Genomic DNA, 72,089 nt, shown 5'->3' on the forward strand with positions numbered 1-72,089 from the left:
GTCAGAGGACTACGACAAAGATGATGATAGAATCATTTTGTTCATTACAGCAAACTTGAAAAAAGATTGACTTTGAATTTGAATGAATCTGTATTTGTTTTATTGGGGGGAATACATGCGTTAGGGCCTATTTATCAAATGAAAATACACAGATTTAAATGTTGGAAGTAGGCCAATCATTTACTGAGTTTGTATGAAACTGTAACTGTTTATGTTTTTGATATTCTTGTTAGGTTGTGTGCATTGGGCACCAAGATGGGCGACAATTTCATATTGAACAAAACATCCCACTAGAGGGTGCAAAATATCTTGTCAAATTACTTATCACTATTTCATTATAGGTGGCATGAATGTTGTCTTACTTATATAGGAATAATATACAATATCCGAATGGCAGTTTAACTGGTCAGTGTAGAAAATATGAGGCCTTCATTCAAACTGCAAAGCCACCTTGATGGACTGCATCACATAAGATCTACCTTCTATGAACGGGTTTGGGGCACCCACTACAAATAAACCACAACACACACCACATGCACACGCACCACGCACACACACACACACACACATACAGTACACCACACTTGGTAGAGATAATGTGAGAGAAGGTAAGATACCAGTGTGTCCCCACTGTAAAAAGTACTGCTCCATATTTCCCTAAAATGTGATTTTACACACAGCACACACACACAACACCACCACCACACACACACACACACACAGACACCACACACACACACACACACACACACACACACACACACACACACACACACACACACACAGAGGGAGAGAGACAGAGAGAGAGTCAGGCAATCTGAATGTAAATACCAGTGGTAGCTTTTAAATATGAAAGCATCTCAGGTATCTGCAGAGTAGGTTGATTTTTTTGCACAACAGTTTTGAGTTTTCAATAATATAGATCCTATACAATGCACCGAACTCATGAAGTGGCCTGTCTTTTATGGTCAGCCTTTATGCATTCAATGTTAGCAGCCATTAAAATGTGATTAGGCCTATTCAATGTACTGCCACATACAGTAGTTTACAGTCAGGTTGGCCTACTCACGTACTGATCATAGGTACCTCCCATTTCATCACCTAATCTGCCCACCCACAAGTCTCCGATTGGTCCAAGCACGGAAAGGTCTACGTGAAGCGAAAGTTCATTTGCTGACGATTTTGTCAATTTATCGCCAACTTGTACTCTATGCAAATCGCTTTCTAGCGTACATGCGGAACAGACAGTGGGATAATAGCGGGCACGGGAAGGGAGAGAGGAAAGGGGGCGGACAGCAATTTTAGCCCTCCATCAACGGCACAATTTATACTGTTATAAATATAACTGTACAACTACCAATTTATTCATAAGAAGAAGTGAAAGCCGCCAAAATGGCACAGCCAGACAACCAAAGCAAGAGATTCTTTGAGAGTCTGTCGGGAGCAGGGAAATCCATCGCAGTGCTGACTAGCGGAGGGGATGCTCAAGGTACTGTGACAGATGACAGCGCAAGAGATTGTATCCTATGACATTGTATCAGTGGAGAGGCCCGTAGAGGGCGAAAAGCACCAATTTGAACTGAAAAGAAACACACTGTTACATCGTATATTGAATCAACTAGCCTTGATACCATGTTTCAATAAAAATAGCAATTCTTTGATGTAATGTTACAGTAGCAGATATCACAGGCGCATTTAGCATTTTGGTGGTTAGCTAACGTTAGCTCTGATTACCCACATATGGAGCATTTTCTCACCACTAGGCTAGCTGCAGGCTCCCGTCAAGGTGAAACACAAATGCCGACATAGCCAAATAGCTCGACGTCTATTCGATTATCAGGCCAATCATCTGGTTTGTATTGATTTTACACAACATTAACAAAAACGATGACACCGGTCGAAGTGTGGAGAGATGAGAGGTGATTTAATTTTCGAATTCTTGCCACTGCATTGCGGAGTTTCGTCCTGTTCGTGTGATCACGTATTGTAGCATTTGTCCTTTAATAATACTGGTATGCTTTATAGTAATATGTTACATTATAACATCGGGTTGATAAAGGAATTAGTGAGGATGAATGTTCACGACGACTCCTCCCAACCAGGAAGTCACTAAAAACGATAGTGTTCAAGCTGCTATCTTCATCATTTTGAAATGTAATACACGTCTGTCTCTGAAAAGCAGACGTTCACTATTATGATTATTATGAACGAGAATGTCATTGAAATAAGTTATGGGACTGCTATAAGCTTCAGGGATGCCCTAGCCTGTGTGTTGGCTACGTGAGGACCTGCAGGCATCATAGCAGGCTGCGTCAGAGGAAACCCATTGTCATATGCTCTGTCTACTGTCACGTTATGAATGTGACTTGTGCCTTTGTCAAAATAGGGCCATACCAGCTGTACTGTAAATATTTCAGCAAGTGTACATGCTTTTCAAAAGAGTAATAAGCAGTGGGAATCAGCTCAAACGACTTGAGTGAATCAAAGAGAAAGCAGAACCGCTTTCAAGATTGCTGCAGTAGGCCTTTGCTCAAAATATAACTTTATTATGATAGGCCTACTGCAGCAATATTGACTTAGGCTTCCAACCATGGTTCATATCTATATTTCACATGGTCCATCACATTGCACTGCAGTATCTATTTGAAATGCACTTGCCCACACACACCTACAATCATTGTTGGATGACTGGTATGATGTAGTTGTTGAGCGGCTTCACTGCAAGTATATTGTATGTTTCGAATATTCAATAAAAAAGAGAATGGAATAAAAATATATATTTGTAACTATTTGGGCAAGAAACAAGCCATTTGCTCAGTATTAATGGTGCAAACCTAACAGTCACGAATCTGCGCTGTATTCCCGGTGGCTACTGTACCCAGAGACTACGGTACAGCGAAGCCTAATCATTACAATTATTATCTGGGTGATTTGTTTTTTTTCTTCATTTATTTATTTTTGCTAATAATCTGAGCTTTATGCGTCTCACCCGGCAGCATTAGGTTTGTGCCTGAAACGGAACATTTTGAGCATTTGACCCATAATGAATTTTACTGTGCATTCTACAGTGTTTTAATATTGAAATGAAAGAAAAGTCTTACAGTGCAGTCAAGATGCCTTTGACTCTGATCACTGATCCATCCCCTGTGGGTGGGAGGCTTTATAATGCCAAAGCAATGTTGTCTGCCTCACTGCGCTGCAGGGTTCACTGTAACTGCAGGCCTTACTGCACAGCCTCTGTTAGGCCCCAAACATAAGTCTCGGGCCTCAGAAAGTTCAACTACTGTAGTACTCATGTGGAGGATCAGAGAGCATTCAGGCCGACTGAAAACAACAACAAGAATGTCAGCTTCAGAAAGAAGTCCCAGTGGGCACAGATGTCAGTTCAACGTCAAGTTTTGACTTCAATTTGGTCGAGTTGTCAACTAATGTGAAATCAACAAAACATTTCAAAATATCATTGGAGTTAGGTTAAATGTTGGGAGAAAAAAAGAAAACAGTCCCTTACGTTGATGACTTTTTGCAAATCCGTTTTGGACATTGGTTCAATGTCATCACAAGACATTTTTTGTTGTTGAAATGACATGGAAGCAACGTTGATTCAACCTGTTTGTGCCCAGTGGGATGAGTCCGTCAGACTTGTAGCTTACAATACCCATATGTTCTCTCTGGCTCTGCCGCACTCATAATCAGACCGTTTACAAGAGGTAATGGGAATATAACTCTGCTATTCATATTCATGTGGTTACGCAACAGAACAGAGATGATCACTTGACTTGTAAAGTGGCAACTGATGATCCCTTTATGATGATTATGGATGAAAAACTATGGATTTGTCATTATGTAATAGCTTTTATAATACACTCATTCTGTACCAGTTCTTCTTATTTTTTCTCCCCTGCTTTCTTGCTTTCTTTCATATCCTCCTGATGGTCAATCTCAGAAGCGTGTTGCTTAGTAACAGCTTAGCCTAGCAACTATTACACTGTGAAACCAAACGTTTATCGGATTGTTTATAAACGCCGCCTCCGGGCCTAGTCAGCCAAGTTCCAAGGATCTGCCTGGTCTAAAGCACATGAATCATTAGTGCGACTGTCTAAGAAGTTACAGTAGGTTAACCTGACATTAGAATTGTAGGCACAGAACACCACCTTTACAATTCTCTCCAAGGCAACTGAATATTTAGAGAGGACGTTTTACCAAACATGGCAGTGGGAGACTGGGAGTCCTGCAGTGGAAGCGGACTACACAGTGTTGGTATTTTTTGGAAGCGAGGCTCTTTCTTATGATGATCAAAGATTCAGACTTCGGCCTGAAAGGGGGCATGGCCTTACATGTTGAGCTATTCACCACTTACGCTCATAAGTGTATGCACAGGACTCGTGTGCTGTGGCCATATGTTCTCTTGTTGATTTAATTAGGCTATGTAGGACACATCGCTACAGGAGTCTTAAGCAGTGTTCAAATGTTGTTATTTAAAAATGCATTATTCAAGTGAGTTTTCTGTTGGCCAGGAATGAATGCTGCTGTCCGGGCAGTCGTTCGAATGGGAATCTACGTGGGAGCCAAAGTTTACTTCATTCGGGAGGTGAGTCTAGACACTCTGTACACACAGCACTACTTTACAAACAGTAAAATCATTCCTTACCCGAGGATACGTCAACAGGTGTGACTATCCAGGCAAAGAAAGAAAAGGAGCACTCTGTATTGATCTGAGTTTTATTCACGGGACAAAATACTTTATAAACAGCTTACGGAGCTGAATATGTTCCTACCATCCAGGGTGGTTTTGTATGTAGACAAATATAGGATGACTGATCAACATTTGGAATCTTCTCAAAATTATCTGTTTAGAGGCTACCAGCCAACATTTGACCTGCTCTTGCATCCATAATGTGGAAGCCGAATTACAAACACAAGGATACATGCCTACAGTAGGCTTACAGTACATGGCAATGTTTGTGTTGTATATTCTTAATCTCTGGATGGAACCAGACCATCTATATCACATATAGCCTACACACTGACAAATGGGCTGGGTTCTGCTTACGCCTAGGTCTAATGATGATGCATATGTTGAATTAATTATGATATGTTAAGCCTCTATGCAGCTCATTTCCTGAGCAGGGCCTAAAATGCCTGCTCATTCTGTCATTTGTGTACATGGTGGTCTACACTTTTATGTCAACGACTAAAGACATTAGTCGACAGATCACATGTATTTCCCTCTCGGTCTGCTCAGGTAATCTGTTTGGCTTCCGTGTCCGTTTTTAAACAGGATGTGAAAGCCAAAGACCTGATACACAGTAGGACATATTTTGTTTTGTAACTCTTTGGTTTAAATTGCGACCATTCTGGTTGCATAGGCTATGCTCCTATAAGCATTGGTAGTCTTTGCGGCCTGGAGTTTTGATTTGGTAGCACCAGTCCGCCTCGAAGTATATTCACCCAGATAAACATTGAATGGCAAAATTATGTTTATGCCATTTGGAGTAGCCTAAGCAAAGTTATTACATTTGTATCGTTTCTTGTCAGTAGGCCTACACTCTGGTTGTTGTTACATTTGTATAATTATTTGAGCGGTACAAAGTTGGTGCATTGTATCATTTCAACTCACCGGTGAGGGTGAACAGGAAATTCAGCAACTCTTGTTGGACAGTATAAGTTCAAAGTCAAGTTGACAACTTGACAGTGGAAGTTTTACAGATCAGAAAATGAAGGAGGCTTTTATATATTTGAAAATGTCATCCTATGGGTTCAGGGACCAATTAAAACAGGTAATACAAGCAAAACATGATGTGATTGCTAAATTAGTTCCAAAAATGGGACTGAATTTGAAATCACAAAACGTATTGTTTGGTGGTTCTACCCAGTGCTACCAATATATATATTTTTAGAGCCCTATTAAATTCTTGGACTAGGACATTTCTAATTTGATTCTATGCAGGGGTAACACATGACTATAATGATTGATATACAAGCTGCATGCCAGTCCAGATATTACAGATAGTGGGGGGTTGTTAAGCCTAAGAAGTGTGTGTGCGTGTGTGTGTGCGTGCGTGCGTGCGTGCATGTGCGTGTGTACTTTGTGACATCTGTGTTGTATATACAGGGATACCAGGGTATGGTAGATGGTGGAGAAGAGAACATAAAGGAGGCATCATGGGAAAGTGTCTCCAGCATGTTACAAATGGTGAGTACTGTACCATCCATGTAGGACAGAAATAGATGACCACACACGGAATCACAGTAGCCTATTTACAAAACCAGTAGACATAGACAGAGCTATAATTGATTGGTGTGAGTAGGCATCTTGCATCTGGGCTGTATTTTACATCCACTTCAATGTTTGTGTAATGCCACCATGCCAGGGTGGCACTGTCATTGGCAGTGCACGGTGCAAGGAGTTCCGGTCCCACGAGGGGCGTCTGAAGGCAGCCCACAACCTGGTGCAGCGTGGCATCACCAACCTGTGTGTGATCGGAGGGGACGGCAGTCTCACTGGGGCCAACCTCTTCAGAGAGGAGTGGAGCGGACTGCTGGAGGAGCTGGTCCAGCAAGGTGGGGAATGGGGCTGGTTTGTTTTCTACCGGGGACAGGAGAGGGGTTAGGGATAGAAGATTTGGAAAGATTGCAAGGTGGGGACTGGCACTTTGTTTCTAGCGGGGACAGGAGAGAAGTACGTGAGAAAGGGATTGCAGAGAGAGAAGTGTACTGCAGAAGGGTTTGTTTGCTGTGGGGACAGACAGAAGCATGATGTAGGGGTCATTGAAAGAGAGCTTAGAGAAAGGTAGGGGCTGTAAAAGAAAGAGGTCATACTGACATGGTGACATATTGACACTGAAAAGAAGTGGAAATGTCAAGATTGGTATTGTGGTAAGCTGAACAGTCTTAAAAGTGTATTTGCAGATGAGGTAATCCATTGTGAGCTTGCTGCTAGAGCAGGACAATAAATCCCCAAATGTTTTTCATCTGAAAGGATTTGTCCGGGAAGACAACAACTCTGTCCACTGACATGGTTTTTATTTGAGAATGAATTGGTCGTAGTTTCTCATTGTGTACCTGTGTTTGATGTTTCGTATCCTAACTCAGAATGGAGCTCCAATGTCAAGTTAGTCTTTCTGCTTAGAAGTTATGGCTAATCCCACCTCACATTGAAGAGACAGGGATCTTGGAATAAATTGCTTTCTTTTATTTCAATCTTAGTCACAAAAGCATATAATTGCATTGTTCTTAAACTTCGCCACAGGGTTGGTTGATGAAGATGCTGTCCAGAAGTATTCAGCTCTGCACATCGTCGGGATGGTGGGGTCTATCGACAACGACTTCTGTGGCACCGACATGACAATCGGGACGGACTCTGCCCTGCACAGGATCATAGAGGTGGTGGACGCAATCATGACCACCGCACAGAGGTTAGCAATAGTAGCTTTAACAAATGTGGTTTGGGTTTTTACCTTGTCTGTGAACATATGATTCTCTCAAATGTCGTCTTCTCACTCGCTATCTCTCTTTCAGCCACCAGAGGACATTTGTGCTGGAGGTCATGGGTAGGCATTGTGGGTAAGACAGACAGACTTTTAAACGTATTTAAAAACTGATGTGCTAACACACCTTATGTGTGACCTTGTGTGTGAGTTCAGATCCGTCCTGTGGGGTCGACGGGTGCTGTTGTCTGACTTGTGTGTGCGCATGCGTGCGTCTTTGTGTGTCTGTGTGTGCGTCTCCAGATACCTGGCTTTAGTGAGTGCCCTGGCGTGTGGTGCTGACTGGGTGCTGATTCCTGAGATGCCCCCTGAGGACGGCTGGGAGGAGAAGATGTGTCAGAAGCTCTCTGCGGTAACGTATTAACTTAGCAATCCTTTAACCTTCACAACACTTCTCACTGTAATAATTAATGCTCGTTCACTATCCGGTTCACTCTGTTTCGTTGTTGTTGTTTATATTGAACAATTTACAATAAATTATTACTTTTAGAATAAAATGAAGTTAGCTTAACCAAGAATGGCAACAAGTTCAGTTCAATGTCACATGAAGCTAACATTGCGATACGATCTGATCTGCAGTTATTTGGTAATGTTACAGTAATTTACTCGTGTGTTATTGTGCTGTTTTCTGTTTGGAAATAAAATGTTATGGTCCAGACTCGCTCCAGGGGTTCAAGGTTGAACATAATCATAGTGGCTGAGGGAGCCATTGACAGACATGGGAAAGCTATAACCGGTAGTGTTGTCAAGGACGTGAGTACCTTAGCGTGTTACAGGGCCAAAACCAAAAGTACGTAGGCCCAACAGTGTCAAAATAGTCCACTGGCAAACGAGCAGAGTATTATGTGTCGACACCAAGTTAATAAATGATGTGATATTAAGGAAATGTTCAAACAAAGAGATTATGAGCATTTTTGGTTAATATGCCGCCAAGAATCAACACTTGCTCTCTGGTCCATGGACAATTTTTTCACTGTCTGGCTCTCCGTCTTTTGCGAGCCCATGCCAAACCTCTGTTTTAGTTTCTGTCATGTGTCTTCCACCCCTCCCTCATATAGAACCGGGCAGGAATGAAAAGGCTGAATATCATAATAGTAGCCGAGGGGGCAATTGATTGTAACAACAAGCCCATAACGACAGACCATGTCAAGGATGTAAGTACAGCAACTCAGACCTATAGCAGACAGCTCCTGCTAGGCCTCTATCGCTACCGTGCTGCCCTTGGTGTGGCTTCACTCGCTGACTGTGCACTCTGGTATGAATGCTCTGACGCGCACACACACACACTCTGTGGTAAGACTGCTTCCTGAGTGGCCTCAAACTGACTTTACAGCTGATAACCTGCTTTTCCCTCTACCATCTTGATTTACTGTGCGACAGCTTAGCAGCTACGTTTTATTAACCTACTGTACATGTCTAGCCAGGCCTATGGAACACATTGTAAAGAGGTAAATTTTGTACAAAACGCATCAGTACCTCCCCTGTCAAATTCACTATAAATGGAAAATAATTGAGTTGCATGGTTAATAATTTCGAAAAAGTCCTTTATAATCTAGCACAATATGACACAGCATATTACCATTTAATTCTAGGCCCTCAGGAGTTGAGGCAAAGCATTTAATCCAGCTTGTGCTTGAATGTCTTATTTATTTATTTGTGTCACATTTTGAAAGTCAACCTTTTTTAAGCTTGGGATCTGTGTGTCTTGTAATGACCTCACAAACATGACTGAGATACGGAGGATGGGTTGCATGTGCATTGTGTTTTCCCTTTGCTCAACTCTTCAGCTTGTGAGAGTATTTTCTCCTCGTTGTTTAGTACAAATGTGTATGTCTAGAATATATTAGGTCAAATAATATCTGATAGTTTACTTGCAGTACGTAAAGATAAAACAACACTTGCTTCAGTATTTAGCCTAGTATTAGAGCTAACATTTGCATGAGTGTTTCGCATGACCATTACTATAAGACAGACTTTAAAAGAGTGTTGCTAAAACCACCTCAATCTAGCTAAAACATGATTCCTGTTGTCTCAGCTTGTTGTCAGATGCCTGGGGTTTGATACCCGTGTGACAATCCTGGGCCACGTCCAGAGAGGAGGAACCCCTTCTGCCTTCGACCGGATCCTGGTAGGTATTCTGACCACATTCCTGACCGTTTCCCCACATCTACAATAGTGTACTAGCCTGGTCCCAGATATGTTTGTGCTGTTTTGCCAACTCCCATGCTTGGCGTGACAAAAGGACCATAAAAGCTGACAGGACAGTACAAACAGATCTGGCACCAGGCTAGTAGTGTACAGCAGTCCCACTAGATTAATCGTGTGGAAGACATGCACTCACTAGGCCTGGGGAGGAAACAACTGCTGCTTTTAAGCTAAGCACATTAACAGATTTGATGACATGGCACAAGTGTTAATGTAGGCCTACTGGTCTATCATAGAGAGTGGGAGAAATCCAGGGCTGACAAGCTCTTCCATTTTGCCTACATCCTCTGAAATACAACAAATGAAAAGAGGAAGCAAGAGAGCATGAAAACAGAGTGAGAGAGAGGGAAAGAGATAATCCCTGTGTGAGCTCAGGCAAAGAAGAAGAGATGTCAGTATATGTTTAATGTGGTCCCGTTTGGCTCAGTTGCTAAGAGCATTACCCTAGCAATGCCAATGCCTTGGGTTGAATTCCAACAGGGATCACATTCTGTACATGTACTAACATGCAGTCAGTGTATTGTACATTGCTCTGGAAAAAAGTTTCTGGCTGTGGCATCTTTCCTATCTTTATTATGTGTGGCTGTGTGTTCACTCCAGGCCAGTCGTATGGGTGTGGAGGCTGTCATTGCCCTGTTGGAGACTACAGCTAATACACCGGCCTGTGTGGTCTCTCTGTGTGGAAACCAGGCGGTGAGACTGCCTCTCATGGAGTGTGTACAGATGGTAGGTAGACAAGAGTACTGTAGCCAGGACAAGGCAGCTTACTACTAGGCACGCACGCACACTCGCGTGCACACGCACCCTCACACTCACAAACACACATGGAGGAATGAGAGAATTGCCTGATGGGAAATATAAGTGCATAAAGTGGGATCTGGGATTTGTTCTCTGAGCGAGGTGTTTTTTGGTTAATCGTTATCCAAGGCATGTAGCTGCCGGTTGCTACACAGAGCAGCTCTCAATGACTGCACTGCAAACCCTTCTGATCTTACCTAGATACCTACCATTAGATTGCATCGACTTGATGTCCTACCAAGGCAGGAATCATATACACATTAGAAAAATGTATAAGTCACTCGGAATAAAAGCGTCTGCTGATTAGCATGCAAATATGAATCTGCTTTGGTTCACCAGACTCAAGAGGTGCAGAAAGCCATGGATGAGAAGAAGTTTGAAGAGGCTGTGAAGCTGCGCGGCAGGTACAGTCACATCACCAACCACTGTATGAAATATTAGGGACAGTGACCCGTTTCTCGTGCTGATGCTGGTAGGCCTCTTGACACGTGACCTACTGGGCCACTGACACACACACACATACACAGAGAGAGCAGCAGCCAGCATGAAAGGACCTGGTCAGGCAGTAAATTAGATCACTATATTACGTCAGGGTCACCCAGTTTGGAATGATTGGAGTTCACTGAGGGACATCCTCTTCACCAGTTAGGACATTGCTTCCCTATTTACAGTATAAAAGTAGTGGGTTAATGTTGAGGAACTTGTTATTATTAGGGACAGGAGATTTTCCTGACCACCTGATCTGGCTAGGACACACTCTGGACCCTAGTTATAACCTAAAACTACTGCCGGACCTAGAGGTGTTCCTGGTCACGTGGTCATCAATCACTCCTGGCTCCACTTATTAACAGGATGCTAGGATCAATTGAACTGGGCTGTAGGGCTGTAGGGCCCTATTCTATCATTCATTTTGGTCTCACTTTGTGCTAATGTGCCTAAGTGTATTTGTGTTCCTTTGTATTTGTGTAATTTGTATTGTATCTATATTGTAAGACATCTTTCCCTTTTTTGTCTGATTGCAGGAGTTTTGAAAACAATCTGAGGACATACAAGCTCCTGGCTCACCGTAAACTAGAATCAGAACTGCCACATGTAAGTCAATCACAGGTCATGAGTCCTGCATTGGTGACAGAAAGTCAACATTGTTTTATGTTTGCTCAAGTTTCCCCTCCCCATATTCCTGTAAAATCTATAACAGGAAGGATGTTTATTTTGCACACGACTTACACTCCCAAGTCCGTTTTCCAGTGTTGAGAATGTTTTTCATCAGTGTTGCCTCTTCTAACATGTTTCTAATGTGTCAGCGTGGTCTATCTCTGTCTGAGCTAGCAGGGGGGTATGCCTATGGCCTAGCCCTAACATGTGGGCATAGGGCCAGAAAACAATTCTCTCCCTGCCCAGCTCTGTTGCCCCTTTCCCCCTTCCCAACCTAGCTCTGTTACCCCCTGCTTAAAAGTAAAAAATATATATATATATTTTCGGTTGACAATTTTGGTAAGGGTGTATCCTGTTCCCCTTTTCCCTGCAGAGTAACTTCAACATTGCTGTGCTGAATGTGGGAGCCCCCGCAGCGGGCATGAACGCCGCTGTCCGCTCTGCCGTGAGGGTGGGCATCTCTGAGGGACACAAGATGTTCGCTGTCAACGATGGCTTCGAGGGATTCTACAAGGGACAGGTATCATAAACAGACAAAAAAAAAGTTGTATTCTTATGTTTTTCTAACAATTTCTAACAAATATAATTTGGATTAGAAGATGCCTCACAGACTCAGAGATTCACTTACAATAATGTACTCTAGATTAGATTGACTGCAAACAAACAAGGTTTGCCGTCACAGGATCGCCCATATCTCTGTTATGTAGCGTTTTGATATAAAATGGGCAGATAAAATATGGACATGAATGAAGAAAAAACTAAAAGAGAATAGATGGCTGTCTAGCTGACAGTTGAACAGCCATGTCACCTATAGTCATCCACTGACTCCATGGCTGTTAATGTGGAGGGGACTGATAGAGAGTACAAGCAGTAGGATAATCTGACCAGATTACTGTAAATCAATTACTGTGTCAATGGCGTCACTTCCCCTCCCAGGTAAGAGCAGTACCACTCTGCACCAAAAGGGGGCCACATTACATGGCTGACACGTAATACAAATACTTCACTGGAGTAGGCTTGTTTTGTTATTGTCCCCCTGTGCCATTCGTTTATAGAAGAGGATTCATTCCAATGAAAGACCATGATGTATCTTGTAAATCTAGTTCTACTGGTCTTTCCCTACTGGTACTGAACTAGAAATTCTCAGTCTCAGCTTTAGTTGCATCTAAACTCACTGCAGTAACACGAACAGTTCAGTACATGGATCTGAAGCACCTGCCCAGTAGTCCCTAGATAGCTGTATTTGACAATAATGACTGGTGAGTTTAGAATCCCCCCCTAAGTCTCTTAGACAGCTATGCACAGGTTTCTTAGAGAGGGTTATGTGCAGCTACAGTTGAAGTCGGAAGTTTGCATACACTTATGTTGGAGTCATTAAAACTTGTTTTTCAACCACTCCACAAATTTCTTGTTAACAAACTATAGTTTTGGCAAGTCGGTTAGGACATCTACTTTATGCATGACACAAGTAATTTTACCAACAATTGTTTACAGACAGATTATTTCACTTATAATTCACTGTATCACAATTCCAGTGGGTCATAAGTTTACATACACTAAGTTGACTGTGCCTTTGAACAGCTTGGAAAATTCCAGAAAATTATGTCATAGCTTTAGAAGCTTCTGATAGGCTGATTGACATCATTTGACTCAATTGGAGGTGTACCTGTGGATGTATTTCAAGGCCTTCCTTCAAAAAAAATAACATGTTTCAAAAATTCTAAAAAATTGAAAAGTGGTGCGTGCATATGTATTCATCCCCTTTGCTATGAAGCCCCTAAATAAGATCTGGTGCAAACAATTACCTTCAAAGTTACATAATTAGTTAATTAAAGTCCACCTGTGTGCAATCTAAATGTCACATGATCTGTCACATGATCTCAGTATATATACACCTGTTCTGAAAGGCCCCAGAGTCTGCAACACCACTAAGCAAGGAGCACCACCAAGCAAGCGTCACCATGAAGACCAATGAGCTCTTCAAACAGGTCAGGGACAACGTTTTGGAGAAGTACAGATCAGGGTTGGGTTATAAAAAAACATCAGAAACTTTGAACATCCCACAGACCACCATTAAATCCATTATTTAAAAAATTGAAAGAATATGGCACCACAACAAACCTGCCAAGAGAGGGCCGCACACCAAAACCTACAGTCCAGGCAAGGAGGGCATTAATCAGAGAGGCAACAAAGAGACCAAAGATAACCCTGAAGGAGCTGCAAAGCTACACATCGGATATTGGAGTATCTGTCCATAGGACCACTTTAAGCTGTACACTCCACAGAGCTGGGCTTTATGGAAGAGTTGCCAGAAAAAAAGCCATTGCTTTAAGAAAAAAATAAGCAAAGATGTTTGGTGTTCGCTAAAAGGCATGTGGGAGACTCCCCAAATATATGAAAGAAGGTACTTTGGTCAGATGTGACTAAAATGTAGCTTTTTGGCCATCAAGGAAAATGCTATGTCTGGCTCGAACCCAACACCTCTCATCAACCCGAGAACATCATCCCCACAGTGAAGCATGGTGGTGGCAGCATCATGCTGTGGGGATGTTTTTACTCTGCAGGGACTGGGAAACTGGTCAGAATTGAAGGAATGATGGATACCGCTAAATACAGGGAAATTCTTGAGGGAAAACTGTTTCAGATTTCGAGAGATTTGAGACTGGGATATAGGTTCACCTTCCTTCAGGACAATGACCCTAAGCATACTGATAAAGCAAGACTCGAGTGGTTTAAGTGGAAACATTTAAATGTCTTGGAATGGCCTAGTCAAAGCCCAGACCTCAATCCAATTGAGAATCTGTGGTATGACTTAAAGATTGCTGTACACCAGCAGAACCCATCCAACTTGAAGGAGCTGGAGCAGTTTTGCCTTGAAGAATGGGCAAAAATCCCAGTGGCTAGATGTGCCAAGCTTATAGAGACATACCCCAAGATACTTGCAGCTGTAATTGCTGCAAAAGGTGCCTCTACAAAGTATTGACTTTGGGGGGGTGAATAGTTATGCACGCTCAAGTTTTCCGTTTTTTTGTCTTATTTCTTGTTTGTAAAACAAACAAGAAATAGTGGTAGGCATGTTGTGTAAATCAATACAACAACCCCAAAAATCCATGTTAATTCCAGGTTGTAAGGCAACAAAATAGGAAAAATGCCAAGGGGGTGATTACTTTCGCAAGCAACTGTAAGGGAAATCAATACAAGTTACAGTAGGCTACAATATTTTCTCAAGCATTTCGCTACATCCAGCAATACCATCTGCTAAAAGTGGATGTGACCAATAAAATTTGATTTGATTTGTTTCGATTATGTGTTTTTGTCCCTTCAGATAAAAGAGATCAAATGGGCAGATGTCGGGGGATGGACAGGGCAAGGTGGATCTCTGTTGGGAACAAAACGGTAAAGTCTCCATCCCAAATGCAAACTTATTTGATATAATATCACCAACTTGATTATAATTTTATAATACAGCATTTAGAGAAACTATATAATTTCTTCCATATAGCCAAATTTCCCCTATCAAGGTGTTTTGGTACTTCCCTTATGCGCTACACTTTTCTATACGCTTACTATACAGTCAACTCTATCCTGCCCTCTATGCTTAGTGACAATAGCGGTAGGTGGATCATTTGTCCAGATCTGCAATTGGTGAACTAGCAATCATATCACATAGAAAGTCATTCAAATCTGCACAAACGTTCCATATGAATCCACAAGAAAAACATAGAAGAGTAGCTGATAGGCTGCGTCATTTCTCAAAATAGTAAAAAAAAAAAAAAAAAAGTTATTTGTTTAATTCCTATGAAAGTATTTTTTTTTTTAAACAATTCTTTGTTATGAATTGAATGATGTGCAGTTGGGGTTTGGTTATATCCCGTGAATCGAACGAAGGCTACAGCCCCCCCAAAAAGGGGGCTGTAGCCTTCCTTTCGAATTGTTGCTGTAAAACTCATTTTTTATATACTTTAAGTTGATTTAGACATTCTGTTTATCGGACATTGCAAATCAATAGATGCTAGTAGTCAGCCTGTATTGTATTTTTTTTCCGCTGACTTGCCTCACTTAAAAAATATACAAATCTGTTATACAGTGAAATAAATGTGTATGGCCTTAGGGACAATATAATTAACCTACCTAGACTAGCTTACAACACTACAATGCAATGAATATTTGTACAATTATTGTTTTGAGTACAATTCTACTCTAGGCTGTAAACTGCAGTGAAAATGTAATTTGAATAATGGCACAAATGCCCTGTTATTTGAATGTTTACTTCCATTAATTCCATTTGGAACAGTTGTGGGTCTACTCTCAACAGATTATTCAGTCTAGAAAGGCACAGGACAATCTGGCTGTATTTTTACTTCTGATATGGATGCCCTGTCTGTTGCCCATCATCATTCTTCCAAGTTGTCCTGGGGCCACATATGGCCTATGCGCACAGCAGGCCCAGTTATTCAGGAAAGCTTAACAAGCGTTGTGCTTCCTTTCCGATCCGAGCGGCTGTTCCTTGACCTAGAACCTAATGTTTCAATATAGCCTAAATATTTGTAATTTAAAGCTGCAATATGTAACTTTTTTGGGCGAACCGACCAAATTCACATAGAAATATGAGTTATATATATATGTCATTTGCATTGAAAGCAATTCTAAGAAGCGCTAGATCTGTTCTATGTGCCCTATTTCTATGCCTCCCGTGTTTAAGTTTAGTTTGTGCGTCTTTTACTTTCGGTTTTGTACACCAGCTTCAAACAGCCGAAAATACAATATTTTTGGGTTATGGAAAATATATTTCACAGCAGTTTAGATGGTACAATGATTATCTACACGATACTTGCTTGTTTTGTCACAAACTGAAATTAGGCGAACTATTACAATTTTAGCAACCAGGAAATGGCTGAGCGATTTCTGCATAGTACATCTTTAACTTTTAAAATGTATTACCTTTTTTTTCTGTGGCATAAACGCAACCAGTCACAATATTTTAATCTGATTAGGCTACTTCAAAAGTTTCCTGTAGCCTACCCGCGCACATTCATCCACTCTAATATAAATTCAGCATCCAAACTGCACACCGGCCATTCGATGAATGGAAAGAAACATCTGTTACAAAACACCGGAAAGTTTAATAACATTCAGAGATTGCCAAGCCTTTGATACTGAGTAGAGAGGGATGTATTTTCTGTAAGTCGAGATTGTCACACTGTGTTTGATTGTGATGTTGAAAATGCAAACCATGATGAAGCGCTCATAGTCGGTAATCGGTATGCAGTTATGCGTTGCTTATTGGTTGTGTGTGGTACATTGGCACAGAAACCTGTTGGTGGAAAATCATTGCATTTTTTAAATATAATTATAAATATAGCATCAAAATGTAGAAAAACTGATTCCCCCTAGCTGATTATTGTCTGCAGCCGGCTCTGATCGTAGTGTAATGAGACGGGCAGGGAAAGTGAACTCGACTGTGGTGGTCAGTGAACCCTCGACCTTCTGGCCCATAGCCCAGGGTGGCATCGACTGTGTCTCAAAACCATGCTGAAGTGCAATTATTTAAGGTACACAGGTAGGGTCTCCCCCCCACCCCGCACACACTAAATGTAAAACTGTCTCTAACTTTTTTTGTTGCTTTATCCTATTTTCTTTTTTCAGAACTCTCCCTGCAAAGCATGTTGAAAAAATTGCTGAGCAGATGCGAGCACATAACATAAATGCATTGTTAGTTATCGGAGGATTCGAGGTATGTTGACGCCTGTTGTTTTTGCTATATAGTAGATATTATTATTTCATGAATTTCGAGCTTTGTGTTAGATTTCATTTTTACAAATTTTTCATGTATTTTACAATATATAAAGTACCAGTCAAAGGTTTGGACACACATACTCATTCAAGAGTTTCTTTATTTGTATTATTTTCTACATTGTAGAATAATAGTGAAGACATCAAAACTATGAAGTAACACATATGGAATCATGTAATAACCAAAAAAGTGTTAAACAAACAAAAAAAACATATATTTTAAATGTGAGATTCTTCAAAGTAGCCACCCTTTGCCTTGATGACAGCTTTGTACACTCTTGGCATTCTCTCAAGCAGCTTCATGAGGTAGTCACCTGGAATGCATTTCAATTAACAGGTGTGCCTTGTTAATTTGTGGAATTTCTTTCCTTAACGTGTTTGAGCCAATCAGTTGTGTTGTGACAAGGTACGGGGTGGTATACAGAAGATAACCCTATTTGGTAAAAGACCAAGTCCATATTATGGCAAGAACAACTCAAATAAGCAAAGAGAAACGACAGTCCATCATTACTTTAAGACACATATGTCAGAGTCAAGGCCCGCGGGCCACATCCGGCCCGCGAGAAGGTTTTTTACGGCCCCTGGGATGAATCTTGATTATATATGATTAGATAACCGGCCCAGCAGACCCGCAGGCAAAGCGCCAGCCCCCAATCTTTTAACACGCACCAATACACATTTCCACAATGCGAACTGAGGTGAACGCAATCCGCCAAGCTAGTTAGGCTGCTTCATTTCACTTACTTAAGATCAGGGCACCACAGCTAGGTCTGTCACACACAGTAAAGATTGTAGAGAGCTGTACAAGGAGATTTATAATCCTAACAATACACATTATTATATTCCCCGTCAAAAAATGTTAGGGACACTAAGAGACGCGGGAGTTTCGTAACAAAAGGTGGGATCAGAGAAATATATCCCGTGCACGGAGTAGCTGTGATAAAGCGCTGTGGAGTAAGTCTTTCTTGTGCTGGATGAAGTAAATGCAGAGGAGGCGTGGGTGGTGGGTGAGTTAAGTTAAGACTGGGTATACTGAAAGAGATATATCTGAGACACATATGAAACGAAAACACGCGGACAAAAACAAGAATATGGACATGGAACAAAGAGCTACAAAAGGCAGAGGAATTAAAACAGGCCTCAAATCTCGACAGGCTCTGTTTCAAAAAAGCCAAATCACAAGGCCAGGCTGCTGTCAAGGCCAGTTTTATTTTGGCAGAAGAGATCGCTAAATCAGCCCGGCCATTTACGGAGGGGATTTCATCAAAAACTGCATGATTAAAGTTTGTGACGAAGTTTGCCCAGAAAAAAAGGCAACTCTTTTAAATGTGAGTCTGAGCAGAAACACCATTGCCGAGAGAGTAGACCAGTGTTCCATCAATCTAAAAGAGCAGCTTGTGAAAAAGGGAAAAGATTTCATTGCATATTCCTTGGCTGTGGATGAGAGCACCGACATTTCTGACATTGCCCAGTTGTCAATTTTCATCCGCGGAGTGGACTCCAGCCTAAGCGTGACAGAGGAGTTTGGCTTTACGTCCTATGCATGGCACAACTACGGGCATGATTTGTATGAAGAGTGTCAAAATGTGTAAATGAGATGGAGCTGCCTTGGGAAAAACTCGTGGTTTGACAACCGACGGAGCACCTGCGATGTGTGGACACAGGAGCGGACTGGTGGCGAAGATACGGGAAAAGATGCAAGAGGAAAACGCGACAGGTGAGCTGACAGCTTATCATTGTATCATACACCAGGAAGCGTTGTGCGGTAAAGCCTTGAAAATGGAGCATGTAATGAGCATCATCACGGCGCACAGTTAAACTTTATCAGAGCCAAAGGTTGAATCACCGCCAGTTCAAGGCATTTCTGACGGAGTTAGAAACGGAGCATGGTGATTTGCCTTATCACACAGAGGTGCGATGGCTAAGCCAGGGAAAGGTGCTTCAAAGATGTTTCGAGCTTCGTGAGGAGATTTGTCTGTTCTTGGACAGCAAAGGGAAAGACACAACACAACTCCGAGACGAAATGTTTCTGTGTGAAATGGCTTTTCTGTGTGACATTACGAGTCATCTGAATGCAATGAACTTGCAGCTGCAGGGTCGGGATCATGTCATCTCTGATATGTACAGTACAGTGAAGGCATTTAAAACCAAACTGACTCTGTGGGAGACGCAGATGCGGAAAGAAAATTGAGCCACTTTCCCAGCTGCCAGACCATGAAAGAGAAGCTCTCTACCAGTGCGTTCCCGAGCGCACAGTTGGCTGATAAAATAGGTATGCTGCCGCTGACTTTCGACGCCGTTGCTGACTTGAAGCACAAAAAAGCAGGTTGGAACTGCTCGGTAACCCATTTGCTGTTGACGTGGGAAAGCTCACCACCAAACCTCCAAATGGAGTTGATTGACCTCCAATGCAATGATGCACTGAGGGCAAAAATGCGGCAGTGGGTGCTGCGGAGTTCGCCCGTTTCCTCCCCGACACAATGCCCCAGCTGCGCATCCAGGCTGCTCAAACGTTGTCTATGTTTGGCAGCACATACCTGTGTGAACAACTGTTTTCTTTGATAACCTGAACAAAACATCACACAGAAGTCGACTTACTGCTGAACACCTCCACTCAATTCTGAGGATTTCCTCAGCTCAGAGCCTTACCCGAACATTGATGAACTTGTGGAAAAGATGGACACCACCAAGTATCACCCTCAACCTCAAACAAGTGAACATTACTGTCAATCACATATTTAGAGTTTTTACTCAGTTCAAGTTTAAAAGTAAAGTTTAATATTTGTTTTCACTGCATGTTACTTCTCCTTAAACAAAGTGTTGTTTTTGATTAATAGATTTTTGCACTTTATTTTATTGTATTTCAATCCAATTATATTTTAAAAATATTTCAGTTGAGTGGATGATAGAAAATTGCTATTATTGTTTTTTCTTTGAAGTAAATTTAGCCACTTTTGCTAAAATAGAAAATATAGGCTACTGATGGTGCCTTGAATACCGGTTTCTTTCATTTAATGTTCATGTTATGGGGATTTTTATATAAAGGAAATTTGTCTTTTGTGTCTGTTGAAAATTAAAGATTACTGACAGAGCCATAAAAAAATATTGCTTTATTTATCTGATCATATTGGAATATATTTGTTAGGTTTCAGTAGGTTCAATTAGGTTACTAGACTATATGCGTCATTTAAAAAATTTTCAATGAACATCGAACAGTCCGGCCCTCGGCTTGTAGCTAAATTTTTTATTTGGCCCTCCGTCCATTTGACTTTGACACCCCTGCTTTAAGACATCAAGGTCAGTCAATCTGGAAAATTTCAAGAACTTTTCAAATTTCTTCAAGTGCAGTTGCAAAAACCATCAAGAAACTGGTTCTCATGAGGACCGCCACAGGAAAGGAAGACGAAGAGTTACCTCTGCTGCAGAGGACAAGTTTATTAGAGTTACTAGACATGCACATCTCAGACACATCTCGGCATCAACTGTTTAGAGGAGACTGCGTGAATCAGGCCTTCATGGTCGAATTGCTGCAAAGAAACCACTACTAAAGGACACCAATAAGAAGAAGAGACTTGCTTGGGAAACACAAGAAATTGACATTAGACCAGTGGAATTCTGTCCTTTGGTCTGATGAGTCCAAATTTGAGATTTTTTTCCAGCCGCGGTGTCTTTGTGAGACGCAGAGTAGGTGAATAGATGATCTCCGCATGTGTGTTCCCACCGTGAAGCATGGAGGAGGAGGTGTGATGGTGTGGGGGTGCTTTGCTGGTGACACTGTCAGGGATTTATTTAGAATTCAAGGCACACTTAACCAGCATTGCTACCACAGCATTCTGCAGCGATACGCCATCCCATCTGGTTATCCCATCTGGTTTGTGCTATCATTTGTTTTTCAACAGGACAATGACACAACACACCTCCAGGCTGTGTACGGGCTATTTGACCAAGAAGGAGAGATATGGAGTGCTGCATCAGATTACTTGGCCTCCACAATCACCCTACCTAAACCCAATTGAGATGGTTTGGGATAAATTGGACCATAGAGTGAAGGAAAAGCAGCCAACAAGTGCTCAGCATATGTGGAAACTCCTTCAAGACTGCTGGAAAAGCATTCCTCATGAAGCTGGTTGAGAGAATGCCAAGAGTGCAAAGCTGTCATCAATGCAAAAGGTGACTACTTTGAAAATATAAAATATATTTAGATTTTTTTGGTTACTACATGATTCCATATGTGTTATTTCATAGTTTTGATGTCTTCACTATTCTACAACAATGTAGAAAATAATAAAAAATAAAGAAAAACCCTTGAATGAGTAGGTGTGTCCAAACTTTTGACTGGTACTGTATATTTGTAATTAAATTCATGATTCAAATGAATCATTCACATGTATTATACTGTAGATGTAAAGTATTAATATGTATATATAACTAATATATAAATTTGTAATGCTTATTGTGTGAGTTCATCATAGAGAACATTGTGTGTTGATTTTGCCAACCCTTTCCATCAATCTGCTTCTTTGTAGCGTTGGCTCGTACCCACCTGCTTTAATGCATAGCCATGCACATTATTTGGTACTTGTTGTTGCATCAAGTGCATAAGTAAATGAATAATCAGTTCAATTTAAGAATTCGAAAAAACAGTTGGTTCATTGTTCAGTTTTTGATTTCAGTTCAAAACCTAGAATAGATCCTTTAGTTGAGGCATTCAAAACATTAAAATGAATAGTGAACCAACGGTCTGAAACTTAAAAGATAACTGATAATTTGGTCCCAGAAACACAGAATGCACATTAAGTCACACGTCATTTCACGCACACCTGTGCACTAGGCTCACCAGCTTTCTATATATGTGTATGTAAGAGTGTGTTCAATTGAGTTTGTGTGTGTGTGTGCGTGTGTATGCACACGTGTGTAGGAACACTGTGTGTGTATGTCTGGAGTTGTACCTGTCTGTTTCACGCTGCTGTCCGTTGTGATAGACTTGGCTCTCCCCTTGGCATCCTTTCATGTCTCCTCCTCCCTGACTGTCAGTCTGCTTTATCAGCACCATCTCGTAACTAAAACCCCTGGCTCTGGCTCTGCCCTGCAGGCCTACCTGGGACTCATGGAATTGTTAGAAGCCCGTGGGAAATATGACGAGTTCTGTGTGCCCATGGTCATGGTGCCAGCCACTGTCTCCAACAATGTGCCGGGTTCAGACCTCAGCATTGGCGCTGACACGGCTCTGAACGCCATCACTGATGTAAGCGAGGCTGGGGGAAAAAGAGATAGCTACACCTACTTCCTGGTAGGCTCAGCTAATCACATAAAGGGGCAACGCTGACCTGGACCAACCCACTCGGCCTTCCATTTACCAGCATCAGCCAATCAGCTATCATGATCAGCTATCCTGGCCAACCTTTGCATTGATACAATTGACAGGGCAAAAGGTTTTGGACTTGAATAGGAACATGTTTTATTTTATTTACTGTACTAAATTTGACTAAATGTAACAATTGATTCAATAACACCGTTACTGCAATTAACAACCATGCAGTGAATGTTGGCTAAATATTTCCCTCAGTTTATAACTAACAGATAAACATTCATAACACATAGTTTTGAATTTGAATAAACTGTATTGATCCCCAGAGAGGAAATTGGATGGCTGGTAAACCAAAGCCGAGTTGTCCCTAGCACTCCCAGGTAAGTGCGTAATGACATGGAGGCATGCTTTGACCGTACCTATGTCGTGGTGGCCACCATGTTTGCTCCAGCCTGCCCCTTGACTGTGTGTGTACCTACCTCATTAACAAAGACCAACGGTCAACAGCGTTCAGGCTTTACACTGCTTAGTGTTTAATAGAACGCTCTTTTACCCTCTAAAATGCACAAACTAACATGCTGTAGTTGTTAAGTTGTGGTAGCTAAGTAGTTAGTAGCTGTTGAAGCTCTAGCTGACTGCTAACTGCTAACATCACATTGATACTACGTGTGTGCTATTGCTAAGTTTGCATAAAACTTTTTTTTAGAACGATCCCTTAGTAAGTGTTTTGTGTAAAGATTACAGCAAAATGGTGAACAGTTCTTTTTTCTTTTTTAGCACACGGTTAAATACTTTAGTGAGTATTCATCCACCAGAATCTAGTGCAGTTCGTTTTTACAAAGGTTCTTGTAAAAGAGTTACTGTACAAGAGTCCTCTTTTTAAAGGATTGTATACAGCAGTTAGGCACAACATCACAAAGTTGTTGCATGCAGTCCAAACAGCATGTTGTGAAACAACAAGGCAGAGGTCCAGTCTGGGCTACAAGTTGACCGACATCTCTTCCTCCTTCATCTCCATCCCCCCTCCGTCATCATCCTCATCCTCTGTTTGCGGACTTGACCAGTGCTTGTCCTGCCACCTGTGTGCCCCGCAGGTACAGTAGGCAGTGTCACCAGCTGCATTGAGCTACGAAACCCAAACAGACCTCGCTCTGCCTCTCCATCAGATGAATCCCTTCTTCTTTCAACCCTCCAACCTCTCCACCCCCTCCTCTCACCTCCCTACCTCCTCTCCCAGCTCCTTACCTTAGCCTTTTCCTCCGTCCTTCCCTCTCTCTTTCCTCCCTCTGTTCCCCGCCCTCCCCCTCTCTGCCAATGGGAAGCCATAGCTGCTATCACACGGAAAGAGCCCGGAATAGCAGGGTACACTCGATCAGTGTCTCCGAGAGGTGTGTTCGACCGTCTCTCAGTCAGAAGTCTCCCTCCTGGTTGTCTAATGCGTGTTGTACTACTGCCTACTGCTTCAGGCGCTTGAGTGTCTTCTGCAGCTGTATGAGGCTCGGTCCAGCTATGAGGAGTTTTGCATCCCCATGTGTATGCTGCCTGCCACCATTAGTAACAATGTGCCTGGCACTGACCTTAGTATTGGGGCAGACACAGCCCTCAATTCCATCGTGGAGGTAAGGGACAAACCCCCACTAAGATCACACTACTTTGATGACTTATCGATTGAAATCTCTCTTCTAGATGTTTTACCTCTGTTACAAAATATCACAACATTTAGATGTGCAATGTTTAGACAGTATCACACACACTGCATGTAATGTAACATGTTTACCACTAAACAGTATATACTTTTTAGCCTTCTGCAGGTCTCCAGTCTTTTGGTGAATAGAACATTTTAGAATGACACGGGCCTATGTGTGCTTAGTATAGCAGGCAAGCCGTGTCGTGGTATCATAACCACTCAATGACCTGCGGCAGTATCAGAATGCTTTATGGTTGTCTGCTATGAGTAGGGCGGAGTAACGCTATGATGAGGCATGTACTATCACGAAGCCTGGGTTGACTTATTCACTTCAGATGTGTAAATACAGCGTGTCGGGAACAATCCAAGAATTCTCAACTTATTATGTATGAACAGAATGAGAAAGAAAGTTAGTTCACATGTTTTTAACACCCTCTGTTGTGGCAGTAGTCTAGCTGGAATGGTGTGTTTGTTCATTTGATCTCCCGACTAATGCTGTCGGCGTCTGTCTAACTCTGTGAGTGTGTTTGTGTGTGTCAGACATGCGACCGCATCAAGCAGTCTGCCAGCGGGACCAAGCGGCGTGTGTTCATCATTGAGACCATGGGAGGGTACTGTGGGTACCTGGCCAGTGTCGGGGGGTTGGCTGCTGGGGCGGACGCTGCCTACATCTACGAAGAACCCTTTGACATCAGGGACCTTCAGGTGAGACAAACGCACACTTTAACAGACAGAAATATATGTGCAAGTTAATTCAGAAAAACCTCTCCCAAACCTTCAACTTGAACCCTCATAGCAGTCTCATAACCATGACATACTGTAAATGGAATATGTCCTAAGCCGTTATAACAGCTAACGTCAGGTTATGACCATCTGCCTTTGCAGAGACTGTTGTTTAGGTAAGATACTTAAGCTGCTCTATTTGGCTAGAAGTACAGTATTATAGTAGAGCATGTGTAAGTGGAACAGCATGGATTTGTGCCCAATATAGATCAATGTTTTTTAGGTGCAGTTATGCTTTTTGCTGGTCAAGAGAAGGAACACTGACTCGTAGCATGTTTTCTTTCAGTCCAACGTTGAGCATCTGACAGAGAAGATGAAGGGAGCCATTCAAAGAGGATTGGTCCTCAGGTAACGCAGTGCACTAACTCACTGGGTGTGTCCCAATATTTCCTTTTCGGTGAAGGCAAGAGAAAAGTGTACACTTTGGGAGAAAGGAGAGATAATTGGGACGTATCCACTCACTCACCGTCTCATTCAATCCCTCTCTCACTCACTCCCTCACTCACTCACTCATTCTCATTTTGGTGTGGCAGAAATGAGAACAGCAACGAGAACTACACGACAGACTTCATCTACCAGCTGTACTCTGAGGAAGGGAGAGGAGTGTTTGACTGCAGGAAGAATGTACTAGGACACATGCAGCAGGTAGGTAACCGTAGAATGCTCTGTGGATGCATCCAAAACAGATCCCTATTTCCTATATAGTGCACTACTTTTGAGGAGGAGAATATAGTGACAGCTGTTGTGATTGTTTTGAAAGGGAGGGGCACCATCTCCTTTCGACCGCAACTTTGGGACAAAGATCTCGGCCAAAGCCATGCTATGGCTCACCAAGAAAATGAACGAGACCTTCAGACAAGGTACAGTAGTAAAGACTGTAGTCATGCCAGTAGACTCCTAGTCCTCAGAGAAGATTGTGATCGTGATGCAGCACCTTTACCTGGATCTGTCATGGAGTCTTTCAATAACTTTTTGAGTGTTTTAGGTAGAGGTCGACCGATTATGATTTTTCAATGCCGATACCGATACCGATTATTGGAGGACCAAAAAAGCCGATACCGATTAATTGGACGATTTAAAAAAAAATAATAATAATAATAATAATAAAATAAAATAATAATAAATAAAAATGTAATAATGACAATTACAACAATACTGAATGAACACTTATTTTAACTTAATATAATACATCAATAAAATCAATTTAGCCTCAAATAAATAATGAAACATGTTCAATTTAGTTTAAATAATGCAAAAACTAAGTGTTGGAGAAGATAGTAAAAGTGCAATATGTGCCATGTAAGAAAGCTAACGTTTAAGTTCCTTGCTCAGAACATGAGAACATATGAAAGCTGGTGGTTAATTTTAACATGAGTCTTCAATATTCCCAGGTCAGAAGTTTTAGGTTGTAGTTATTATAGGAATTATAGGACTATTTCTCTCTATACCATTTGTATTTCATTAACCTTTGACTATTGGATGTTCTTATAGGCACTTTAGTATTGCCAGTGTAACAGTATAGCTTCCATCCCTCTCCTCGCTCCTACCTGGGCTCGAACCAGGAACACAACAACAACAGCCACCCTCGAAGCAGCGTTACCCATGCAGAGCAAGGGGAATAACTACTCCAAGTCTCAGAGCGAGTGACGTTTGAAACGCTATTAGCTTGCACCCCGCTAACTAGCTAGCCATTTCATATCGGTTACACCAGCCTAATCTCGGGAGTTGATAGGCTTGAAGCACAGGGAAGAGCTTCTGGCAAAACGCAGGAAAGTGCTGTTTGAAGGAATGCTTACGAGCCTGCTGGTGCCTACCACCGCTCAGTCAGACTGCTCTATCAAATCATAGACTTAGTTATAACATAATAACACATAGAAATACGAGCCGTAGGTCATTAATATGGTAGAATCCGGAAACTATCATCTCGAAAACAAGACGTTTATTCTTTCAGTGAAATACGGAACCGTTCCAAATTTTATCAAACGGGTGGCATCCATAAGTCTAAATATGCCTGTTACATTGCACAACCTTCAATGTTATGTCATAATTACTTAAAATTCTGGCAAATTAGGCGGCCCAAACTGTTGCATATACACTGACTCTGCGTGCAATGAACGCAAGAGAAGTGACACAATTTCACCTGGTTAATATTGCCTGCTAACCTGGATTTCTTTTAGCTAAATATGCAGGTTTAAAAATATATACTTCTGTGTATTGATTTTAAGAAAGGCATTGATGTTTATGGTTAGGTACACATTGGAGCAACGATACGCACCGTATCGATTATATGCAACGCAAGACACGCTAGATAAACTAGTAATATCATCAACCATGTGTAGTTAACTAGTGATTATGATTGATTGATTGATTGTTTTTTAGAAGATAAGTTTAATGCCAGCTAGCAACTTACCTTGGCTTACTGCATTTGTGTAATAGGCAGGCTCCTCGTGGAGTGCAATGTAATCAGGTGGTTAGAGCGTTGGACTAGTTAACTGTAAGGTTGCAAGATTGAATCCCCCGAGCTGACAAGGTAAAAATCTGTCGTTCTGCCCCTGAACGAGGCAGTTAACCCACCGTTCCTAGGCCGTCATTGAAAATAAGAATGTGTTCTTAACTGACTTGCCTAGTTAAATAAAGATTAAATAAAGGTGTAAAAAAAAAATAATAATCGGCCAATTCGGTGTCCAAAAATACTGATTTCCGATTGTTATGAAAACTTGAAATCGGCCCTAATTAATCGTCCATTCCGATTAATCGGTCGACCTCTAGTTTTATGTAGTTTTGTTCACAATGCATCCATCACACAGCAGATTTTCAAATTCCTTCCAGTTTCATTTGCGTATTTGTTATTTTATATAATGTGTAAGGGCTATGTTGAACACTTTGCATGATGAAATTGCAAGTAACTATTCCATAATATATGAAAGGGACAATTGCGCTTATACTGCACTATAAGTGCATACCACATCATGTAAATGTTTTAATATTACTTATTTACTAAGTAAATAAATAGTAAAATAAGTACTATACTAGTTTCTTGATTAAGGCTAACGTTAAAACATTACATTCTTCTTTGTTTTTTTGTCTATTTGTTGTGCACATGGATGACATAAGATGAAGGTAAATGACTTTATTAATTGACTCTGGCTCCATGACCATCTATTTCAAGGGATCTAGTTCCATGTCCCTTTACCCATCATGCCCGTGTAGTGTTACGTGTCTCAAATAGAGTTTAGTTGGTGTTTGTAGCAGTGCTACTGTTAAAGAAAGCTAGAGCAGATATTATATTTTGATATAATACCTGGATCTGTGTACTTTTCTTTGTTCACGGTTTGCTCTTATTCAGCACACTGTTGCAAGACTCCTAGATGGTTCACTCTGTCAAACCTAAATTAGAACAGTATTCCCCTTTCCCATTCAAACATTATCCTAGATCCATGTAGACAATTGTAGGAAGTTGACTTACCAACCATTAACATAATAATTTACTGGAAACTTAGACCATAACCGTGAAGTGGCATATAAACCATGGATGAGTGTGTGACTGCTGACTGTTGTTGTTTTGTAGGGAGAGTGTTTGCCAACACAGAAGACACGTGCTGTCTGTTGGGGATGCGTCGCAGGGCCCTGGTCTTCCAGCCCGTCGTACAGCTGAAGGATGAAACTGACTTTGTGTAGGTCACTGTACAGCACCCCCTGACAGTAACACCTACACCTTAAGTCCCACTTGAAATGTCCCTTATGTGTTTTTACATGAACATCTAAAATAATCAATCCCAGTGTAGTTCTGTAGTTACAGTTCAAGTCGGAAGTTTACATACACTTAGGTTGTAGTCATTGAAACTCGTTTTTCAACCACTCCACAAATGTCTTGTTAACAAACTATAGTTTTGGCAAGTCGGTTAGGACATCTACTTTGTACATGATACAAGTAATTTTTCCAACAATTGTTTGCAGAAAGATTATTTCACCTATAATTCACTGTATCACAATTCCAGTGGGTCAGAAGTTTACATACACTATGTTTACTGTGCCTTAAACAGCTTGGAAAATTCCAGAAAATTATGTTTTGGCTTTAGAAGCTTCTGATAGGCTAATTGTCATCATTTGAGTCAATTGGAGGTGTACCTGTGGATGTATTTCAAGGCCTTCCCTCAAACTCAGTGCCTCTTTGCTTGACATCATGGGAAAATCAAAAGAAATCAGCCAAGACCTCAGAAAATATTGTAGACCTCCACAAGTCTGGTTCATCCTTGGGAGCAATTTCTGAACGCCTGAAGGTATCACGTTCATCTGTACAAACAATAGTACGCAAGTATAAACACCATGGACCCACACAGCCGTCATACCGTTCAGGAAGGAGACTCGTTCTGTCTCCTAGAGATGAACGTACTTTTGTGTGAAAAGTGCAAATCAATCCCAGAACAGCAGCAAAGAACCTTGTAAAGATGCTGGAGGAAACAGATACAAAAGTATCTATATCCACAGTAAAACAAGTCCTATATCGACATAACTTGAAAGGCCGCTCAGCAAGAAACAAGCCACTGCTCCAAAACCGCCATAAAAAAGCCAGACTACGGTTTGCAACTGCACATGGGGACAAAGATCGTACCTTTTGGAGAAATGTCCTCTGGGCGGATGAAACAAAAATAAAACTGTTTGGCCATAATTACCATTGTTATGTTTGGAGGAAAAAGGGGGAAGCTTGCAAGCCGAAGAACACCATCCCAACCGTGAAGCACGGGGGTGGCAGCATCATGTTGTGAGGGTGCTTTGCTGCAGGAGGAACTGGTGCACTTCACAAAATAGGTGGCATCACGAGGAAGGAAAATGATGTCGATATATTGAAGCAAAATCTCAAGACATCAGTCAGGTTGTTAAAGCTTGGTCACAAATGGGTCTTCCAAATGTACAATGACCCCAAGCATACTTCCAACAAAGGACAACGAAGTCAAGGTATTGGAGTGGCCATCACAAAGCCCTGACCTCAATCCTATAGAAAATGTGTGGGCAGAACTGAAAAAGCGTGTGCAAGCAAGGAGGCCTACAAACCTGACTCAGTTACACCAGCTCTGTCAGGAGAAATGGGACAAAATTCACCCAACTTATTGTGGGAAGCATGTGGAAGGCTACCCGAAACTTTTGACCCAAGTTAAACAATTTAAAGGCAATGCTACCAAGTACTAATTGAGTGTATGTAAACTTCTGACCCACTGGGAATGTGATGAAATAAATAAAAGCTGAAATAAAAAATTCTCTCTACTATTATTCTGACATTTCACATTCTTAAAATAATGTGGTGATCCTAACTGACCTAAGACATGGAATTTTTACTAGGATTAAATGTCAGGAATTGTGAAAAACTGAGTTTAAATGTATTTGGCTAAGGTGTATGTAAACTTTTGACTTCAGCTGTACAATCTCTCCCTCTGTCCATCTCCTTGCAGCCACAGGATCCCTAAGGAACAGTGGTGGCTGAAGCTCCGCCCCCTGATGAAGATCCTGGCCAAGTACAAGACCAGCTATGACGTGTCCGACTCTGGCCAGCTGGAGCACGTGGTCCGCAACATCATGCCCAAGGAGTCGGACCCCTCCGGTGCCATGTGAGCATCTGTTGTCATAGGTCATAGGTCTGTCTGATTGTCCCCTTTAGACCTGGGGGCTGTCTGCGTAAAAGAGTACCAACTAGCAACAACCAATAGCAGCGTAAGAGTCCTCTGTTGGTCAGTCATCAGTCACATTGTTTATTTTTCTGTCTGTCTTTCATTCGTCCCCATTGTAAAAGTCCCTCCTTTTTTGTTTTATTTACAAACCGGCATATACAGTAGGACTAGGAATGTCTGTCTGTCACCATTGAGAGCTCTCCAGCCTAACTCCAGTGCTTCTGTCTGTTTTCACACTGACCCGCCTGCTCCAACAACCCATACCCCCTCAGACCACTGGCAATTTCTATTTCTAACTCAGTCGTCGTGTCTGTCCCTTGCCCTGTCAGTCACTGTGGCTGTGTCGTCAATCAGTGACCCTTTTTGTTGAACTGTACTTTCTCCTTCCTCCTCTGACACCCTGATGTCTGTTCCCAAGACTAACCAGTCTGAGAATATGTAACACCATACGGTAGTTCTGCCAGTGTGAAGTTACTGGCCATATTTACGTACCTGTAAGACTGAATGAAATACAATGCTGATATTGCCTGTGGGTTTCACATCACAAATGTTTTGTTTTTGTTTTAACTTCATGTTAATTTGCTTGAAACATGGATATATTATACAACTACTATTTAGACACTACTTAAAGTAGGAGTCAAATGTAATGCACCATTAATTTAAATGTGTACGGCCAATATTTCCCACACAATAAACATTATTAAACATGAAAATACAAAGGAACTGAAGTCGTTGCATTTATTGTATTAATGGTCACATACTTGTGTATTTACTCAAACATACTAAAAAGTCATTTTAAAAGCCTTATGCAATGGGTTTCATTATACCTTCCTGGGCCTGTATTAATATAGTATCTCAGAGTAGGAGTGCTGATCTAGGATCAGGTTCTCCTTGTTCATGTAATCTATTCATTATTATCTAAAAGACAAAACTGATCCTAGATTAGAACTCCTACTCTGAGACTCTTTATGAATAAGGCCCTGATGATGAATCGGTAAGATCCCATATGCATTAGATGCGTCATTGGTTTTTATTTTCTTTGCCACCTGATGGCAGCAAAGTACTGTCTCTGTTCACTATAATATTACCTGCAGTGTAGCCGAGGCTACATTTTCCAACTAGGCGTTTTCCAACAAGCTCCCTACAATTTCTACCTATTCCATTCAGAACCATTTCAGAGCATGGGCTCTTGTAAAAAAATATTTTAAAAAAGACATATGGAAGCCTGTGCCTGAACTTGTGTGTCCACATAGCCACCATAATAATGAATTTATCTTTTAATTTAAAGGGAATTTCAATTTCCCTGAGGTGTATTAAATGTGTATACATGTAACAGGGTTATTTTTTTCACACCTAAATGGATTTGCTTTGCTAATCATAAGCAGTAATGTGAGCGTGTATGCAGAGGGCTAAGACCACTGCAAAGTGACAGTCAGCAACACGAAATATGAATTCTACTCATAAAAGTTCCCCATAACCACCATCTTTATTCCCTTGGGAATCAGCTTTAACTCAAACCAATATGATACATATTAGTATAAGTCACTATAGTATAAGTCACTCATGCTTTCTAACAAAAGCGTTCTCTTTTTCATCATCATATTGTTTTCCTCACCTTCAGTGAGCAGGGCTTGGGGTGGAGGGAGGTATTATTCTCCCATTGCTTCTCTGACCCTCCCGCAGCACGAAATTAGCAACTCCAATAATTTGAGTTGATTTAAGAATGCAGAGGGAGAGCCTGTGGGGTCATATGCACATAGGTAATCAATAGTCATTACCTTTCATTTCTCCCCTCTTTCTGTTGTAAAATCACACACACACACACACATACACACACACACACCTGATCTCATCGGGCTGATTAAAGGTTGCAAATGAAGGGTCCTCTCTCTGGTTATGTATCAAAGCCGCAACTTTGTCTTCATTTAATGTTGCATTCTCTTTAACCAAGGGCCCAATTACAAGATGGGACACTGAATCACTGAAATGGGCTGCTATGTTGACCTTTACTAGATTAAAAGCATGTTCTCCTCTTTAAGTTCATACACTTGAATTTAAGGGATAATGAGGAATATTGGCAGAAAATTCTTCTAGCTGTAAATGGTGAATAAAGTCCACCCACCATGGGGCTAAAATAGATTACTTTAAAAGGTATTGTGATTACAAGAGTAACGACAGCCAATAAATCTTTGCTTGTGTTATTAAAAAAACTATATTTTCCTTTCAGATAAATCATGTATAAGTGACACGGGAAAGATTAATATTTAAAAATACTAGCATAGCTAATACATTGCAGCACAAATATCTGCCACATGAAGGAAAATGCATATTGCCTATAGCTGTAGCTGTGGAAATGGATTGTAAATACGAGTACAATTCCTCCGTTCTCTGGATCCATGCAGGATTGGAATAGTGATACTACTGTGATGCAGGTTGATTTAGAACTACACAGCTCTCGTTCTCAGACCCAGTTGAACGATATATTGAACATGTTGCAAAGCACAGAGAAGTGTAGTGTTGGCTTAGGCAGGTGCAGTGAGTTGAACCTCGTTTGAGTATTTTTACAATTTACTGAATGAGTGGATACTGGAGACTGGTCACTGGTCATCACACTTGGCTATTAGGGCCTCCATGAGGGCATGAAAAGCTGTAATTTTACATTGGTCTCTATGTTGTTTAACCTGCTATCTGTCCACTCATCCCTAACATATTCATTACTCCATTCTGTGGCATTTGCCTCAGAAGTGATATGAGAAATCTACATGGAAAAGCAATTTTCTTTCATTTCTCTCACACACACTTCAGTGGCATCGGACAGATATAAGGAATTGTATTGGAGCCGCTAATGATGTTCGCTCTGCATCATTTAAAATGTTAATCTTTTGAAGAAAGCGACTTGCAGTTTGTGTCTTTATTTACTCGTCTGTATGTGACAGATAGAGAGAACAGAGTAGATGATATTGACGGTGGCGGTGTATTGCTGTATTTAATGAAAGGAGAGGAGCTTTAGTTGGCAGTCAGCTCAGAGACTGCAGCTGTCCTTTGATGTATTGGAGTTAATATCATCCTGACATTTCTCAGGACAGATTTTCATCGCAGGATCATCTATACTTTTGGACCTGTATGATAAATGATTCAGGACATTCATTTTCCTCTCTGTCTCATCTCTCCTCTCCTCTGTGTGAAGAATCAAAACTATGTGTGTGTGTGTGGGCGAGTGTGTGGGCCAGTGTGAGTGTGTGCGTGGGCACGTATACGTCCCGCATGTCTGTGTGTGTGGGTAGGTGCATGACTTTGCGTGTGCGTCTGTGAGAGAGAGAGAGCGAGACCCGGTGCGGCATGCGATGAGGAATAGAAGGCAGTATTAATGGAATTGACATTAATTTGACAGAGTGCTCGCTAACATGTGAAGTCACTCGCAGTTCATAAGAATAATATTAACTTGCCATTAGTATGCCAAGCGGCTGTCAAGCTTACCAGACGCCAGGCATTTTGGGAAGTCAGAGCCATGGCCCTGTTTCATTCTGGGGTTATGAGTGCATCCTAAAGCTATGCACAACAAGAAAACCCTCATTCCACTCACAGTCCCAGACGTAAATAGCCCACATTGTGAAAAGATGACAAAGATCCTGCTCTGGTATTGTAACCAATGGATGTATTGCAACACTGATACCCTCTGACCAACAGCATTCTCTGAATAGCTAAAAGCATTTGTGAAAGGGTATTGATTAGGCAACAGGTTTAAGACCAAAACTAGGGCGGAATCAAGTTTTAATGTCATGTGCACAAGTACGTGACAATGCAGTAATCAATATCAGTGTACACTGAACAAAAATATAAACGCAACATGTAAAGTGTTGGTCACATGTTTCATGACCTGGAATAAAATCCGTGAAATGTTCCATACTCACAAAACATGTATTTCTCTCAAATTTTGTGCACAAGTTTGTTTATATCACTGTTTGTGAGTATTTCTCCTTTGCCAAGATAATCCATCCACCTAACAGGTGTGGCATATCACGAAGCTGATTAAACAGCATGATCATTACAGAGGTTCACCTTGTGCTGGGGACAATAAAAGGCTACTTTAAAATATGCATTTTCATCGCACATCACAATGCCATAGATGTCACAAGTTTTGAGGGAGCGGGCAATTGGCATGCTGACTGCAGGAATGTCCAACAGAGCTGGGGAGTATTTCTGTATGTAATAAAGCCCTTTTGTGCGGAAAAATGTATTCTGATTGGTTGGGCCTGGCTCCCCAGTGGGTGGGCCTCTGCTCTCCCAGGCCCACCCATGACTGCACCCCTGCCCAGCCGTGAAATCCATAGAGTGGGCCTCATTTATTCATTTCAATTGACTGATTTCGTTATATGAACTGTAACTCAGTAAAATCTTTGAAATTGTTGCATGTTCCATTTAGATTTTTGTTCAGTATAGTACTAAAAATAACATACACTCTTAGAAAAAGAGTTCCAAAAGGGTTCTTTGCATTGGGATAGGGTTATACCAAGAACCATTTTGATCAGAATAATCCTTTTTGGAAGACAAGGGTTCTTGTAAGGCAAAGGGTTCTACCTAGAACCTTTAACATCCTAAGAACCGTTTTTGGAAGAACTGGTTATTTGATGATTATTTGGAAGGCAAGAATGCTTATTTGGAAGGCAAGAAGGGTTCTACAAAGAACCATATAATATTTCCCAGCATGCTCTAGATTTTCAGAATTTTTCGTTTTACTGTAATATTTGTGTTTTTGCATTTACATTGATTGGTTAATACATTTTATGCTACACAAAGATAAATAACCTACAGTTTTCTGAACTAATCCAATCTGTTGACTATATTGCACCCATTACTGAGATGGTTGTTCCAGTTTTGATGATTGAGGCAGTCTCAGTGTTCTATCTTCCCTACCCTGGCAGTCATACTGAATGCAGGTTGCAGGTAATTTACAAATCCACTTGTTGGAATTGTAATAGGAATTACACATCACTTTGCAAGCCAGCATAATGTGACTTGCAGGCCTGATGTGGCATGTAGACCAGGAGATTCCTAACACCACTCTGTTAGGGTATACTGTAACTAGGCCCTCAAAGAAATTCCTTGTGATATATATATACTGTATTCTCATAGATTATACAATTTTAAAAGCAAATAAGGCTGGTGGAACCGTTCCTAGAGGGTTCTTGGCAGAACCCTCTGCAAAGGGTTCTACCCAGCACCAAAAAGGGTTTCTCTATGGGGACAAACCGAGGAATCATATATGGTTCTACTTAGCACCTTTTGTTTCTAAGAGTGTAAGGTAGAAGAACAAAACATGAGAAATAAAAATAAGAAATAATAAGAACTATATACAGTGTCAGTTCCAGTACCATATTTACAATGTGCAGGGATACTGGAGTGATGGAGGTAGATATGTATAGGGGTAAGGTGACTACAGTAGGCATCAGGATATATGATAAACACAGTAGCAGCAGCGTATATGATGATTGTATGTGAGTGTGTGCGTGTGTGTAGAGTCAGTATATATGTGTGTGAGTGTTATTTGTGTGTGAGCAAATGAAATGTTTGTGTTGGAATGTCAGTGCGTGTGAGTGTGTAGAGTCCTGTGAGTGTGCATAAAGACTGTGCAAAAATAAAATACAAGGGTCAACTCAGATAATCCGTGTAGCCATTCTGTTAGCTATTTAGCAGGCTTATGGCTTGGGGATAGAAGCTGTTCAGGAGCCTGTTGGTGTCAGACTTTATGCACCGGAACCGCTTGCCGTGTGGAAGCAGTCCGCACCACCCTCTGTAGCACCATGCGATTGAGGGTGGTGCTGTGGCCATACCAAGCAGTGATGCAGCTAGTCAAGATGCTCTCAACGGTGCAGCTGCACAAATTCCCTTGACTTGCAAAAGGCTTCAAGTCACACACACACACACAAAGTACACACACACACAATGACAATGTTGAGAGCAGACTTGAATCATGAGCGTTGGGTGTTACAGCCAAATGCTATTAAAGGCCTCCCCCATTAACACTAATCAAAAACCACTTTAGTTGATAAGAACCCTGAGGTGGCCCACTACCTAGTGGCCACATCCTTCTTCTGCTAATATTGACCAGCCACAAACAAGCTGCCAGTACTAACCAGCACCAGGGTGATAAAGAGATGGAAGGGCTTCTAATTGTCCATGAAAAGGCAGTTCCTCTCCACTGCAGGTCGTTGGATGGTGTGGATCATGGTGATTTGTCTCTCTGGTAGAAAGGGGACTCATTGGGGCTGCTGGGCTCTCTCTCCATACAATATGGATTCGGCATGGCTGAACTGCTCATGAAAGATGCAGTTATGCAGATGTGGTTTGGAGTGAATGAATGCCACCCATAGGGGGCTGGTGTGTCGACGCGGGAGGGAGGGAGGCTGGTCCTACTGTACTGTACCATTGTGTGTGACCTACAGAACCCAGCTAGCACATTTGATTCCTTGGAAGTTGTGGGAAAGTATGTTTTTGGTTTCACACTGTTGGTGGGAATGAAGCCATACATTTCCTGACCGGTAATAGTTTTTTAAACATTCTGAAAACAAGCGAAAATTTCACCTGTTCTGGATATGTTTATTTTTAGGTTGCACGGAGGTTTTGAGAACATTTTACTCTGGTTCCTTGAAGTTTTCCTGGGAGGTTTTATTAACACTGAGAACAGAAATTATAGGTTATTTGAAGGTTTTTAAATAACTTCCTTAAAACCTTCACTGAATGTTTCAATAAGACTTTTAATAACATTGCTAGCCTGTTTTGGGTATAAACAATTCAATTCCAAGCACCGATAGGACACATGGAAATTAATTTCCATAAGCATTAATCATGCAAACACATTTATTTTTTATTGTGACACGACATCAGTAATATTCAAACCTATAATCTTCTGTTCTCTATTCATGAAATGAGTCCACTGCGCCAAAGCTGTTAATTTTAGTCTATTCAAACAGACACCATTTCAAAGGAAACAAGCATTCATTAAGATCAGTTACGGCCAATTAGTGGACACCTGAACACACTAAAGTAACAAGTTAGAAGATGGAGAGAGTTTTGTTGATGATGAGAATGGAATGTTTATGTTTTTAAGTAACATTTGTAGAGCGTTCTCTGAACATTACTAAAGTTTTCTTGTGGTTTTTCTGGAAAGTTTTCTTAACATTCTCAGAAAAATGTGAGAACATGACTTGAAATAGAACCACGAGGAAACCTGTAGGAAATATTATGCTGAAGTACTGAAATTCCCACTGAAGAATGTTGTTTCTTAACGTTCTCTGAACTATTTGAGAACATTCCCAATGTAAAACAAGTTGGAGAACATTCCTAGTCAATACAAATGTAAATGAAATGTAACCATGTTTGAACATTTAGGAAATGTTCTGTTAAAGTATTGAAATACTAAGAAACATTTTTGCTTTTTTGTCAAGTTCTATAAATGTGCTGAGAATGTTCCAAAGCCAAGCAACTATCCTTCACCATTCCCAGAATTTTGTGGGAAAGTTGTATGCTAAATAACCATGGGACAGCCAGGCTCTCAAGAAGCTCTAAGAAACATATGGTTCTCAGAAATGTATATGCTAGCTGGGAAGGCTTCAGAGCCAGCAGCAGCAATGACATAACAAACAATGTGTATATATGCCCAACATTTCAGAGAAAGACAGAGACAGGGAACACAGAGTGCCCAATAACTCAATGAGACAGAGACAGAGGAAACTGCCCAGCTAGCACATAACGTTCTGAGAACCATATGTTTCTTAGAGCTTGGTGAGAGCGTGGTTGTCCTATGGTTATTTTGCATACAACCTTCCCACAACTTTCTGGGAATGGTGCAAGATCGTTGCTTGGCTTCAGAACATTCTCAGCACATTTAACGAAATTGAGAAAAAACATTATTTTATTTCTATTTCATTACTTTAACAGAACGTTTCCTAAATCTTCAAACATGGTTGCATTTCATTTCAATTTTGGTAATGTTCTAGGAACGTTCTTCAACTGGTTTGACATTGGGAATGTTCTCAAATAGTTGTTCTACTGTGGGAATTTCAGTACTTCAGCATAGGTTTCCTCGTGGTTCTATTTAAAGTAATGTTCTCACTGTCACGGTTCTCTAAAGTAGAACCCAGAAGCAGACCAGGACAAGGAGAGTAAGACGAAGGTGAGTATTTATTTACAAGTTTAAATGTAGTGATAGAAAAATCCAAGTAGCGGAGCGGGCAGCGGAGGTGAGTTGATGGAATTGAGTAAGCAGATCCAAGGAAGTAACTGAAGTCACCGACGACCAGGTAGGGATGGGATGAGTGTTCCGGGTGAATGACTGTAGACAGAAAAAACGGAGGTAAGTTCAAGGCAAGCAAGACGTACAAAACAACAAAACAAACTCTATCAAACTGGAGGCTGATACGCTGGCACAACATACTGTTCATGGCTAACGATCCGGCAGGGAATGGATGTCAGGTCAGCGCTTATGAAGTGGAGGGGTGATGATCAGGACCAGGTGTGCAGATAGCTGATGGGATACAGGTGCGGGTACTCAGAGATCCTCCAACTAGCTACGTCGCCCGGCAACCAGACAGGGTGCGTTCCAGGACACCGGAAAAAACACTCCAGGACAGAACACAGGCAAAAACAGACTCAGGAAGCGGGATTCGTGACACTCACATTTTTCGGAGAACGTTAAGAAACATTTCTATAAAAATCAAAAGCAAACTTTAGTAACGTTCAGAGAACGTTCTAAGAATATTATTTAACATTTACAGTGGGGCAAAAAAGTATTTAGTCAGCCACCAATTGTGCAAGTTCTCCCACTTAACTATGACAGACAAAGTGAGAAAACAAATCCAGAAAGTCACATTGTAGGATTTTTAATGAATTTATTTGCAAATTATGGTGGAAAATAAGTATTTGGTCACCTACAAACAAGCAAGTTTCTGGCTCTCACAGACCTGTAACTTCTTCTTTAAGAGGCTCCTCTGTCCTCCACTCTACCTGTATTAATGGCACCTGTTTGAACTGTTATCAGTATAAAAAGACACCTGTCCACAACCTCAAACAGTCACACTCAAACTCCACTATGGCCAAGACCAAAGAGCTGTCAAAGGACACCAGAAACAAAATTGTAGACCTGCACCAGGCTGGGAAGACTGAATCTGCAATAGTAAGCAGCTTGGTTTGAAGAAATCAACTGTGGGAGCAATTATTAGGAAATGGAAGACATACAAGACCACTGATAATCTCCCTCAATCTGGGGCTCCACGCAAGATCTCACCCCTGGGGTCAAAATGATCACAGAAGACGGTGAGCAAAAATCCCAGAACCACACGGGGGGACCTAGTGAATGACCTGCAGAGAGCTGGGACCAAAGTAACAAAGCATACCATCAGTAACACACTACGCCGCCAGGGACTCATCCTGCAGTGCCAGACGTGTCCCCTGCTTAAGCCAGTACATGTCCAGTTCCGTCTGAAGTTTGCTAGAGAGCATTTGGATGATCCAGAAGAAGAGGGGAGATGTCATATGGTCAGATGAAACCAAAATAAACTTTTTGGTAAAAACTCAACTCGTGTTTGGAGGACAAAGAATGCTGAGTTGCATCCAAAGAACACCATACCTACTGTGAAGCATGGGGTAGAAACATCATGCTTTGGGGCTGTTTTTCTGCAAAGACCAGGACGACTGATCCGTGTAAAGGAAAGAAGAATGGGGCCATGTATCGTGAGATTTGAGTGAAAACCTCCTTCCATCAGCAAGGGCATTGAAGATGAAACGTGGCTGGGTCTTTCAGCATGACAATGATCCCAAACACACCGCCCGGGCAACGAAGGAGTGGTTCGTAAGAAGCATTTCAAGGTCCTGGAGTGGCCTAGCCAGTCTCCAGATCTCAACCCCAAGAAAATCTTTGGAGGGAGTTGAAAGTCTGTGTTGCCCCAGCAACAGCCCCAAAACATCACTGCTCTAGGGGAGATCTGCATGGAGGAATGTGCCAAAATACCAGCAACAGTGTGTGAAAACCTTGTGAAGACTTACAGAAAACATTTGACCTCTGTCATTGCCAACAAAGGGTATATAACAAAGTATTGAGATAAACTTTTGTTATTGACCAAATACTTATTTTCCACTATAATTTGCAAATAAATTCATAAAAAATCCTACAATGTGATTTTCTGGATTTTTTCCCCCTCATTTTGTCTGTCATAGTTGAAGTGTACCTATGATGAAAATTACAGGCCTCTCTCATCTTTTTAAGTGGGAGAACAAGCACAATTGGTGGCTGACTAAATACGTTTTTTGCCCCACTGTACCACAGCATCAACAAAACTCTCTCTATCCTCTAACTTGTTAAGTGTGTTGGCCACGCCCACTAATTGGCCACACCTGATCATAATTAGCACTTGTTTACTTTGAAATAGGGAATGTTTGAATAGACTAAAATTAACAGATTTGTATGAATAAAAAAAACATGGCATGCTACAGTAGCTCCATCCTGGCGGTGCAGTGGACTAATTCCATGGATAGAGAACAGAAGATCATAGGTTTGAATCTCACTGACGCCGTGCCACAATAAAACAATGAATGTGTTTGCATGAGTAATGCCTAAGCAAATTAATATTAATGTGTCCTGTCTGTGCTTAGAAGTCAAACAGTTAGCCTACTGTAAGCTAGCAGTGTTATTTAATGTGTTATTGAAAATATTCTCCAAAACGTTATTTAAATACCTTCAAATAACATATAATTTCCCTTCTCACAAAGTTAATAAAACCTCCCAGGAAAACTTTCAGGGAACCATTTTAAAAAGTTCTCAGAAATGTTGACTTCCGTTCTCAGAACGTTTAAAAAACATTATGTTTTACCGGTCAGGAAGCGTAGGGCTTTGTTCTCAGAACCAATGGGAAACCAAAAACGTACATTCCCACAACTTCGATCCCAGAACCAATGGGAAACCAAGAATTTAAGTTCCCACAACTTCCAAGGAACCAAATGTGCTAGCTGGGTGGTGCCTTTATTACACTTAGGGACAGTTTCCTGGACCCAGATTGCAATAGCCTGTACCTGCTCAGTGGGACATCACCATTGAAAGCAGGGGTTGGAACAATATATATATATTTTTTCGTTCCACTGTTCTGACAGGCAAAATAAAGTTCTGAACCGATTCAAACCCCCCAAAAGTACTGTTTTTTATCGTTCCTTTCTGTTCCTTTTTAAACCTTTGAAATGGTCAATTATCTAGCATCTAGCTCGATATTAAATTACTTCACCAATCAGAGCAGATAGATCAGCTTGCTATGGAGTGGGCAAGCTATAGTTGTTTGCGTTACGGAAAGACAAGTGTAGGGCTGAAAATGAATGCCCTGAAAGTTATTAACTGGTTCCCATGCTTTTAAATCAAAGGTTCTGTTCCGGAACAGTATAGATCACTGTCATACCCTCTTATGATTCTATTCCAAGAAAATGTTAGTTATTTTCAATTTTTCAGTTCTGTTCCCTGATCCTGTTCCAACCCCTGATTGAAAGTACTTTTTGGTGCATAACTAGGCTCAAACTTTGTCCGGAATTTTTTTAAACTCTATCCAGATGAACATACAAAACAACCACATGAATAGTTTACATTTTGGACCAGAGGTCAACATCAGACTGCATGATGATTGCATGCAGTTCTGTTCTGTATGATGAATCTAATTCAACGCTAGAAAAGGAGAGGATCATGTTGCAAAACACTAACCACATTATGGTGGTCCACATTTACATCCGTCATACATACTGTACATAATTTCATTTATTGTTTCCAATTTCATTTCCTAAATATTCATGGGTAGGAGCTTGGGGCAAAGTTGTTCGTATTTGGTGGATCAAACCCCTCGTTTTCTTGCATCTGGTTTAGTCCGGACCTCGTTCTTTTTTCCTTTCTTCCTTTTTTAATGAGATCAATAGCAAAATACTACCCAGCGTTCTGTTATACCCCGTCATCCTAAATTAAAGAATGAATTCAAGGTTTGATACAAAAGAAGATGAAGGCATATTTGAACATTCAAAGAGAGGGAGACAGTCTACTAGCAGCATTCCCAAAATTATTTTTCATCTCCAGGGTTCATGCATATTTAATAGGTAGCGGTAGAATATCACAGGGTAATACAATCCCACCATGCATTGAGTCGAGAGGGAGATGGGGGAAAAAAACTTCTGCGATCGTTGTCATGAGCAATAATTCTCTGCAGAGCTGGGAAACAAAATAGCCAGAATGCTTTGATGAGGAAAAAAGAGAGTGGTAGGATACAGTGGAGGTTAAATACTGAAGAGGACTGGTCCCTTGGATGCTCTCTTTGTTCAGTTGAGACCAGCTCAGAGGCAAAAGGGCATACATTGATTAGTGAGTGACACTAGTTGACAAGCCCAGTGGACACCGTCCCAGGAGTTTATCTCTCTCCCTGCTGCCCCTAACCGTGTAAACACATCACAGAATCAGTATGCACACACAAACACACACACACGCAGCACACACCTCAGTTCTCTCACACACCACTGTCCCCTTAAAGATGTCCAGCTTTCAGAACAACAAACACATTCATTATTTCAATACGTTTACACAAGAATCCCGATTCTGATATTTTGCCCAATTATAGGCAAACGAGCTGATCTGATTGGTCAAATGAACAATTAGTGGGAAAAGGTCAGAATTGGGATGCATGTGTAAACACAACCTAATACGTTCTGTATCCACTATAGATAAGCATGAGCTGTAATGTAGGTGTGGCTATATAATAGTAAATCTGTATCCTAGAACTACCGGTATCTATTTACCCATTGTAGTTACCATGCTTATTAGGCATTCATCACACGTGTGTAAAATGAGCCATGAAACAGCGTTGTCATGCTGAACAGAATTTTAATTACAGATCGTCTCCTCCCTTCCTTTAGAGTACGCTCCAATTGGTCTGAAATAACAGCAGAAAAGCCTTTCTGAAGGGAGAGACAGTGCCATTAACATTAGCTATCAGGAGTGATATAAAAGCTATATCAGAGAATAATTAACACAGGCAGCAAAGCTACCATTTAAACCAGCTTAAAAAAAGAAAAGCAAAAACCTAATCAATTCCTAGCAGGGGAATATCCAGTTTGGAATATTAAGACAGGGAGGGAAATTAAAAAGGAAAACATATTTTTTAAAAGCGTCCGTTCATTTGCATTTAACATGTGGGTTTTTAATTGAAATCGGTTGGATAATTAGGGTGTAGTTTGAGGAGATGGTGTTTGGTTGGAGCCCTTAGAACATGTCAACCCAGCAAATGAGTGAAGGGGCCTCTCTCTCTGTCTCTCTCTGTCTCTCTCTGTCTCTCTCTGTCTCTCTCTGTCCTTCTCTCTCTCTCTCTCTCTCTCTCTCTCTCTCTCTCTCTCTCTCATATCTCCCCATCCACATAACCCAGTGGACTTTGATTTTCTGCAGGATTTGAAGCCAAGGCTAAATAGGCTGATCTAAATAAACCCGTTGATTAGCCGACCCTCCCATCCTCCTCACCTCCACCCGTCCACCCCCACGCAGAGATCATTGACAGGAGACCTCCACTAACAATAACTCATTTGGACCTGGGCCGCTTTTATTTTGACGCTTGATACCTGCTTGTTTTATATCCTGACAGCTAAATTGAGTCGTAAAGACTTGTAAAAATAACGATGGTCCAGAGTCCTGTTCGACAGTTCAAGCCACCCATTTTTATTTTTCCATAGGTCCCCCGTGGGCTGTTAGCTGGCGCATTAAGGCCCTGACACGTTAACACGTGTGAAGATATTTACGGGAGGCTGACCTCGACCCTAGCTGGCTGGTTTTGTAGTTCAGTCGGTGGTGGTGGTGTCAAAGAGTGCTAAAATGTAATTATTCCCCAATCATTCACAGTGACCTGTCCATAATCCAGAGGTATGCTGGATCATAGAAATAAAATCACTAGAACGTGAATTGCTATTCAAGTCAATGTGCTGTGATAGGTGGACCAATTTCAGTTTTTTTTTAACCATTTACCATTCTAGTAATTCTATTTCCATGTATCATCTACACCATCTGATGTGTGGGCTCTGTTTACCCAGGGTGGATATTCCTCTAGGGAGACGGACTGTAAGGAATGCCAATATGAACTGACTCCTCTTCAATGGCTGCTCGGGTTAGGTCCCTGTGTGAAAACATTCGATAAATCCCAAATCAAATAGAATTTTATTTGTCACATCCATAAACAACAGGTGTAGACTACCAATGAAATGCTTACTTACACCAGCAATGCAGAGAGAAAAATACAAGATAGAAACAATTACAAGAGGAGTAAATATACAATGAGTAACAATAACTTGGCTATATACACTGGATACCAGTACCGAGTCCATGTGCAAGGTTATGAGGTAATTGAGGAAAATATGACAAAGTAAATCATTCCTTTCGTATTCTCTCACAGGGTTACTCGTTAACTCTCTGTATAAATCCCAAAAGGCACCCTATACCCTATATAGTGAGTGCACTACTGTTTAAAAGTAGTGCACCATATAGGGGATAGGGTGCCATTTGGAATATAGGCTCTGGAACCCCCAGTATCAGCACCATTGATTGGGCAGACAAGCAGTTAAAGCATATTTAACAAAGCACTAAAGGGGAGTGCTGTAACACACTGTAACGAATCGGCACCCCTATTCATTGATTAATTAGGCGTACCTCATAAATCACATCCCATTGGGCGGTAGCGGTGCTAGCATTACTGTAGCTAATTTCCCCCCAACATCAGACACCCCCTAACTTCGGACACTCTCTAGCGGTTGGAGGTTTAAATCACCTGGAGCTCAACATTTAAATGGCCTAGAAAACATTTTGCGACTAAAGACAACATTCTAGCTAGCTGACCACCAATTTTCATTGCAGTTTATGTAAGTTAAGTTAGGTTTGGAGAGTTTTCAAAAAAGTTATATATATTCACATTTTGTGGGACATGCTGCATAGTGTAAAATTCGACTGCACGACAGACCACACATAATTTAATATGCAACTTCTACCTAAATTATTCATACTCATTTATATGTTAGTATTAAACTTTGATCTACTTTCTCAAAACATAAGATTAATCTGTAAAACAAATAATGAGACATAATTTAGTTACAACACTGAAGAAGATGTTGGTGAAGAACCAAGGAGGGCACACCAGGATACGCAATGAAAAATTGACAGGCAAGTCGTTTTTTTAGCCTACAAGTCAAGTCAACTGTCTAGTAAACACTTCAGATATGAGGTTGGTGTTTCTTTTTTGAACAAAATTAAACAGATATATCTTGTATATCTTTTTTGCAAAACCGCTTATCAAAAAGCTGATTGGAGGAGTATTTCCAATGATACGTCAAACATGCTAATTGCTAACACGTTAGCTAACATTTTTACAACAATAATGATCACAAAACATTGATAGCTTGATCACAAGATAACACTGTGGAAGGTAATATAGTTAAACGCTGTTGAATATGCCGATAATACTGGGTGCTACGCTATGGTATTGTGGTATTAGATTAGATATTAGACAGTTGTACTAATCTCATTAAGGTATTTTTAAGTCATATTCTTTAAAATCACTGGGTAAACTTCAATGGTTAAATGTACTTGAAACATGACAGACTGTAGTATTTAAGATGGTGAAATGGTCTGGTAGCATGACTCTGGCTAGAGAGTTAAAATGAAGGGGTATTTTGAGTGGTTGAAAAGACTGGACATCTTACAGACTGTGGTTTTAAAGATGAACACTACAGTACAGTCTGATCTGTATGACATGACTCTCTGGCGAGTTCCTGCCGGCTATCTCTACCCTTATGGAAAAACCACATGAATTTCACGTGAACACATGTGATGTGGTTGAATAAATGTTAAATAAATGTGACAACAGGGATGCAAAATTTCCACATGTGATACCATAACACTACACGTGACAACATTTGAGCACGTGAAAACACAAGTGTCAAATGTAATTTAGAATATTTTACTTTGAAAGGCATAATTGAAATGAATTCAATTTAAACAGTCATGGTCCCCTGCAGGTTTTGTCTAGCTCCTGGTTTGTTTCAGGGACTGTCATGATCGCTGGAATCATTATCGGACCAAACTGCAGCGCGATATGGTTTCCACGTAATATTTATTTGAAAACGCACAAAACAACAAAGAAAGAACGAAACAAACAACGAACCGCCGTGACTACAGCAGTGCTACGTGCCCTAACTCTAAACAATATCCCATAAAACACAGGTGGAAAAAATGCTACTTAAATATGATCACCAATTAGAGACAACGATAGCCAGCTGCTTTAATTGGGAATCATACCAAACACCAACATAGAAAAACTCAACTAGAACCCCACATAGAAAATAATAACTAGAAAACCCCCCAGTCATGCCCTGACCTACTATACCATATAAAAACAAAGGCTCTCAATGGTCAGGGTGTGACAGTACCCCCCCCCCCCCCCCCCCAAAGGTGCGGACTCCGGCCGCAAAACCTGAAATAAAGGGGGAGGGTAGGGAGGTTATTAGTGTCGGTGGTGGCTCTGGTGCAGGTCGTGGCCCCCACTCAGCTCGCGGATCCGCCAGCATCGGGGGAACCCGCTCAACCCGCTCATCCCGGGTTGAACACTGTGCCTGGACTGGACCTCGGTATCAAGGAAGGCTCCTGCCATGGAGTGGGACTGGACACCAGATCCAGACTGGACATCAGTGCAGAGGAAGGCTCCTGCCACGGAGCAGGACTGGACGCCGTATCTGGACTGAGCACAGGCGCAGGAGAAGGCTCCGGCCATGGAGCTGAACTGGACGCCGTGCCTGGACTGAGCACCGGCGCAGGAGAAGGCTCCGGCCATGGAGCTGGACTGGACGCCGTGCCTGGACTGAGCACCGGCGCAGGAGAAGGCTCCGGCCATGGAGCTGAACTGGACGCCGTGCCTGGACTAGCACCGGCGCAGGAGAAGGCTCCGGCCATGGAGCTGGACTGGACGCCGTGCCTGGACTGGGCATCGGCGCAGGGGAAGGCTCCGGCCATGGAGCTGGACTGGACGCCGTGCCTGGACTGGGCATCGGCGCAGGGGAAGGCTCCGGCCATGGAGCTGGACTGGACACTGTGTCTGGATTCGTTAAATGAAGAGTTAATGCGCTGCACACTTTTTTTAATAGCATAATTTGTTATATTTGGGCTTGGGGAGGGTATCAAGTCAGTTCGAGTGAAAAGGTTCAAGTCCAAGTTAAGTCACGAGTCATTGGTGTTAAAGTCAAAGTCGAGTTGCAAGTCTTCATATTTGTGACTCGAGTCTGACTCGAGTCCAAGTCATGTGACTTGAGTCCACACCTCTGCTCTTTACAGTGCAGTTCTTGAATGTCACAAATTATAACAAAGATTGCAGAACTGACAACGGCAACCTTCATCAACATAACAATAACACCACTTAAACTGGTACAACATTTCAACTGACAGGTGGCACAAATACAACATATTTTAGACCGTGCCCCTAAATATGCTAATGAGCCTACCTCTTGCTGCATTCGTTACCAAGTGGGAATTTACCACATACGACTGGGAAACATGCTGACTTCTGCTGACATTACTCCCACATGCTGACCTTTGAGGTCACCTACAGTAGGAAGGCTATACTTTCAGTTTATGGTTGACACAGCTTATTGGCCATTAGCAAATTGTCATTTCCCAATGATTTCAAAGCACGTGAATGCATCCAACTTGTATTTATGACTTGACAACTGGTAAATTTCGACCTCCCACATGGTTACGAACACAGCTTTATATTTTATATATTGGGTAGAAAAATGTACCATTATACTAAATTATCCGTACCCTGTACCTCTGAAGATACCTTGTGTACCTTTGACCTTTTTGTACACCAGGGAACAACACTGTACAGTAGCCATACTCTTACAGTAGCCATACTCTTATTTTTGAGTGTGTGGATATACACTCACCGGCCAGTTTATTAGGGTACATCTAGTACTGGGTTGGACCCCCCTTTGCCTCCAGAACAGCCGGATGTTGGTCCATGCTGACGTGATGGCATCACGCAATTGATGCATATTTGACAGCGGTACATTCATGCTGCGAACAGCCTGTTCCATCTCATACCACAGATGCTCTATTCTATTGGGTTGAGGTCTGGGGACTGTGCAGGCCGCCCAAGTAAAATGAACTCGCTGTCATGTTCCAGGCTTTGTTTTTCCATTCCTCAATTGTCCAGGGTTGGTGATCGTGTGCCTACTGGTGCTGCTTCTTCTTGTTTCTAGCTGATAGGAGTGGAACCCGGTGTGCTGCAATAGCCCATCCGTGACAAGGATCGGCGAGTTGTGAGTTCCGAGATGTCATTCTGCACACCACTGCTTTACTAAGCTGTTATTTGTCTGTTTGTGGCCCGCCTGTTAGCATGCATGATTGTTGCCATTCTCCTTCCACCTCTGTCATCAACAAGCTGTTTTCGCCCACAGGACTGACGCTGACTGGATGTTTTGAGTTTGTTGCACCATTCTCTGTAAACCCTAGACATTGTTTCTGAGATACTGGAATGTGATATGTAATCTACACCTCGATAAGACTGATAGTAATCCTCAAGATTTTCTTTAATGATTTTCAATTTAAGTGTCATTATTTCTGTATAGCCTACACTTTCTCCTTCTGAAATTTGAACGCTAGTAGGATGGGTGTAGTATTCGTGACGTCGATTTGACTGCTCTAATGCAGTTATAGCTCCGACACCGCCAAAAGAACAGCTATGTGGGTGTTGGTTATCGCTGTGCAGTGCTATCTGCACTGCTATTTTAGTTATCAGTTGTTCTGACTATTCTCTCATTATTGATTTAATTAACTTACTTCAGCAATTTGAGGGTATTCTGTATAGTCTGTTGGTGAGGCATATTATTCTGTTTTAATGTTACTCCTGAATCACTCTGATAAATATAATGGTTTTCTTGAATGTATTTTTAACAGAGATTTACTTTGATGTCCAAAGTGTAGAATTACAGGTGAAATCAGTTACTGACAGACATGGTGGCGTAGCAGGAAGATCAGAATGCCGTGACCCAAGAGTTTGAGAGTTCAAATCCTAAGAAAGGACACGTTGAGTAATATTTACTGTACAAATAAACGTACACAATTTAGTCATGTGTGCCAAATATGTAAGTTAAAAGCACTGTGTGTATCATAGAGACACATTTTTGTTTGCAGGGCATCACCTGTGAAATCTCATGTGAAAATGTGAATCCACATGTGAAAAGTTATGTGAAGTCTTCCAAAAACACAAGGTTTCAGATGATTTCACATATGAAAATCCACATCATCACATGTGAAGTGTTCCAAAAACACGTGTGCAAAACCTCTGGAAATGTCACGTGAAATCTTGTGATTTTCCACATGTGAAATCATGGTTTTCGGTAAGGGTACTCTCCAGTTCTCCTGGGATTAAGATCCGCTCTGTGTGTCTGTCTGCCTGTAATAAGCAGTGTGTGTGTGTGTGTGTGTCCTTGCAGCCAGCCAGGTAACATTACCAGTCCATCTCCTTCAGGGATCAGCCATGTGTAAAGGACTACACTGCACTCAGTGGCTGGTTAAAAGCCTCACCTGCTATTGATGTCATCCTGGCTGTTTGTCGTTTGCTTACTCATCTGCAATAAGCCTGTTAAATTAAACCAACTAGAGAGATGTTTCTCACACGCACACACACACACAGGAACAACAAGACACAAAAAAAGACAAATCTTTGCAATTCTCTGCCCAAATGCTGTTAAAAAGTGAATAGGTGCTATAATAGAGCAGTGAGCACAATAAGACAAAATATTGTGGTTGTATTAAATTCATCCCAGGTTGTGAAACTCATCCTGCCATGTCTAGGAGAATAAAGGGTAATAACAGGAATTTGTGGAACACAATTGAAAGGGCTCGTAAAATGTTTGGGGTACTTCAAATCATTCATTTAATCTAGCAGTAACTCTTTTTATTCTCATGTTTCCATGGAAACTAGTCAAGATGGGGCACGGGAGATGAGGGGGTGGGTGGGGGGGGGGGGGCGGGAGGGGGGGGGGGGGGGGGGAAAAAGGGAGGGGGGGGGGGGGGGGGGGTGCAGTAGGACCAACTAACAGAACGAAAAAAAGGTGGGAAAAACTCTAACAATCAAACAAACTCTATATAGCACTCTATCTATCTAGCACACTCTCATATCCAATCAGCCTCGTCCTTGAAAAGCCTGCCTCCCTCACAACGAAGGTATTTATCATTGGCCATTAATTACCATCCAATTAACTATTCCCTTTGTGGAACCATTGTAATTCTGCACAGTGTCGAGTTCCCTTTCAGCCAACCCAGCAGGCAGCCTGACACCTAAATGTGTTTCGGCTTAGACCAAAAAGAAGGGAGAAGGGGAACGTTTTTTTCTCGTTTTTTTCAACAAAGCTTTAGTCTGCTTAGTAATGTAATGTAACTCTAGGGTAATTAAAACTGGACCATATTGAATGGTTCATTTGTAAAATTCAGAGCTAATTTTGGGGGAGATTTGTCACTAAATATATTTTTTTTTAATTGGCAAGGCCAGCTTAAGCATTATATATTTGATGTTGCGTGTGACGTCTTTCATGTTAGGAGAGAGAGATACAGCTTATTACTGCTACAGTATGCCCCCTCCACACTTCATGCAACCAAGACCTCCTTCATCCTCCAAGGGCTTCAGAAACCTTAGGATCACTTTTCAGGGGCCTGACAGACACAGAAGCCTTTACTAATTGGTTGGCTTTAAGAGCGGCCCGGGTGGACTACTGCTGTACTGACATGGAAGTGGCATCTCTCGCTTGTTTGGATGAAATTAGCCCCAGTGCACCAGTGTGAGTGAATTAGACCAAACGTATGCCTCCCTCCAGCCACACACAATCAAATAAGTATGTAACTTAGAGAAAGACCCTTAATCCACATAACTTTCTCTCACACACACACATCTCATTATAACATTGGGATAAATACCCCCAAGAGCCTTTTGCTGCTATGTATTTAGCATTCATATCAAATCAAATTTTAGTCTCACAACAAGCTTAAACTGTTTTACTCCAAGACACATCCCAAATCTTTTTTTTCTCACAGAGTATATGGGTTATGATTATATTTAGAGATATACAGTACAGTATATAGACTAGACAGTGATTACATTAATTCCAGAGCTCCTTTATGAAGTCCATAATTAGAGGGGTGTTAAAAGAAAATATGCTGACAGTCCATATCTCAAGGGGGTCATACTCTACTGGATGCAGCACTGTGGGGGTGTGTGTGCAGCACTGTGGGGGTGTATGTGCAACACTGTGGGGGTGTGTGTGCAGCACTGTGGGGGTGTATGTGCAACACTGTGGGGGTGTGTGTGCACACCACTGTGAGGCGGGGGGTGTTGATGATTATGTTCTCCGGCCCACTCCAGTGCATGCGGACCCCCTGTAACACACACACACACACACACACACACACACACACACACACACACACACACACACACACACACACACACACACACACACACACACACACTGAGTCTGTCAGAAGTGTGTGTCGTGCGGCTGGAGTAGGGCTTTTTCCCTACTTCACTTCCAACGTCCAGACAAAACAGCTGTGGTGTGGTAAGGGTGGCGGTAGGGTCTGCTCTCTTTCGTCTGTCCAGATACAGGTCAGTGTTGGTAAACGAGTTGATAGAAAGCACACTTCAACACATCACAGGAGAGCTCTCAATATCAGCTCAGACTAACAGAAAATATGAACTCTTGCTAGATGTTAGCTCCACTTCTGGCGATAGCATGTGTTGGATGATCCCATACAGTATATACAGTACTTGAATGGCAGATCAGTATTAAAATACTTCATACACTATAAAGAATCTTAAGTAATTTAGCTTGATCTTTGCTGCTCAGGTAAATAACATGCTACAACTATTTTAGCTAGAAAATGCTGGACCTGACTTAATTCAACATTTGCAGAAGCAGGGAACCAAATAAACTATGATTTAATTCAATTATGAGATTGCTTTGCTCAGATAAGCTAATAGTTTGTTCAAAAGTATTGCTCCCTGTTACAGAAACATAAGGTGTTATAGTTTAGCCTGCCATTCTTCATATTATTATTATTTTAATATATGTTTGCAAATTGAATATCACTGAACTCTATAAACGTCACAGTCACGATCTCCCTTCCAATGGGCAAAACATATCAGTTGCCATGGATACTAGGTTCGTTTAAAAGTGCACACGCACAGTTGTCCTTGGCATGAAACAGTTGTCCTTGGTATGAAATGGAAAACAAGGTCCTTTCCCCTCTTCTGAGATGCAAAGAAAAGGGGGGGGGAAATCCCCGTTGAAAAGAAATATATTCAAAGGAGTGATTACCCAACTCTCACATGACCTTTATCTGATGACACACTAATCGTATAATGTAGTAAATAGATGATAATGACGGTGGCGGTGATGATGATTATGTTGGAAATTATGACTATTATTGGCTGTGGTAGCAGGTGTAAAGGTGGTTTAAATGGTGGTTGTAGTAGCAGTCAAAGCTTCTTGCAATTAATAATGTAAGAACGTGAGACATAAAATAAGAATAGAGAATTGCCTGAAATTGCCGTCATCTAGCAATCACGGTGCACTGTATTAGTGACACTGAGATGAAATAACCATTATCAGAACAATATACAGACCCATTAGTACGTGAGAATGAACTAGAGAGCTACAGAGCTCCAAAGGTAATAGGCAGTGAACAGACCATGAATTTTTTTAAAGTTTTCACTGCTGTAAAAAACTGAATCCACCTCTAAACAACCACCCAGACACATCATCCGGTGAACAGGTCTAGTTGATGGCGATGCCACATGGTGCTGGTAGAGTGAAATGATTGACATAATCAAAATCTAAATAATTGCTACGGAAATAACAACTGCCAATCAAGCAATCATGTCTCTGTACAGACGTTAGCTACATTCAGGGTAATTGGAAATGTGGTGGCTGACTGGCACTATCAGCATGTGCAGCCCAAAGTAGCACCTGGTTCCATTGCTTAAAGCCAGGCTCTAGCCTAGCTAACACCATGACAACAACAATCACAGATACTCCTTTCATAGTAACCAAACCAAAGTGTTAGTGTTATGTTTTTATTTCACAAAGCTCATGAGTTTACTTAATGTAAGATCAATGCCAGCCAGGTAACAAAAACAAGGACCAAAGTGTTTTTATTCACAAGGCTTAGGAGACATGATTGCTTGTACTATCCATACCGACACCAATCCCAGGTAACACAAAACCGGTCTGGAAATCATCCTTCCTCAACTAGCCATTCACTGTGGCCTCAAGTTGACTCAACCTCAGGTTCACCCCTGTTACAAACTCCCATTTCCTCCGGGGGGTAATCTCCTGGCTGCATGTTACAGCCAGGGCTCAGTGTTTGTGTCGGGCTTCAACTCTCAACTCCCATTGCGGGTAGCTGTAATGGGCTATAAGAAACAACATCGAACCCAAGTCCCGCGGATCTAGATGAGAAAAAACAGCTCTGTCCAAATCCCCAAAAATAAGTCAGAATCTTTTAGAGCCACAGTGATTTCATTAGCAGTCGGTGTTCTTAATCAAAATAAGCTAATTGTGCTCTTCTTTTTTTTTGCGTGAAAAACAGTGAATCTAGATAAGCAAAAATTGTATGCGTCCGCGTACAAAAACATGTATGAAGCTTAATTAAATTTTTTATTTTATGCAGTTTTTTTTGGTCAAAATTGGTGGCTTGGTACTAATGTTCAGCCTGTATCCATGGGGCCATTACTGTAAACCACCCAGATCAGCAGAACCCAATTCTCTGAGAGAAACAGACAGTATCTGCTCTACTCCAGTGAGATAAAACTATTAAAGCTAACGCTTAAAACCACAGTAGTTCACAGTTTCTATCTCTAAACTGCATCTCACCGTTTCAGGAGCTTCCACTCCACCAAGGCAATTTGTAGCCAAAGTGTCTCCATCTGCGACAGTCGCTTTTGCAAGGCAGTAGGGAGGGAGACTAGCTAGAGACTGTGTGCTCTTGAGTGATTCAGTGCATGCATCAGACTCTGTCATCAAATGCTTTCATGGTTTCGTGAGTCCCTTGAAGAAACCACACATTTCATCAGTCAGCAGTTTCACACAGACGCAGGGGGAAAAGCTTTGTTTTAAAAGCCAACCGTTGTCTCTCCTCTCTTACCCCTTGTTCGTTAAAGCTTATCCACCTCCTCACCCACCCAGTCAAGAAAAGCACTATGAAACACTTTTCAAATAGAGGAGACACACTTTGTTGTCTTTAAAAAAATGTATTTTTAGCATCGCCATGACAACCTGACACACCACAAATATTTTCTTCATAGATGATTTTTCCTGCTGGTTTTTCCTCCTGGTTGCACTTGAAAGAAATGTGTGATTATTTGTCGCTTTCCTTGGATTGAAAAAATTGAATCATCTATGTCGATATTGTTTTGACAAAAATGCAATTCTCCTCGATCTAGGCTATGCTTTATCTTTGATTTGTCTTTTTTGATAAATTAATTCGGGTTATTAAAGAATAGATAGTGATATCAAATGAGCTCCAATACTTTTCCTTCAAATAACACTGTAATGTTAAAAGATGATACTATGACACAAGAAAGTTAGCTAAGGACTTTCTAAACTGTTGAGCAGAGGGGATTATGGGAAAAGAATATTAATGATTGTCACCAACATTGTTTTTGATTTAAACAGCAAATGTAGATGAAAGAAAAATGCACCTAAAATGTCATTTTGTTATTCCTTAAATAGCCTTTCACTGTGCTTTTCGACTAATCATTTGGCTTAAATCTAATTTATGTGAATAATTATCCATAATCATATTTAATTATGCACTTAATGCTAATACGACTATTAATATGATTTAAATGAAGACAGCCATGACAATCATAATTTACCAGGACCAGATTAACATGCATTGCATAAGAATCGCAAAAATGCATTTACATTTACATTCATCAAAGCGTATCAGCTTAGCACCCCCCCAAACCCCCACTACACAATACTCAATAAATGTGTATGTGTTCTTTTTCAAATGAAAAATATATATGGCAACAAGAAAGTAGCAATTGTTAGGGTTGTTCTATACAGACAGGTGACCTTCTGTATTGTACATATACAATAAAGAAATCAATGGTCATTTTCTATATTGGCTAAAATTCATGTCATATCTAGCTGTTAAGGGGCTAAAATGAAGATGGTTGTTGTGGGTTACCATGCATCTCAATGAATCGCCTGTGTCCGACTACTTTGGCGGCACTATATATGGAATAAGAAATAGGGGCCATTTCAAATGCAGCCCTGGTCTACAGAAACCATGTGTGACCTTTCCTAAAGAGTTGCAACACCATTAGCTAAAGGTCAACCCAAAAGACACATTAAACATTACAAACTGCCCCACTGTCAATGACACAACCAGCAGGATTACATTACTACACTGTGTTCATGCTTTGTAGCAGGGCTGTATGGTAAACTATACATGGGCTGTCTGCTATCAAATAACATTGAGAGGTTGATGGGCACTTCTTCTTCTGAAATGTAAACTCCATCAATGTCTGTATTTCTACATTGAGGTTCAGGGACAGTTCCATGCATATCATAGTAACCAAAGTCTTGTAGATTGATGGACACACTTCCTCAATGTCTTCTGTATTTATGCATTTAGGTAATTGCACCTTTGTGACCTTTTTTTCCAGACAGCCTTTCTATGCTGTGTGCTGCTTGCGTCTAGCTCTCTGACGCCTGGTTATTGACCTGTAACACTTGTGACATTACAGTGCTCAGATTCAAGAGGATAATAGAGGGGAGGGCGACCTTTATGATAAATTAATAATTAATAAAGTAATTGGTCTGGCGGGTGACTGGGCCATAAAGCACAAGGCCGACAGCTTTGTCTGCCCACTTCTTTCATTCAGACGGCCTGAATGATTATTCTGGTCTGTACGCTGGCAAAGGGCAAACAGAATATCAAATATTCACCATGGAGAACACACACACAATTATTTCAGACTTAATGAAGTTTACTCAGGAAAACTATTTCTAGAAGCATTAAATGGAGCACACGCGTGTGCATGCGCACACACACGCACACTTTAGGCCACCTTGAGAGGATGGCATTGAGTCTACCTACTTAACTAGAGGCCAACAACATGAAAATTTGGCAATCATCGAGATCAAAATATTGGACATTTCTCAATCTAGCATTGTCAATAGAGTAGCCGAAACATGATTAAATATGAATCCTCTCTGAGTACTATATGTTTTCACTGGACACAATTGCTTGATAGGAAACAGACCTCACAGTTGAGACTGGTGCCCCCCCTCCCTCTAGCATAGTGTTGATAAATGCATTATGTCAAATTGTCCTTAAATGCTCCTGAGGTCTGCAGATCAACTTTAGACAGGCTGGCTTTGATATCCATTAAGACGTAATTATGTTAAAGATCTTGTATTATTTGATGCTTAGCTGTGCAGGCTAAATTGCTGCGAGGTCAAGCTCCAATCGAAGCCCTGCGTTTGTAACTCTGAGTGCTTCGGAGATTTCATAATTGGCCTTTTGAACGGCTAATGGCACAGCATGATTGATGTGCTCTCAGAATTGAGTCTTGTCATACGCATAATGCCTATCAAGAAAGTTAGTTGGAAGGAGAAAAAGCAAAGCACGTCAGTTTTTTTGCTCATAAAAACAACGTCTGTCCGGCTGAATAATTTCTCAGCTGTAAAGAAAATGGGCTTTAGTCTGGCTCTCACTGACTGCCTGGTATCTTTATGATAAAGTACGATGTTTTGGTTCCCCATCTGTTTTGTGTGTATGGAGAGTGGGGAGTGGGGGATATACCATATCACAGAGAGGGAAACGTTTTGGTTGGTATTCTACAGAATCTGACTTGTTGGGCACATCACTACATATTCACTGGATGCTGCTGGATGTCTCACTCATTGAATGGCTGTGTATGAGGAATTATTTATATTTGTGTTGCATGCACAGCACCCCCCCTTCCCTTCGCTATAGCCCCTCATGCATTATTTGTTATGGTATTGTTTTCCAGCTGTGAAAGTATTCAGTGCATTGCACCAGGAGACCTAGCAGGCAGTTGTCGCGCTTTAGCTGCTTTTATATACAGTGCATTCGGAAAGTATTCAGACCCCTTGACTTTTTCCACATTTTGTTACGTTACAGCCTTATTCTAAAATGGATTAAATCGTTTTTTTACTCATCAATAATAGTAAAACATTGATTGGTTTTAACAAGAAACGCTACAGAGAAGCCATAGCTGAGTCTTGCTATTTGAAGTATTTCTACAGGCACAAGCCATGCAGGTGCGGTGTGTGGATTCCCTTGTGTTTATTTATAAGATGCTATATCTACATATTTTTTACATATGTGTTTGGCCACCTTCATGTGTGTGTAAATATTACTGTCCTCAGATTATTTATTAATAGATTATAGCTACATATACATTTTTTAGCTGGAATGGAATGTTCGTATCCTTTATATAACATAAATTCAACACATCATAAATCTAGCCTCATGCTATAGGGTTTGGTTAGAGTTAGCCCATGTCCCAAATGGCACCCTATTCCATATATTTAGTGCACTACTTTTGACCAGAGCCCAGCTCTCATATTACTGTATAAATATGTTTTATATACTGTATATATACATTTGTAAATATTGATTTCCATAATGTATCATGTGTACAGTTAAAATTGTAATTATTTGTCACATTTGACTGTAGTGCCAACCTTGTAGTGCCAACTTTTTTTTCTGAGAGTGAGGCGGATATATATGACTTCTTGTTTCACTTGAATGAAACCATCAAAGTGATAGATTTTAAACAGATACACTACCGGTCAAAATTTTAGAACACCTACTCATTCAAGGGTTTTTCTTTATTTTTTACTGTTTTCTACATTGTAGAATAATAGTGAAGACATACAACTGTGAAATAACACATATGGAATCGTGTAGTAACCAAAAAAGTGTTGAATAAATCAAAATATATTTTATATTTGGGATTTTAAAGCCATTTTGCCACTGTAAAGCCATTTTGCCACAACTTTGGAAGTATGCTTGGGGTCATTGTCCACTTGGAAGACCCATTTGTGACCAAGCTTTAACTTCCTGACTGATGTCTTGAGATGTTGCTTCAATATATCCACATAATTTTCCTGCCTCGTGATGCCATCTATTTTGTGAAGAGCACCAGTACATCCTGCAGCAAAGCACTCCCACAACATGATGCTGTCTCCCCCATGCTTCATGGTTGGGATGGTGTTCTTCGGCTTGCAAGCCTCCCCCTTTTTCCTCCAAACATAACAATGGTGATTTTTGTCAAACAGTTCTATTTTTGTTTCATCAGCCCAGAGGACATTTCTCCAAAAAGTACGATCTTTGTCCCCATGTGCAGTTGCAAACCGTAGTCTGGCTTTTTTAATGGCGATTTTGGAGCAGTGACTTCTTCCTTGCTGAGCGGCCTTTCAGGTTATGTCGATATAGGACTCGTTTTACTGTGGATATAGATACTTTTGTACCTGTTTCCTCCAGCATCTTCACAATATCCTTTGCTGTTGTTCTGGGATTGATTTGCACTTTTTGCACCAAAGTACATTCATTTCTAGGAGACAGAACGCATCTCCTTCCTGAGTGGTATGGCGGCTGCGTGGTCCCATGGTGTTTATACTTGCCTACTATTGTTTGTACAGATGAACCAGACTTGTGGAGGTCTACAATATTTTTCTGAGGTCTTGGCTGATTTCTTTTGATTTCCCATGATGTCAAGCAAAGAGGAACTGAGTTTGAAGGTAGGCCTTGAAATACATCGACAGGAACACCTCCAGTTGTCACGCCCTGAACTTAGAGATCCTTTTTATGTCTCTATTTTGGTTTGGTTAGGGCGTGAGTTGGGGTGGGCATTCTATGTTTTGCATTCTATGTTTTCTATTTCTTTGTTGTTTGGCCGGGTGTGGTTCTCAATCAGAGGCAGCTGTCTATCGTTGTCTCTGATTGAGAACCATACTTAGGTAGCCTTTTTCCCACCTGTGTTTTGTGGGTAGTTGTTTTCTGTTTTGTGTCTGCACCAGATAGGAATGTTTCGTTTGTTCCGTTTTGTTATTTTTTGTTCTAGTGTTCAGTGTTATTAAAAGTCATGAACACGTACCACGCTGCACCTTGGTCCTCTCCTTCTTCCTCAGACGAACGTCGTTACACCAGTTGACTCAAATGATGTCAATCAGAAGCTTCTAAAGCCATGACATCATTTTCTGGAATTTTCCATGCTGTTTAATGGCACAGTCAACTTAGTGTATGTAAACTTCTGACCAATTGGAATTGTGATACAGTGAATTATAAGTGAAATAATCTGTCTGTAAATAATTGTTGGAAAAATGACTTGTGTTATGTACAAAGTAGATGTCCTAACTGACTTTACAAAACGATAGTTTGTTAATAACAAGAAATTTGTGGAGTGATTGAAAAACAAGTTTTAATGGCTCCGTCATAAGTGTATGTAAACTTCCGACTTCAACTGTATGTGAGAATGCTGTTAATTGACTACAGCTCAGTGTTCAACACCATACTGCCCTCCAAGCTCATCACTAAGCTAAGGACCCTGGGACTGAAAACTCTCCTCTGCAACTGGTTTCTGGACTTCCTGACGGGACGCCCCCAGGTGGTGAGGGTAGGCAACACACCCTCAGGGGTGTGTGCTTCTTCACCTCTTGTACTTCCATGACTGTGTGGCCGTGCACGACTGCAACACCATCATTACGTTTGCCGATGACGACGAGACAGCCTATAGGGAGGAGGTCAAAGACCTCTCCCTTAACATCAGCAAGACAAAGGAGTTGCTCATGGACTACAGGAAACGGAGGCTGTAGTGGAGCGGGTCGAGAGCTTCAAGTTCCATGGTCAACACTCGTCAACACAGTCGTGAAGAGTGCAAGACAATGCCTCTTCCCTCTCGGGAGGCTGAAAAGATTTGACATGGGTCTTCAGATCCTCAAAAATATCCTTCTACAGCTGCACCATTGAAAGCATCTTGAACGGTTGCATCACCGCTTGGTATGGCAACTGCTTGGCATCCAACCGCAAGGCACTACAGAGGTTAATGTGTACGACCCAGTACACTACTGGGGCCGAGCTCCCTGCCACCCAGGACCTTTATACCAGCCGGTGTCTGAGGAAAGCCCTACAAATTGTACAAAAAAGACTCCAGCCACCTAAGTAATAGACTGTTCTCTCTGCTACCGGATGGCAGCGGTACTGATGCACCAAATCTGGAACCAACAGGACACTGAACAGCTTATATCCCCAAGCCGTAAGTCCAAATAGCTACCTGGACTATTTGTATTGACCCTTTTTGCACTAACTCTTTTGACTCATCTGTCACTTTCTACAGTAGTTATTTAAGCAACAATGCATGGGGGGTGTGGTATATTGGCCATATACCGCAAATCCCCGAGGTGCCTTATTGCTATTATAAACTGGTTACCAACGTAATTAGAGCAGTAAAAATAAATGTTTTGTCATACCCGTGATATATGGTCTGATATACCACGGCTGTCACCTGTTATTCATGAAGCATGTGACAAATACAATTGGATTTGAATTTGCAGAGCCGCTGTTGAATTAGTGATTTTGGCCCAGCTCTGAGCCAACGCAGGGCAGGTGTTCTTAATGAAACACACACTGGATCACATGTCCGGACTCCCACGGAAATGAGAGGTGGAGTTGTCACCCATTCCTATTGGTTGGAGTTTAATTCTAACCAGTTGTAACCAAGTGTGTCTCTGTGACAGAAGGTAATGAGCAGTTCTAAAGCATTAGAAATTTAAACATACGGTGTGAATGCAACAAATCACAGGTCCTTTATTAGATACCTTTTTTTTGTACTCACTACACTCACTGCTGCCCATTTATGTTAAATATATATATATAATTATTGTTTATCATCATCAAACTCTTCTTGACAGAACACTGGCAGTCTGTTGGAGCAGAATGTTTTGAGTAAATGTTGCATAACTTATGCCTCTGAGCCAAAGACGGGTCCAAACAAACCAGGACAGAACATGAATTTAATTTAAGAGCATGTGGAGATTGGAGAACAATGACGTATCTGAAAACAAAACCCTGATAGAGCCGAGAGAGAGTTGACTAATCCTGCTAAAACCTGGATCTCTGTCTTATTGACTTACTGTCATGGTAATCCATATCATAACCATCTGCTGTAGTGGTGCGAAATACACACTCCGTATTGGGTGTACCTCCCTTGTGAGGTATCCCATCTAGCAGACTGGCAATAGCCTGAAGGGTTCTGGTATAATAGATACTCATTTGGAAGAGTACCTCTAGTCTAAAACCATGCGGATTGAATCCTAATTCCTCTATTGTGTCTAGTGAGAGTTTAACACATATCCCTTACCTTAGTAATAATCAGTATGCAGAGTACTCTAGGCTCTATTGTAAATCTGAAACCCTCAAGCTATGGAATATCCTTGACTGACTGTTCCGTTGTAAGTCATATTGCATTTTCATTTCATAAGTAGCAATTGCACAAACCTTGTGAAATTAGTGGTGGGTGTTATAAGTATACATTATCTTACATCAGATAGCACAACGACACCGCCTGCATTGTTGGTTAAGGACTGCATGTCACGTAGGCAATGATTAGAATAAAGACAGAATCATTAAAAATTCTACATTTTCTGTGAGATGATGTTCTCTCTACCACCTGGACATTGATGTGTGACTGACCAGTAGACCATTGTGCACTCCAACCCTCAAATGTCTGTCCAGGTGGATATCAGTACGCTTGATATTAAAGAGATTGTAAGAGCTCAGAGTCAGTCGCTGTGTCCTATTGTGAACTTACAGTGATTCCACATAATAACCTTTCCAGGCCAAAACACAGACGTAATTTACTGTCACCTACCTCTAATAACCCCCTATTCAGACCTGGCTGTCCCTGAGAGAGGTGTTTGGACCGGACCGAGGATTTAATGAAACCTGAGTGTCCCATTCCACAGTGGCTCACACTGACTAGAATAATGACACATAAAACAACACTGTCTGTCTATCTGCCTGTCTGGAAATTTTTTCATAAAAAGCACTGTCTGCCTATGTTTATTTTTTATTTAACGAGGCAAGTCAGTTAAGAACAAATTCTTATTTAAAATGACGTCCTAGGAACAGTGGGTTAACTGCCTTGTTCAGGGGTAGAACGACAGATTTCTACCTTGTCAGCTCAGGGATTCGATTTAGCAACCTTTCGGTTACTGGCCCAGCACTCTAACCACTAGGCTACCTGCCGCCCCTGTATGACCAACCTTCTGTTCGTCCATCCGTTCATCCATCCGTTCGTCCGTCCGTTCTGTCCAAACTTAATGATGTCATTGACCCCTTTACAAGGATGCAGTTGGATCATAGTTTATGATATAACATATACTTTTTAGTACACATACGGTTAGATACAATGGGGGACACAGTGTTGACTGGAGTGAAAAAATATAGTAACGACTATGGAATGGCATGAAAAGTAGACAATGCCAAAGTGGCAGACCGATCGTCCTTGTGCATAAACCAATCTGCAGTAGCGTAGTCACAAAATATTCATTGTATCGCAAGGAGAATACTGTGTGACAGCAACACAATGCCACTCCAGTGCAGTTCTCCTTTTAATCTGCACAATGACGGCACTCTCTGTTCAGTAGCCATTGCATAAACCATGTGAAATTAGCAGAGGGTTTCACAAGTATACATTGTTTTACGGATGCGCTGCCGCCGCCGTCTGCACTGTTGGTTGAGGACTGCATGTCGCGTAGGCAATGATTCATACAAGTGAAATCAAATCAAATTGTATTTGTCACATGCGCCAAATAAAACAGGTGTACCATGAAATGATTACTTACAAGCCCTTAACCAACAATGCAGTTTTAAGAAAGTAAAGTTAAGAAAATATTTACTAAATAAACAAGAGTAAAAAAAGTTTAAAAAACTAACACAATAAAATAACAATAATGAGGCTATATACAGAGGGTACTGGTACCGAGTAAATGTGCTGGGGTACAGATTAGTCAAGGTAATTCGTACTTGTAGGTAGGGGTAAAGTGACTATGCATAGATAATAAACAGCGAGTAGCAGCAGTGTAAAAATAAAGGGGGGCATTTGATTAATTGTTCAGCAGTCTTATGGCTTGGGGGTAGAAGCTGTTAAGGAGCCTTTTGGACCTCAAGACTTTTGGACCTAAACTTGGCACTCTGGTACCACTTGCCGTGCGTTAGCAGAGAGAACAGTCTATGACTTGGGTGACCGTAGTCTTTGACAATTTTTAGGGCCTTCCTCTGACCCCACCTAGTATATAGGTCCTGGATGGCGGGAGGTTTGGCCCCAGTGATGTACTGAGCTGTACGCACTACCCTCTGCAGCACCTTACGGCCGGATGCCAGACAGTTGCCATATCAGGCGGTGATACAACCGGTCAGGATGCTCTCGATGGTGCAGCTGTAGAATTATTTGAGGATCTGGGGACCCATGGCAAATCTTTTCAGTCTCCTGAGGGGGATTATACATTTTTGCACAAACTGTCAGAAACTGTCTCAAGGAAGCTCATCTGCATGCTCGTCGTCCTGACCAGGGTCTTGGCTTGACTGCAGTTCGGCATCGTAGTTGAATTCAGTGGGTAAATGCTCACCTTCGATGGCCACTGGCACGCTGGAGAAGTGTGCTCTTCACGGATGAATCCCGGTTTCAACTGTAGCGGAAAGTTGGCAAACGTATGGCGTTGTGTGGGCAAGCGTTTTGCTGATGTCAAAGATGTGAACAGAGTGCCCCATGGTGGAGTTATGGTTTTGGCAGGCATAAACTACGGACAACGAACACAATTGCATTTTATCGATGAAAATGTGAAAACACAGAGATACCGTGATTAGATCCTGAGATCTTTTTTTTAAGGTATTTGTGACCAACAGATGAATATATCTGTATTCCCAGTAGTGACATCCATAGATTAGGGCCTAATGAATTTATTTCAATTTTCAGATTTCCTTATATGAACTGTAACGCAGTAAAATCTTTTAAATTGTTTCATGTTGCACACAATATATTTTGGTTCAGTGTAATTGGAGTGTCCCGGAGTCCAGTTTGATATTATTGAGAAAAAAAGAGCTCATGTGTGATTGACCAGTAGACCATTGTGCACTCCAACCCTCAAATGTCTGTCCAGGTGGATATCAGCACTGTCACGTATACTCCCTCTCTGGCCCCTAGGTCATCAGGCTGCTGATTATCCCACACACCTGTCACCATCGTCTCGCGCACCAGCGCCTCATGACACTCACCTGGACTCCATCACCTCCTTGATTATCTTCCCTATATCTGTCACTCCCCTTGGTTCTTTCCTCAGGTGTTATTGACTCTGTTTTCATGTCGTTGCGTTGTTTGTGTTTCGTGTTCATTGTTTCTTTTATTTATTAAAACACTCACTCCCTGAACATGCTTCCCGACTCTCAGCGACCTCGTTACAAGCACACTTGATGATAAGGAGAAAGGAAGAGCTCAGAGTCAGTCGCTGTGTCCTATTGTGAACTCACTGTGATTCCACATAATAACCTTTCCAGGCCAAAACACAAAGGTCATTTACTGTCAGCCACCCCTAATAACCCCTATTCTGACCTGGCTGGCCCTGAGAGAGGCGTTCGGACCAGACTGGGGGATTTAATGAAACTAGCTGAGTGTCCCATTCCACAGTGGCTCACACTGACTAGAATTTTGACACAAAACAGCACTTTCTGTCTGTCTAGATGGTTGCCTACTTGTCTGTCTGTCTGCCTGCATTGAATAATGACACATACAACAACACTGTCTGCCTGCCTCGCTGTCTTTCTGTCGGTCTGACAGGCCGTCCGTTCATCCAACCGTCTGTCCGTTGGTCCATCTGTTCGTCTGTTCGTCCGTTGGTCTGTCTGTCGGTCTGAATGGCATGAAAAGTAGACAATGCCAAAGTGGCAGGACTGATCGCTCTTGTGCATGAACCAATCTGCAGTAGCCTAGTCACAAAATATTAATTGAAGCACAAGGAGAATACTGTGTGACAGCAACACAATGCCACTCCAGTGCAGTTCTCCTTTCAATCTGCACAGTGACGGCACTCTCTGTTTACTCGTTTTGTCCTTTCATTTTCAATTCCCTGTGTGAGTCAAGGTCCAATCTCATGATTTGAATGTCTCTCGTTCTGCCAGATGAAACTGTAGAAATGAAACTGGAAATACTGTGGTGAACCAAGGTTACAGTCCCAACAGTGGAACATGCTCTAGTGTATAGTGTGTTCAAACAGACTATTTCCCAGTTTTGTTTGTCTCTGTCTAAAAAAACAGACTGGAAGGTATTTAGTTGAAAATGTAGAGTTTGACATTTTCCCAGAAACAAAACCATCGCTTGGAATCACAGTAAAAATGCTATTTTAAGTGTTACACTTTGATGTTGGCTGTAACTGAATAAAGGGGAAGCCAAGAGGTGAAAGAGAGTCACTATATTTTCCTGACAAGTTATTGCCTGCAAGGCATAGTTATATAGAGTTATATGGATCCATAAGGATATCCTGAACAATGCAATTACAATGAGCTCATCCGATCCGTTTGTTTTTAGTGTTAGGGCGCTCACATCTAATCCTATGCAAAGCAAGGTAATTGAAAGCCTTGTGGGGAGCCCAGCTATCACCTGCTCTTGAATCACAGAGGAGAGCAAATACATTACATCACCATGGAGTCAACAGAGAATACTCTGCAGCACCACCAAGGAACAATTAAACCACAAGTGCTGAAATACAGTAAATCACTGATTTGGGGTTTTCCTCAGAGGCATATTCATTTAGATCTCTTTAATATACAGAATGAGCACAAGAAGACTAAAAGAGAGATGATATGTGAAGCATTCAGAACACAGAGATGGGCACCACACATCTCCACGCCAATGAAGATGAAGCTGTTTTTCACAACCACAACAGAGTAATGTTATCTGGTTAGCTGCCTGGGATGGATTAATGGTGAGGAGGACCTTATAAATTGAAGTTAAGAGAAATCTTTCCTTGTTCTGAGTCATTATAGATCAGCTGCTCTAAACAGTCAACAGTGTGTGTGTGTGTGTGTGTGTGTGTGTGTGTGTGTGTGTGTGTGTGTGGTGGTGTTGTGTGTGTGTGTGTGTGTGTGTGTGTGTGTGTGTGTGTGTGTGTGTGTGTGTGTGTGTGTGTGTGTGTGGTGTGTGTGTGTGGTGTGTGTGGTGTGTGGTGTGTGTGCGTTGTGTGGGGCCGTTTGCGTTGTGCGTGCGTGTGTGTACTCTTAGCTATCAGCATGCTCCCAGCCATCCCAACTATCAATCAGTGGTCTCTCTGTAAATGCCAAGGCCGATAATTAATGATAGATTTACAGCGCTATTGCTAATGAAAGATTTACAGGCGTAAAAGATACTTGGCAACAGATAGCCCGTAGGAAGCATCTGAGCTATGACAGCCAGCCACCACATCAATTTCTTCTGGGAGACAGGTGCACATAATGGGCCAACAGTCAAGGCAATGACAATTGTAGGAGAGAATAAAAAATGTATGTGTGCGTGTGTGTGTACAAAATGTGTGGCAGATCGACAGTCAGTGACACGCAGCAGAAGGTAGTAGCGCATCGCCGTGACAACGCCGACAGCCAGTTAACCTTCAGCCCCCTCCAGATGCCACGGCGACAAGCATCATCAAAACAGTTTGGACCCTCACTTGACAAAATACTTAATTCTGACTTCTTAAGGTTATTTCACAATAACACAACACAGACACAATCCCCCCTTGTCTTCCTTCCTTTTTTCTAGTTCTTCCACAGCTTTTAATTTATTTCCTTTAAAGCCATGGTTCACTGGTTACTGTATAGTTTGAAATCCTCTACAGCTGTTGGCTTATTAAGTTACTATGGCAACCTGCCGCATTCACTTGTGTTCCATCCCGCCCAACTGGGACCCCACAGGGTAAACCTTTAAGCGGAGAGCCGGGAGGGAGCACCATCGTGGATTTTGGGTTGGAGACAAGGAGGCAGACGAGGCATGGATTGGGTTAGGGAATTGCTTATTTCTCCTTTCCTCGCTCCATTTAACTGACTATTGAGCACAAAAGCTGTTCCTTTTTGACATCAGTGGTGGATGCCTTAATTTTACGAAACATAAAGGTGTATTGACAAAACGTCAGAGTGAGAAAATGTTAGGTCATAAAATAAAGAGCTCTCTATTCGTACAACCAATATGTTTATGAATGACAATTATACCTATCACATACTGCACAAATAGCTTGCAAAAAGATTCATAGGTGTCTCTAACCAATGACTAAACCAAAAAATGTACTCCATTCTTATAATTTATACGAACTACAGTACATACCCCTTTCCTTTCCCTCACCCCTTTCTCAATATGTAGGCTTGCTAATGAGTCACAGCGCAATGATTAGATCATACATTTTCATTTCATTTCTTAATTATCAATTCGACTGTGTGGGTTTTATTGAAAAGAGAATTGATATAATCTTATGCAATATAAGTTAATAATTCTAATTTGATTTCACATTTTATATGCATACTAAGTAGTCTTGTTAAGACATCTTTCTCGCCAAGAGATAATTAATTATTCTAAATGCAAAGCGATGAATTATCTTCAAATTGCTATTGAAGGTTTTAAACCTGATTTACTCTTTCAAGTCTTATTTGATGCAATTATATTAAGACCTAGGTCTATATATCATCACATTAGGAAAGACCAAAGATATATTTTTCCTTCACAGAAGCAAACACTGCTCCATTGCAACCCACTGACTTTGAAGTAATGGGTTCAGTTACTGAACCATTTATGTTCAAAAATATTACTTCCTCTATGAATATTAAAGCGTTAATGTGTTACCTGATCGCCTCAATGTTTCTGTCATTGGCAGCTATGCTAAGAACCCATGAAAGGACCATAAAAACTCAGCCAAAGGCATTATGTACATAAAACAATGACGTCCATGTAATCAACCCATAGGAGTACACGAAACAGATCTATGGAATCAACGGAACGCACAATGGAACATCTGAACAAAGGCAGATCTAATATTTGGCTTGGAACACTTTGAACACCCTGTTCATTATGAGTCAACTTATCAAAACAGACATGGATCTCTCTCTCAGTTCTTCTACTCATAACAGACATGGATCTCTCTCTCTCAGTTCTTCTACTCATAACAGACATGGATCTCTCTCTCTCAGTTCTTCTACTCATAACAGACATGGATCTCTCTCTCAGTTCTTCTACTCATAACAGACATGGATCTCTCTCTCAGTTCTTCTACTCATAACAGACATGGATCTCTCTCTCTCAGTTACATTACATTACATTTAAGTCATTTAGCAGACGCTCTTATCCAGAGCGACTTACAAATTGGAAAGTTCATACATATTCATCCTGGTCCCCCCGTGGGGAATGAACCCACGGGGGGTTCATGGCGTTGCAAGCGCCATGCTCTACCAACTGAGCCACACGGGTTCTTCTACTCATAACAGATATGGATCTCTCTCTCAGTTCTTCTACTCATAACAGACATTGATTTCTCTCTCAGTTCTTCTACTCATAACAGACATGGATCTCTCTCTCAGTTCTTCTACTCATAAAAAACATGGATCTCTCTCTTTCTTCTTAATGACAAAGACAGTAAAAGCAATCCCACCACTGTTGATGATTGACTTCAATACGTCAGATGGAAATGACTGGATTGTTAGGAGGATAAAAAAGAAACAGACATATCTCACAGTGATTATTGAGTCTATAGTCTTTCTCACACTGTGTGTGTGTCTGTGTGTGTGTGTGTTGTCTCTCTAAAGGTCAATCAAGGTCAATGGGGGCCAGAGAGAGTCTGGGGTAGAGTCTCAAGGCTGCAGAGTTCACTGACCTGAAGTACAAGCGGACTCCGCCCCCGATAAAAATACTTCATCATCTCCAACCCATTACATTGTATATTGTTACATGGCAACACCCCACCACCCACCCCRCACTTCTATATGACTCCTTTCTGATAATATTAATCAGTAATCTATTGCCTGTGTGTGGAAATTGCTGTTGACGCATGTGACTTGATTGTAAAGGCTACTTCTGAGAGGCTTGGTCAGCGAGTCATGGTTTCTCCACACCTGGGAGGCTCCTGAGAGGAAGTGGGTTTAGATGTGGTGGCGTCAGAAGGGGAGGAGGAGGAAGACAGAAGGGGAAGAGGGAGAGAAAGGGAGGGGGGTAATAACTGATTCGCTACAGTTTATCAGCGACTGTCTGGGGTGTAAATACCACCCGCTATCTATTCATTCCCTACTAACAGTCCACAGAGCACAAAAGGGACATTCTGACAGCGCTGGACAGTGATCTCATCTCTGAGATATCTCTCTCTGTGGTGTGGTAGCAGAAACCCGGCAGGGCATTGGCTCACCCTCCGCCGCCTAGCATGGTCCCAGATCTGGTTGTGCTGTCTGGCCAACGTGACTGCTGTTATTGTACAGCAATGGAGTGACACGAATAGATAAGGAACCAGGCTAGGCGGTGGAGGGATCGTCAATGGCACAACACAGCATTGGAGTTGGCAAGACAGCACAAACATAGTGTGGACAGCTGGCATTTGTAACTAGAAAAGGACTGGACAATGTATTCTGCATGCACCATGACCTAATATTGCTATTCAGCACTGTACTGTACTGTATGTCACCTTACCTCAGTGCTGTAGGAGGCCTGCCCATCAGCAAGCGCCAAGACGTGTGTGGCTGTTCGTTCACTACTTTGTGTGTTTGCGATACTAGGGAGATGGGAAAGATAAGAGGTGGAATACAGGGAGGGAGGGATAGAGGGATGGGTGGATAGGAGTAGAGAAGGTAAACAGAGAGAGGGGAAAAACATTTTACGGTGTATGGAACAATGGTGACACCTACTTTGTTTATTTGCAATACCAGGAAGATGGGAAAGATAAGAGGTGGGTGGTGTGGATAGAGGGATGGAGGGAAGTAAAGAGATAAAGAGGATAGAAAAGCCCTTTTCCGTCGGTGTGTTGTGGAGAAACAGCAGCAGAACTAACACACATTCCATTAGACAGTAAATATTGACTCAGCAGTGAACAACTGGGTTCTATTGCACTGCAACAAAAAAAAGCATTGTGTTCCTGGGTACTGGGCCTGCTCGGGCTGAATGGCCTCTGTTTGCAGATTATGCTGATGGTAGGTTGATAAGTGGGCCTAGCTGGGCTCTGTAATGTTCACCATGTTTTTTTCTCCCCTCTGTCTCTGTACAGCTACAACAGGACAATGACCAATAAACTTGAATGTAAACCTTACCTCACTGTCAGTCTTCTCATAGCTATTCATTCCGGGGGCTGTCCCTCCCAAGTGATTTAAGGTGAAGTGGTCAAGTCTCTGCTGTTAACTAAACAATGAAATGCACAGACACACACACACACACGCACGCACTTACGCACGCACGCACGCACGCACGCACGCACGCACGCACGCACAACACACACACACACACACACACACACACACCACACACACACACACACACACACACACACACCACCCATATTAGGGAATGAACATTATTTGTAATAAAGCAGCACAAACATATCTTGGACAGATGGCATTTGTAACTGGAGAAGGACTAGCCAGTTTATTGGCAAGACATCTATGGCAAGACCTGAAATGGTTGTCTAGCAATGATCAACAACCAATTTGTCAAGGCTTGAAGAATTCTGAAAATAATAATGGCAAATATTGTACAATCCAGGTGTTATCATCCTAATGTTAGACAAAACTCAACTAGAACTTGACGGGAATGTTAGTTAATGTTATGGGAATGTTCCCGGTTTGCTGGGTTGTAATGTTCTCCCCCTGTGTAATAGTTGGTGACATAAGTTTGTCCAACACACAAAAGCCAGCTGTACACAACATGGTGTCTGATGGTGTTGAAAGAATAGCCTATTTCACCCTTGAACAACCTTTGTCAAATGTTTTCATACCTTGGGAGTGTAAATTTGAGCTGTGTCCCACTCTCCCACAAAATAAATCTGTTAAATAATTGGTTGGAAGGTGAACTCCTAAACTACCTGTT

At 41.5% G+C, this 72,089-nt stretch overlaps 1 protein-coding gene and 1 long non-coding RNA gene across 6 annotated transcripts; one reads left to right on the plus strand and one right to left on the minus strand.

The window, feature by feature from the left end:
* Window positions 1–1,241: 1,241 nt before the first annotated feature.
* Window positions 1,242–31,326, plus strand: pfkpa (phosphofructokinase, platelet a). 5 transcript variants are annotated; one of them, XM_070446704.1, is made up of 23 exons: window positions 1,242–1,489; window positions 4,515–4,588; window positions 6,113–6,193; window positions 6,372–6,561; window positions 7,250–7,415; window positions 7,519–7,563; window positions 7,731–7,839; window positions 8,546–8,641; window positions 9,523–9,615; window positions 10,293–10,418; window positions 10,830–10,894; window positions 11,513–11,582; window positions 12,019–12,165; window positions 14,971–15,041; window positions 17,292–17,379; window positions 22,531–22,683; window positions 24,213–24,365; window positions 24,974–25,138; window positions 25,503–25,564; window positions 25,750–25,861; window positions 25,977–26,076; window positions 28,785–28,890; window positions 30,664–31,326. In XM_070446704.1, exons 1-23 carry the CDS (start codon window positions 1,393–1,395, stop codon window positions 30,821–30,823), a joined length of 2,529 nt encoding a protein of 842 aa, XP_070302805.1. In that variant the 5' UTR covers window positions 1,242–1,392; the 3' UTR covers window positions 30,824–31,326. The 5 variants fall into 5 exon arrangements, with proteins under 5 accessions (XP_070302805.1, XP_023856016.1, XP_023856014.1 ...); XM_024000248.2 differs by lacking the exons at window positions 8,546–8,641; window positions 24,213–24,365 and adding an exon at window positions 8,145–8,240; XM_024000246.2 differs by lacking the exons at window positions 8,546–8,641; window positions 22,531–22,683 and adding an exon at window positions 8,145–8,240.
* Window positions 31,327–39,042: 7,716 nt separating this feature from the next.
* LOC139028624 (uncharacterized) lies at window positions 39,043–39,541 on the minus strand. Its single transcript, XR_011480821.1, has 2 exons — window positions 39,314–39,541; window positions 39,043–39,211 (listed from the first exon to the last, which is right to left on the minus strand). It is a non-coding gene; the product is annotated as an uncharacterized lncRNA (long non-coding RNA).
* Between the last annotated feature and the right edge of the window lie 32,548 nt (window positions 39,542–72,089).

Source organism: Salvelinus sp. IW2-2015, linkage group LG14 (genome assembly GCF_002910315.2).
Source record: "Salvelinus sp. IW2-2015 linkage group LG14, ASM291031v2, whole genome shotgun sequence".
NCBI lineage: Eukaryota > Metazoa > Chordata > Actinopteri > Salmoniformes > Salmonidae > Salvelinus > Salvelinus sp. IW2-2015.

Bases quoted from the DNA above. Each gene is read 5' to 3' on its own strand.
- pfkpa (XM_070446704.1), top strand. From the start codon at position 1,393: ATGGCACAGCCAGACAACCAAAGCAAGAGATTCTTTGAGAGTCTGTCG. The intron at 4,589-6,112 runs GTGAGTCTAGAC...TTGTATATACAG, and splicing joins AAGTTTACTTCATTCGGGAG to GGATACCAGGGTATGGTAGA. The intron at 12,166-14,970 runs GTATCATAAACA...TTGTCCCTTCAG, and splicing joins AGGGATTCTACAAGGGACAG to ATAAAAGAGATCAAATGGGC.